This window comes from Podarcis erhardii (genome assembly GCF_964252035.2).
Source record: "Podarcis erhardii genome assembly, chromosome: 13".
NCBI lineage: Eukaryota > Metazoa > Chordata > Lepidosauria > Squamata > Lacertidae > Podarcis > Podarcis erhardii.
Window position 1 is genome coordinate 55,905,722 of NC_138502.1, and position 70,988 is coordinate 55,976,709.

The 70,988-nt window shown below is 46.5% G+C and overlaps 1 protein-coding gene and 1 long non-coding RNA gene across 2 annotated transcripts; both read right to left on the reverse strand.

Annotated features, from left to right (window-relative positions):
- Positions 1-8,123: 8,123 nt before the first annotated feature.
- LOC309327344 (uncharacterized protein) lies at positions 8,124-17,127 on the reverse strand. The gene is made up of 5 exons (XM_081836575.1): positions 16,770-17,127; positions 12,475-12,607; positions 11,230-11,349; positions 9,404-9,499; positions 8,124-8,644 (listed from the first exon to the last, which is right to left on the reverse strand). The coding sequence occupies exons 2-5, from the start codon at positions 12,562-12,564 to the stop codon at positions 8,477-8,479; spliced, it is 474 nt and encodes a 157-aa protein (XP_081692701.1). The 5' UTR covers positions 12,565-12,607; positions 16,770-17,127; the 3' UTR covers positions 8,124-8,476.
- A 1,517-nt stretch (positions 17,128-18,644) lies between these two features.
- On the reverse strand, positions 18,645-24,658 carry LOC309327352. The gene is made up of 3 exons (XR_014150511.1): positions 24,477-24,658; positions 21,272-21,411; positions 18,645-19,026 (listed from the first exon to the last, which is right to left on the reverse strand). It is a non-coding gene; the product is annotated as an uncharacterized lncRNA (long non-coding RNA).
- Between the last annotated feature and the right edge of the window lie 46,330 nt (positions 24,659-70,988).

Genomic DNA, 70,988 nt, shown 5'->3' on the forward strand with positions numbered 1-70,988 from the left:
TGATACTTTTTGTGTTAGGAAATTAATCCTTTCCAGTCGGATTTCCAAAACTTTAGCTTGTAGTCTCTTTGCTTTGATCTATTTACAAAAGCGGAAGGCGGACTTCCTGTTTAAACCTCCCCGCATCGGTGCCAAATTAAGTCTTTTTCGTCCTTTTATACTTCCAATTTTTCCTATTCATGGGTAGTTGCTTTTGAGGTCGAATTGTCACAGGAAGAAGTCAGCGCTCTCCGGTAACGGCTGTGCGGCTTCACTCCAAGGAAAAAGCAGTTGATTCACAGCACCGCGCCGCTCACCCTGCTTCGCTCCGGAACCGTAATCGGTATTCCCTGCGAATTGGGGGGGCCCAAAAGGTGCCTGCCGAATCCCACGCTCACAGGCTTCTCCCGCCTGTGATTTTTGAAGGGTCTCCACTTCGCCGTAGCAGTACAGACCCGATTTCCTCGAGGCAGATCCTCCTAGTCAGAAGGATTCCGCCATTACCGATGGCGCTAACCCGAAAGTCCCCAAGAGTTTGGATTTGATATCCCGCCTTTCTCTCCCTTTAAGGAGTCTCAAAGCGGCTAACATTCTCCTTTCCCTTCCTCCCCCACAACAAACACTCTGTGAGGTGAGTGGGGCTGAGAGACTTCAAAGAAGTGTGACTGGCCCAAGGTCACCCAGCAGCTGCATGTGGAGGAGCGGAGACGTGAACCCGGTTCCCCAGATTAGGAGACTACCACTCTTAACCACTACACCACACTGGCTCTCAGTCGGCAAAGGTGGCAGAGGGGCACAGGGCAAGAGAGCTGTGCTTAGGTGGCCCACCCTAGGCTTGCCCCAGGGCTTTTTCCCCAGCCAGAACTCACTGGAACTCAGTTCTGGCTGTTGAATGGTTGAATGTTGAATGGTTGAATGTTGAATGGCTGTGTCAGCATTTGGGTGTAGTATATAAGGAGCAGCACCTAGCTCTCCCATTACCCTGGGGGATTGGTTGGTGGTTGGGTCTGGTTTGTTGTTGATGTATTTAGTGTTTTTGTTTTTGTTATTAAAACCTTGTTTAAGTTATTTTTGAGTCCCTTTTTAATGCATGGTCTCCCCAGCAAGCTCTCTGCAGTGCTACTATACTGCAAATAGCTAACATCTTTGGTTATGGGCCCAGCTGCTGAGTGGATGACTGCCTTATTTTGGACTCTGAGAAAGCTTTGAAAACTCCTTCTCCTGCTAGTGTAGTTTCTGTGGGTCTGGAAGAGTTCCAGAATGGTTGACCGGGTTCCAGAAGCTGAGAAGGCTCTGGTGTTCCCACAGCTAACAGATGAGAACTATAGTTTATGGTCTTTTCGGGTGGAGGCGCTTTTGACCTCTAGAGAAGTATGGACCTATGTAACTGATGACCCTCCTGACCCTGTAACTAATGCTTGGTCGAAAGGAGATGCAAAAGCCAGGGCAATAATTAATTTGGCAGTCAGTGACCAGCAAGTAGTCTATATAAGAAATAAGAAAACTGCCAAAGAAATGTGGGACAGTCTTGCAGCAGTGCATATTAGAAAAGAGTCAGTGTCGTTCCGGGTTGGCGCCATCGCCGAATGGCGGGCTCCCTCCGTGCTCCGACGCGGGGACCCGCAAAAACCATGGGCCCGGAGCCCCATGGACATGGTGACTCGGCTGGCACCTTTGAGCCCCCCCCGGCCCGTGAAAGAGCCTTTTTAAAGGCTAAGGAGCGGGCGCCTGGGGGGGTGGTGCTTTGAGTCCGCCGCTTCCCCTGCCGAGCGAAGCCGCATGCCATTCGGTGGAGAGCGCTGGCTTCTTCCATTGAAAATTTGAGTAATTGGAATATGGATTAAAAAGAGGGATAAATTTTTAAAATCCGGAGTGAGCGGAGGGGGGGGTATAAAAAGGAAGTCATCCCCCCCCAATTGTAGAAGAGCCAAAACAAAGGACTTAACAACTAAGATCGAGAGTAACCTTATCTTGATGAATTAGTGACTTCGCAAGGGAAAAATATAAGATTGAGCTGGAGGAGAAAAGTGGAATTTGAACTAAAAAGCAACCCCCCCCCCGGAACCCCGGGAGCGACCGGTGAAAATGCCTGGGGAAGAGAACGGAGGTTTTGACAGCTGTCAAAGAGCTGTCAAAACGGAAGAACAAAACAGAGACTTTGTTATGAGGACTTTGCCGGTTACATTGGTTATAAATTGGATATAAAATGTTTCAAATAAGGATCAACAAGCTACTTGGATTGGTGGATGTGATCTGGAAGGGAACTCAGTTACTGAAATCCATCTAGAGGAGCTGAGGGATATTGCAAGTGTTTTTGACTGGAAATTTGAACAGTTGAACAGAACTTTTTATCTCCTGGGAAACTGCAGAAATGGAACATTATTTTGTCTACAGAGGTCTACACACTACAGAAAACAATGGATGTAAATGAAAGGGACATGACGCAATGTTTTGCTCCTGAATAACAAGCCTCTGCAGAGAAACTAGAAACTTTTGGAAATAGAACATTTCGGCAGAAGAGCAGGGAAAAAGCAAAAAATAAAAAGGAGGAGTGTGATTAATAAGAATAATGAAATAACAAGATCTGGACAGAACTGGAAGTGGGAACATTTGGGACATTCAGATTTGACAAGCTTACAGAAATAAAATTGGAGTTTTTGCTCCTGGATATAAAAATCTGGATAGAAGAAATGGGCCCCTTTTTGAGATAGACTCCTTCTATGATTGGACACTCGAATTTAAAAATGACTGGTAAAGGACTAGAGAGGTCTGGGTTTAGTGAGATGTGGGAACCCCAGGAAGATATCAGATGTCGAGGGATATTGGGAACGCAACCGGTAAAGGGGGGAGGGAAATCTGGAATCCAAAGGGTGCAAAACTATTTTTTAACTTGTTTATTTTTATCTGCATTATTTCTGAAGGGGGGGAACTCATGGAAGGGAATTAGGTCGATCTTAGGGGATGGGAATTTTCGAAAAATTGGGTTATTGACGATAAGTGTAATCTGGGGATAAGAATTTGTTGAATTGATTTGTTAAACTGGAAGACAAGAGGGGGAGGGGAGGGGAAGTCCTGGTTATTGGAAAAAGATTATAAATTGGATTTAATTTGTTTTAAATTGAAAAACTTTAATAAAAATTATTTAAAAAAAAAAAGAAAAGAGTCAGTGTCTGCATTGACGTTTTTCAAGCAGCTGTACCAGACCAAGTTGCAGCCTGGTAGTGATTTGGCAGCACACTTGAGACGTCTGGAGGCAATACACTGCGAATTAATTCGAAGGGACATGGAGATACCTTATATTCAGTATGTTTTTATCATTCTTTCTTCCCTTAATGAGGACTTTGATGGTGTAGCTTAGCCAGATATCTGCCGTTCCACCAGCACAATTAACCGTGGAAGGGGTAACGGCATGATTAGTGGACTTCTGGGTTAGCGCCATCGACAATGGCAGCATTCCTCTGACTGAGAGGAACCCGCTCCGTGGAATTCGGGTCGTACCGCTGCGGCGAAGGCGGAGACCCTTTAGAAATCCCAGGTGGATGAAGCCTGGGAACGTGGGATTCGGTTGACACCAGGAGCGCCCCCCTACCCACAGGGAAACCCCTTTTCGGGGGTTCCGAAGTGACGTGGGGTGAGCAGCGCGGTGTTTTGAATCGACCGCTATTTTTACGGAGTGAAGCCGCGTAGCCGTTGCCAGAGCGCGCTGACTTTTTCTTGTGGACAAATGGATTTTAAACAACAACCCGTGAGTAGAACGGAAATTGGAATTCTAAAGTATTTAAAGTTTTTTTTTTTTTTAAAAAAAATTGGTACCGATCAGGGAAGGTCCAAACAGGAAGTCTGCCTCCCCTTTCTGTAAATAAACTGAAGCAAAGAACCAGTTAACTAAGGTCGTGGAGAGTTTTGTGTAAAGGACCTAAATTCCATTGATTGAAACTATCATCAATATCTTTTTTGGAAGCAGGGGAACCTGCAGGAGAAGGTTAAAATCCGTGAAATTGAAGTGCCACATCCCCAGACCCGGGAGTGGTCTGTGTGAGCCCGTTGACAGTGATTTGACAGCTGTCAAGTTAGCTGTTAGGATACAAAAGAAGGACTTTGTTTCTACTGCCTGTTTTTGTTACAACTTTATGTTTAAAAGGAAGAAAGGAACTGTTATAATTCAATGTATGGGACCTTTGGGTCTGTGCTGGAAGGAGTGAAAAAGAATTTGAATCCCTCTAGAGGGAGCTTTGGGTTATTGTCGTAAGGATGCAGCTAAAGATAAAAGCCTTGAGAAACTAGTTTTTGACCTTAGACTATTTAAGTATGGCTGTTAGGAAGGAAATCGAGTGTGAACTGAACAGGACATTTTATCTCTTGGGAAAGCTGCAAGACCAGATAAATGTTATGGCTACTAACGTGGTAATCTTGGAAACAAAAGTAGGTTTTGGCAAAGAAGTGGACAAGAACCAAGCACAGGAACCTCTTTCAACTGAACAAATTGAAAAATTTGAAAAGGAGAATCTTGTTGTGAGCAAAGTGAGGAAAGGGGGAGCCGTAACCCTACAGAGGCCAATAGTGGATTACTACTTGAGGCCCTACATGATGACAACTAGGAGAAGTAAATATTTGGAGATGGAAGCCTGGTTTGGCCTGGAAGATGAAAGATGGAGAGATCACCCTATGTGGAGATCAAATGACCTTTGGAATATAAATCCGAGCCAGGTGGAGATTGGAAGATTGGAGCTTTGGGGGCCTTTGGATTTGAAAAGAGTGTGAAACAAGATTTGGAATACTTTATAGGCCCTACTTTTAACTATGGAAGTTTGGCAGGAAGTAATATGATGACTGTTGGGTTGGGGCTTCCCCAAGATCTGATTTTCAACATTAAAGACTATCAAAAAGACTGGCAGAGGGGACAGGGGAGAGACTTAAGAGCCTCGGATTTAAGATCTCCGGGCTAATGGTTTTCCGAGATTAATGGAACTATTGAGGGGCTGAAACCGGGGAGGGGATTTGGTGAAAGAAAATTGGGAATCTAAAGTATATATAATATAAATTTGTTTTTTTTTAATGAGAGATGGGAAAATAGCGGAATTGAATTTTTTCTTTGACCTTAGGGGAAATGTCTTAAGAATAAGTACAGATATATAAGTTTTAATGGGAAATAAGATTAAACAAAGTTAAAGTGGATGATAACTTGGTGAAGGAAAGAATGGAAAATTACAGTATATTAAGATAAGATATGAGGATAAAATTAAGATCAAGGATGTGTTGAAATATTTATATGAATTAAAATATAAAGAGGGGAAGTATAGTATGTTAAGATAAACTATTAGGATAAAAACAAGGTTGGAAGGATTTGCTAGAATATCTAACAGAATTAGAATACAAAAATGGGAGGCATGAGGAAGTCAAGGAAATAAGTGATTGCAACTAAGCGAGTTAAAGGTTTGATTTGCTTTTTTTCTTTCTTTTCTTTTTACCTTTGTTTTTTATCTTTCTTTTTTCTGTATTTTGATATATGTATTTTTTTTATTCTTATTTTCTTTTTTGACTGTATTTTTTCTTATTTTTTTGTAACCTTTAAAATCTTAATAAAAATTTATTTTAAAAAAATAACGGCACGATTAATGGGCGAGTTGGATAGAAGGGAGGCTTGTGCCATAAGCACTCCTATTTCCAGAAACAATGAGGAACGCCATATGCAAACTTGTGTTGATACGACTGCATTTAAAGCTGCAAAGCGTTGTTGGTTCTGCAATAAGCAGGGACATTTTGCAAAGGACTGCAGATCCAAAAGAAAGCAAAGTACTCCCAAGTCTGTTTCTGTTCGTCAGTCACAGTCATCAGCCCAGCAGCCGACATTGTACCGTAAAGACAGAAACGAGCCGCGAGCTTTTCATGCTCGGACTACAGATCGTAAAAGAAATAAAGGTGCCAAGTGGAAGTCTTTTATTGTGGACTCAGGAGCATCTCAGCACATTTGCAACAATCGAAGCTTGTTTATTTCTTTCGAAGAGGAAATTGGTAATGTACATTTAGCCAATTCACAAGTCTTGCAGTCGCTTGGCAGGGGTACTATTAAACTTGACTCTTTAAACATTACGATAGCGAACTGCATTTACTGCCCGTCAGTGGACAATTTATTGTCAGTAAGAAGTTTTGCTCGTCAAGGCATAACTGTGCGTTTCTTAAAGTCAATGTGTGAGTTTTTCAATGGGAACAAATGTCTATTGTATGCCCGGGACTCTGATTATATAGACTGTATTTTCACACCTACTCCCAATCGCCTATAAATTGCAGAGCAGCACAGTCAAGCCAGGGGTTGAGGAGTGTAAGGCCACATTCCGGGTGTGTCCATGAAGCACACAGAATTCTGGGACACCTGAATTTTGCTGATGTAATTAAGACAAAGAATATTGTTAATGGCCTAAACTTAAAACCATGTAAATTCTTTATGCAATGTCTATCCTGTTGCAAGAATAAGATTAAGGTTGCACGCAAGGGTAGGTGCTCAGATAGGAAAATAACTGAGCCATTTGAGCATGCACATTGTGATTTAGTTGGGCCACTCCCACCATCATTAGGAGGTTCTAAGTACTGGCTTACCCTGATAGACCAGTATAGTAGATATTGTTGGACTTATGCAATAGCTGAGAAGTCCCAAGCATTTGAGAAGTACAGAGCTTTTTGCAACTGGGTAAAAATGCATTTTAACAAACAAATTAAGTATCTGTTTTCTGACCGGGGCGGGGAATTTTTTTCTGAGGCACAGGGGCCTACTCACAAGTTATCTTGCCCCCGAAGTCCCTGGCAAAATGGGCTTGTTGAAGTTGTGCAGCATGACCTGCAGGCAGGGGTTAAAACTTATCTGTACGATGCTAATCTGCCCAAAGTCTTTTGGGCTGAAGCGCTCAATGCCTTTTGTTACGTTAGAAATTGCAGTTATCATTCTGGTTTAGATGTCACCCCGTATGAGAAGCTGTTTAAAAAATGCCCTAATCTGAAATACCTACGCATTTGGGATTCAGATGTAATTATGCATTATCCCGCTAAGCAGAAATTGGGTGAGTGTAGTGTTCTGAGAAAATTAATGGGCTACCAGAAGGGGGCGTACAGAATTTACATACCAGCAACTGGCAAATTTCATATTACCAGAAGCATGATACAAACTGTAAATTGGAATGGCGTTGCTGTTTTCCAAGATACTAACGGTATAAATGATACTGAGGAAGAAGAGGAAGCAGCAGCAGCAGCAGGAAATGGTGCTTCTGAATTAATGGAACAAGAGAAAAAGCCTGTTGAATCTGATAATTTGTTTGATGATTTAAAGTCACAGGCACCCGAGGGGAGGTTAGATTCTCTTGAGTTTTCTGACCGTGATCTTAGCCTACAGGCACCTCTTTAGTCTGACAATGATGATTTACAACCTGAAACTAGTAGTTTACTTAGTCCCATTAAGTCTGAGGAGTCTGACTCTCCTTCCGGACTAAGACGTTCAGATAGAAAGAGACAGAAGCCACAACGTTTTGCAGATGAACTTTTAAATACTGTGTATGCCAATAAGGCGGTTTTTGAGCCAAAAAGCTACGATGATGTTCAGAATTTACCTAAGCACCAAGTAAATTGGTATAAAGCTATCAACTCTGAGATAGCTTCTTTAAAAGAGCATAACACCTGGTCTCTTGTACCACAAACCCCAGAAATGAGACTTATTGATTCAAAATGGGTTTAAGAAAATGCAAATGGGAAGGAAACGCCTATGGTATGTGGTTTCACCTTTACAGGTGAAGATAAGCCATTTCCTAACAAAACTTTGTATCGTTCTGCTATAGGCAAGCTAAATTTCATTCAAAGAATCTCAAGACCAGATATAACTTATGCCTTTCACTTTCTGGCAAAATTTGTGGAAAAGCCCACTACGCAATGTTTCTCTGCTCTTAAGAGAGTGGTAATGTACCTTAAACATACCAAACATTATAGGTTGCAGTTTACATCATGTATTGACAAAGGTTTTGAAATTTTCTGCGATGCATCTCATGCAGTGGAACAAAATAATTGCAGGGGTGTGTCTGGTATGGTGTTTTGTTATAAAGGTTGTCCATTTGAATGGAAGTCCCAGACACAAACCATTATTTGTCTGTGTCAGCATTTGGGTGTAGTATATAAGGAGCAGCACCTAGCTTTCCCATTACCCTGGGGGATGGGTTGGTGGTTGGGTCTGGTTTGTTGTTGGTGTATTTAGTGTATAAGGAGTTTTTGTTTTTGTTATTAAAATCTTGTTTAAGTTATTTTTGAGTCCCTTTTTATGCATTGTCTCCCCAGCAAGCTCTCTGCAGTGCTACTATACTGCAAAAAGCTAACACTGGCACCTCTCAGGTGGGCACTATTGCCATTATAAGAGAACAAGGGTGGTGAGTTCATGGTGAGTCCTGGCACCTCTTTTTCTAGAAAAATAGCACTGGCTGGCACCTTCCCCTGGAATGGCCATGCCATACAGCTTTCATCTAGTTCACACCTGAACTTTCCAACGCAATACGATTTGAAATTGCAGCGTTAAGCCTTGGTCACTCACATCAAAGTCCAAATGCTCGGAGACATATTTCAGGAGTACGTTGGTGGTCTTGACTGCTCTTTGCCTCTCACTGATTTTTGTGGAGTCAATCCAGCCATTTGTGTGCTGCGGGAGAGAAATCATCGTCATCACATGGAAGGACAACCCTTAATCCAGGTTTGCAAATTCACAAAGCTTCATAGAGGGGACAAATTGCAAAAGGGGGTTGTTTTGTAAAGGAGAAAGTTTGCTGCAATTTGTTTATTATTATTATTATTATTAATAATAATAATAATAGCCCACCTTTTTCCCAGACAGGGACTCGAGGCAGCTTAGTAGAATTAGATATTAATTGGCTCTTGGGTTGCTTTTGTTTTATTATGCATTTTCTGTTCTGATTTTGTATTTTTATGTTGTGAACTGCCCTGCAATCTGTCATTGGTGTGTTTGTGTGTGTGATAATTACAACAATACAACATACACCTCACCACAGCCATAGCAATGGAATGCAGGAAGCATCCTTAGACCAAGCCCAGCCATTGATCCACAGGTAATGAGGACTGGCAGTTGGCCCTTTGGCCTTTCAGACAGAGAGCCTTTTCACAGCCCCACCTGGAGTGCTGAGGACTGAACCGGGGACCTTGGGCATGCAAGACAGATGCTCTGCCCCGAGCCACGGCCCTTCCCCACAGGCCATCAGCAGAGGACATATCTTGTGTGCCTTGCACAAGCATTGCTAGCAGAACAGAGGCCCACTTGACCATCAGCACCCACAACCAGCGAGTTGGCCACAGATGCCCCCCGTGCAATCATTTCAAGAGGGTCTGTCCTCCGGCATGGGAGCTGCTGCTTCCCCCTGCTCTGACACCTTGGGGACTCCCTTACCACTAATATCTTCTGCAGCGTCTCCAGAGAGGGGGCCTCCGACAGCAAGCTGGTGAGCATGTTGAGCCAGATGTCGATAGTTTGTTGATAACAGTCCTGGAAGGAGAGAAGCAAAAGCAGTTAGAAGCTGAAGACCCCCATGGAAATCCCATATGCTCTGGAGCCTTCTAGTCCAAATTCGTAACAAAGCTTATGCAGGGGTTCAAGCAAGGCACACAAAGAGTCATAAACATCAAACGTTTCTTGATGTATATAAGGTTACAGGTCATGTGATATAAAGATACAGGACTCCACACTGGGCTCAACTTCCTTGGGGTGTTCCAAGGCAGAGGGCCTTCTTGGTGGTGGGGCCCACCCCGTGGAACACCCTCCTATCAGATGTCAGAGAGATACATCATTATACTTCCATCTGAAGACATCTGAAGGCAGCCCTGCATAGGGAAGTTTTAAATATTTGATGTCTGGCTGTGTTTTAATTTGTTGGAAGCCGCCCAGAGTGGCTAGAGTAACCCAGTCAGATGGGCAGCATATAAACAAACAAGCAAACAAATAAAATTAAATGCAGCGTAGGAGGGAGGCATGAGAGTCACAAAATGCAGGCATGCAGGAATCATTCGTGGATGCATTCTAGCCAAAGGTGAAATGCAATAAATATGGAAACAGGATTAAAATCAAAAATATACACCCCAAGTCTCTGGCTGTTACATCATTGTGATGGGTCAAGTGTCTCGGGCAGCATTCTTTGCAGCTTACACGGCTCAGACTCTTTGCCCTCAAATCCTTTAACCTGGCAACCCCATTTTCCTCCAGAAGCAGAAGGTCCAGTCACCTGGCTCTGTGTTGCCGGCACGGAGCTCCCGGCTTTGACCTTCGTAACCTGCAATGATGGCAATTGGAAGACCTTCCTGGTGGTTTTTTGTAGCAGCTGAGACCGGAGCAGGGGGTCCATGCGTGGTCTCAAGGCACTGAAAAGAGAAAGAAGGGGAGAGGAAAGGATCAGCACCCAGCAGTCCATAAACCTGGTGAAGAAATATGTACTGTGTCTGGCCGTACTTACGTCATGCGAATGATCGTTTCCATTGCGGGCTGTAAGATGGTGAGTGATGCCATTGGCTCCTCTTTGATGACCTCCTGTGGTGGGGAAGCACACAGCATGTCAGGGAACTGGAGGCGCCATCCCTGCCACCACCACACCAAGCCCTGAGTTGTGCTCTCTATCCAGCCCACTTGACAACTTCTTTGCAATTGGCAAGTGGGTCCTCCTAGGGGAGGAGAGTGGGCTTCCTGGATCTGGGAATAAGATCCCTTTTTCTCCTGGGCAGAGCTCTACCGCATAAGAACAGCATAAGATCAGCCTTCTGGACCAGGCCAAGGGCCCATCTAGTCCAGCATCCTCACAGCATTCTCACAGTGGCCAACCAGACGTCTGTGAGAAACCAGGGAGCAGACCATGAGCCCAAGAGCCCTCTCCCCGCCTGTGGCTTCCAGCAACTATATTCAGAAACATTGCTTCCTTCCTCTGTGGAGGTAGAACATAGCAATCATGGCTGGGAGCCATTGACAGCCCTCTCCTCCTGGGAGAACCTAGCCTCTTTTACTTAGGCACTGGTGACATCCTGCTGAGGTTGCCACAATGTAGGGCTGCCTTTCAAGTGGGTTTGGAAACTTGAGTTGGAGCAGAACGTGACCACCCAGAAATGGTTTGGGGCCAGATGATCAGAACATGCAACCCAGAGCTAGACCTACACAGCTATTTTTAAGAAAAAACGCTCTGAAAAGAAACCCCAGGAGATTCCCCCTCTTTTTTTCTTTTTCTTTTTACTCACTGTGATGCAGAAGGTGAGCTCGTCTTTGTGGGGGAAGGTGACATATCCCACATTCAATTGCACAAGCGCCTTGGTTGTTAGAGTTGCTGCCTTCATAAAGCTCTTCTTCAAAGCCTCATTCTGAAAGGAGAAGGGATTTTATAAAATTGAGTTTGAATCAAAATCACAAGGAAACATAAAGCCACACTGACCCTAATCCTAATTCTAATCCTTACCCTAACACTAACCCAATCCAAAAACAAAAAATTCCTTCCAGTAGCACCTTAAAGACCAACTAAGTTAGTTCTAGGTATGAGCTTTCGTGTGCATGCACACTTCTTCAGATACCAATCCAAAAATTAACCCTAACCCAGAAGTGGTCTTGTTAGATAGTTAAATTCATGTTAAATTGCTGTTTTAGGGTTTCTTTAAAAAAAGTCTGGAACAGATTAATCCATTTTGCATTACTTTCTATGGGAAAGCATGCCTTGGTTTGGAACGCTTTGGTTTCAGAATGGATTAAGTTTGAGAACCAAGGTACCGCTGTAATGCCCCATCTGGTCCTAAGTGTGGAGCCAGTATACACCCCAGTCTACAACCCTTCGGTGGATGAAGCCAAAAACCCTGCCCTAGGGCACAGTCTGAAGGCATGTGGTGCAAGGACCTTGATGGAGCTCAGGAGGTCTGCTCAGTGCCTGGATGGTGACCACGGGGGAAATGGTTGCACACCTCCTGGAGACGTATGACAGGAGAAAGGCAGAATATACCATATTTTTTCGAGTATAAGACACCCCCTATTTTGGGGGACTCCAAATTAAGAAAATGGGGAAAGGATTGCCCAGAGTTGCTGAGCTTTTCGGGGGTAGGATTACCCACAGTTGTTCAGCTATTTGGGGGAGGGGATTCCAAAAATTGCTCACCCGCTGAACCTATGCTGCCACTCACACATGTCACAAAACCCACCTATTGTCTGTCCCTCGCCGGCAGAAGCCGCCAATCGCCTTCCCAATTTCCGCAGCGACAGCCAATCAACACCACCCCTTGCTGCAGCCACCAATAACGCACACAATAGCTGTTGACTATCTCCGGCTTGCAGCGGCAACCAAACCCACGTCCCCCCAATGCACTCTCTGTGTATAAGATGACCCTCATTTTTAAACATCATTTTTTAATAATAATAAAAAAAACCCTCGTCTTATACACGGAAAAGTATGGTATAGCTGAGAGAACAAACAACAGGAGTCCGTGTGATAATCAGAGCCATACCTTCCTGCTGTTCTGGAATTGGAAGAGGAGCTCCTCTGTGATGAGGTCTATAAAAAGGGGGAGGTCATCCTGCCGTGCCCCGGATGCCATTTGACCACAGCAAAGGATGACGGTGATACTGGCATTCGTCTCGCTGGTATTCTGGAGGGAAAGGATGGGGAAAGTGAGTTTGGGAACCTTAAGTGCAATTGGAGACAAATCACCATTTAGTTGGGACCTTTTAGCAGCTGGGAAAATATTAGTAGTCAGTAAGTTGTTGTGCGAAAGGTGGAGGGCACAAGGAGAAGGGGACAACAGAGGACGAGATGGCTGGACAGCGTTCTTGAAGCTACCAGCATGAGTTTGACCAAGCTGCGGGAGGCAGTGGAAGACAGGAGTGCCTGGCGTGCTCTGGTCCAGGGGGTCACGAAGAGTCGGACACGACTAAACGACTAAGCAACAACAACTTGTTGTGCAGACTTACAAATTTTGTATTTTTTTTCCTCCAGGAAACTCAAACTGCTGGCAAGCCAGGGCTCCCCCACCCTATATATGTGCATCGGGTTCTTCCTGCCTAAATATAGAGCCTGACATTTGACCCTATTGAATTTCATTTTGTTAGTTTGGGCCCAGTTCTCCAATCTGTTAAGGTTATCTTGAATCCCGATTCTGTCTTCTGTGGCATTGGCTACCCTTCCCAGTTTGGTGTCATCTGCAAATTTGATGAGCATCCCCTCAATTCCTTCATCCAAGTCTTTTATTTTTAAAAAAGTGGAACAACAACAGGCCAGGACAGAACCCTGTGACACCCCACTGGTCACTTTTTCCCCAGGATGATGAGGAACCATGAAGGTGTTCTCTTTGGGTTCGGTCAGTCAACCAGGGAGAAAGTGCAGGACAGTGTAGGGTAGACTGACCACTGGTGCTCTTTTCCATGGGAGCTGCTTTTTAAAAATTAAAATGAACCAGGTGGATCTGCTCATCTTCTCCATAGTGAGGGTTGGGAAATTTCCTTGGTCATTTACCAACTCACAGCAAAAATCCAGAGGTACCACACTCCTGGGTTTCATTTCTCTTGGATGGCAGAGCACAAGAGAGTTCAGGGCTGCGTTCAGATGTAACAATAAACCAGAGGGCATCAACATAGGTTGGCCTCTAGCTCCCATCAGCCTCAGCCAGCATGGCCAGAGGTCAGGAGGGATGGGAGTTGCAGTCTGTAGCATCTGAAGGGCACCATTTTGGTTACCTCTGTGATAAACTATGGTTTATTATTGTGTGAATGAGCCTTGGACTCATCGGCTCCTGCTCCCTTGAGGGAAGCTTGAGGGAAGTTAACTGAAAGTGGAAGGAAAAGGATCTGATCTCCTTCCAGCTGGGTTGGAGAATTGGAGAGTCGGGGGCACATGACCCCAAGGCCCCCTCAGGTTATGGAACTGTTAGATCCGCACGCAGTTACTATGCCTTGTGAGATAAGATGGCGCCCAGTACACTTCTGCTGCGCCGATGGACGTCTGTGCCGATAGAAAACTTGAGCTCCCTTAGCTCTCTTAGCATAGTCCTTAGCAGAGTTTTGCAGCGGCAGAAACTGTTGCCTTGTGTGTGGATAATAAATCAGACTGAATGCAGGCTTCTTGCTAAACTCCAACAGTCTTTTAATGAGTAGAAAAACATCATAAATCAGCCCGGCGAAAGAGCAGACATCCTTTCGCCTCTCAGCCAAAAATGAAAGGAAACTCACACACAAAGAAAGATTCCCGTATGTGAACATAACCACGCCTCAGAATGTGAGACGTCACACAGAACTGTTTAACCCTGTAAGTTCTGATTCTCCTCACATGCCTTTGTAATAATTCGCTTAATTGACAAATATATGGAGGTGAACACAGAGAGCGACACTCAACTATGCTTTGCTTCAAGTAGACCTGTCGAAATGAATGGGTCTAGTCATCTTCATTAAATTCAGTGGGTCTACTCTAGAACATAGTTGAATGGGGCCAGCAGGCACTCCCGTAAGGCAGAAGAACCCTTGCACGAGAGCAAATTTGGCAGGGGGTGCAGCTGAAACCTCTCCCCTCTTTCTCTCTGCCTCTCCCAGCCTGCCGCCTGCCTTCTCTCTTGGGTTCTGCTCCCTCCCCTCAGTTGGAGAGGGGTCCCCTCTTCCAAACTCTAAGAGGTTCTTCATTCAAAGCTTTCTGACAGCAGAACACTCTCCCTTGGGAGGTTGTGGACTCTTCTTCGTTGGAGGTTGGATGGCCATCTCTCAGGGATGCTTAAGATTCCTGCATTGGAGGGGGTTGGACTAGATGACCCTTGGGATCCCCATTAGCTTCCACTATTGAAGAAATGCCAACCAACCATCTGACAACCAACCTAAAAACAGGGGTCAGTGTACTTTGGGGGGTGACCAATGGTTTCTAACGAATCTGTTTGACTGACTGACTGAGCCAAGGGATCAGTTCAGATCTAGGATCTGGAGCCACAGAGACAGGACTGCTGGAGCCCACTTCAGAAGGATGACTGAGACATACCCACAGAGGAAGCTGTCTGGCTTCCATACTGAGAGCAGATCCAATTGCCTTTTTGGAATGGTAAGGATCCCATCCCTTGAAAAAGAGCATGTTTGGAAATGGGGCAGGATTCGTTCTTTTCCAACATGCTTTGGTGTGGATGTAAAGAGCCGCTAAGGATCCAATCCGCCAGGATCTTCGTCTAACCATTGGCCATGCTGTCAGGGGCTGATGGGAGTTCCAATTCAAAACACACGGATGGGGAAGGGGCACCAGGCTGGGGATGGCTGACCTACACTCTTGCTACGCTCCTTCCTCACTTCACACCCTTACCTCAGACGTCTCAGTATTCCTTGCAATGGCTGCGTGGCCGAAGTCCCGCACTGCCATCAGCACCTGTGAAATATGGGTGCTTGAAGCCACACCGATAGCCTCAGAAATTCCCTAGGGAGAATGAGGCACGTCAAACATGTCATTTTCTTGATTGCAATTAGTGATAATAATAATAATAAATTTTATTTATATCCCACCCTCCCCAGCCAAAGCTGGGCTCAGGGCGGCTAACAACAATTAAATAGTACAACATTCTAAAAACATTTCATTATAAAAATTAAATAAAATCAATTAAAATGAAATTGATGGCAACCATTAAGCTAAGCTGATCATGAGGGATGGAGGATAAATGTGATTCTGTAAGCAGATTCCTGTGAAATGTGGGGAACCAAATTTAAGAATGGAGAAATGAGACACTTAGAGAACCAATTTGAAGAGATCCTTTCATCCCGGATAATAATAGGGGTGGTTTGAAGAACGATATTTCTGTGGATTCTGATGTGAACTGACCAGACCACACCTCCCAGACTCGTGCAGCTTGCAACGCAAGGATGCCTTGCATTCTGACATTTTCAAATCTTGTGATACAGTTCTTGGCTTCATTAAATACTCAACTACATTAAAATGCATCATTTATTCCCTGGAAGTATTTGTAATCCACCGCTCACCCAAAGGCGCCAGAGCAGGAATATGCACCATCTAAACCAGGGTGCTCCAGTTTCTCATACCAAGTGGGCCACAAGAGTAGTTCAGCACAGAACCTGTGGGCCGCACACTGACTTGTCGTGTGGGAGAGGGGAGCAAGGCCAAAATCTGACACACACGCCCCGGCCCGCATGCTGCCTTCCCAAAGGTAGGCAGGTGAGGCGCTGGGTTTTGGGAAGGAGGCACAAGGCTCTGGCGGGACCTAGAGCCTTCCCACCTTCTTGCCAAAGGTGGGAAAGAGCTAACTGAGGACCCTAGGACCCTGACAGATCACACCTGCCTCCTTCCCCAAGCCCAGCACCTCCTTACCCAGCTTTGGGAAGGCAGTGCAAGGCCTACAGGTGTGTAGGGGTGCCTCCAAGCTTGCTGAGGGCTGCCAAGAAAGGCATTGAGGGCCACTTGCTGGCTGCTCTGATCTAACCCAAAACTAAACAAATCTGCCCAGATATGTTGAATGCTGAAAAGCAGTTGCTCCTGTAAGAGGCTTTGAGGGGGTGAGTGGGTGGGTACAAAATCTTTGGAGGGAGGAAGGTCATGAGCAGAGACCAATCCGGAAATCAGGACAGAGGGCTGGTGGGGTAATGTCAGGGACTGGCTGGATGAGTAAGAGTGGGGGACCCTGGATTGTGGTGGTGGGACACTGGGGAGCAGCCTGGGGAGGCGCTTGAATCAGGAGGGTTCAGAAGGAGGAGGCTCTTCCAGGACAGTCTCCGTGTGAGCGCAGTCCCAGTCCCGCTGGCTCTCCTCCCCCCTGACATCCCACACATTCACTCACCTCTCTGTCTGCTTCCTCTTCGAGAGGCAACCTCAGGAGTAAGTGCAGGTACTGGTGGACTGTCTCTGCGCTCCTGGAATCCCGCAGCTTGAGTCCATAGTATCTATAGAGGGTGTTCTAAGGGTTGGGGAAGGTTTGGGTGAGTCACAGGGAGGAGACCCCACCAGCTACATCAACTGCTTTTGGAAAACCAAAGAATTTCAATTTTACCGTCTGAAAATGTCGGGTAATACTAAATAATAATAATAGATTGCAAGTACTAGGCAATTGTTTTAATGATTTGTATGCAATTTTACACATCTTCTGAATTCCCAAGTCACGTTACAACTCTTTAAAGGTAAAGGTAAAGGGACCCCTGACAATTAAGTCCAGTCGCAAACGACTCTGGGCTTAAAGCTCATCTCGCTTTAAGGCCGAGGGAGCCGGCATTTGTCCGCTTCCACAGACAGTTTTTCCAGGTCATGTGGCCAGCATGACTAAGCCGCTTCTGGCAAAACCAGAGCAGCACACGGAAATGCCGTTTACCTTCCAGCCGGAGCAGTACTGGCTTCAGCTGGGGAGGGTGGGATATAAATAAATTATTATTATTATTATTATTATTATTATTATTTACTTGCACTATGTGCTTTTGAACTGCTAGGTGGGCAGGATCTGGGGCCGAACAACGGGAGCTCACCCCATCGCAGGGATTCGAACCGCCGACCTTCCAATCGGCAAGCCCAAACGGCACAGTGGTTTAACCCACAGCACCACCCGCGTCCCTATTACAACTCTTTAGTACTCCTCATTTGGGGAATTTGAAAGTTGACAAGTTCAGCATGTCCTAATTGCTCTGCCTCCACTGTTGGAGGCAGGAATGCTTCTGAATACCAGTTGCTGGAAACCACAGGAAGGGGAGAGTGCTCTGTGTTCGAATTCTGCTTTCCAGTTTCCCATGGGCATCTGGTTGGCCACTGTGAGATAAGGATGCTGGTCTAACCCAGCAGCCTCATATTTCATTCTCATGACACACTTTTGTCCTAGATACGCTGACCCTAGGCTCTTCCCGCTTTTTTAGAGGACTAATACCTGCACCTGCAGCTTCTTACAGGTGTCCCCAGCCTCCCTCCACAGTAATGTGGTTGGCTGTCACCGGTTTAAAAGGGAAGCCTGTCCAATAGTGGTGGAGTGGTGTAGATGAGTGTGGAGTCTTTTTTTGCCTCAAGGCGCAGGTACTCTGTCTGATTAGATGAACTGCTTTTGTAGATATTTGTATATATATTTAGCTCACAATAATAAATACTGCACTAAAGAACCTAGGACTCTGAGCTTTCTGCTAAAAGCGCTGCGAGGAATTCGTGACAGGGTTATGGGCCCAGCACACTTCTGCTGCGCATGAGTACAGGTGGCTGTTATCTAGCCGTGGGTGCTGGAGGGGAGCTGCAGCAATGGAGCAGTCCAGAGCTGGCGTGCTGCTGGAGAAGCTGATGGCCATGAACTACAGCATCTGGTCAGTCCGCATGCAACACTTCCTCAAGCGTGAGGGCCTGTGGAAAGTGGTGGAAGATCCACCACAGCCCCCTGAGGAGGATGAAAAGGATGAGAAAGCCTTGGCTATGATCATCCTTGGAATGGACGACAGCCAGCTAGTCTACGTAGCTGATAAGGTGACAGCAAGTGAGGCGTGGGATGCGCTCAAGCTGTCCATGTGCGAGAGACATCTGGCTTGCTGATAACACTGACCAGGAGAACGTACCGGTGTCGGAAGACACCGGGGGACTCCCCGGTGAACCACCTAAAATTCCTTTGGACTTGCTGTAGACTTGATCACGCAAGTACCTTCTGCTATCCGGAGAGCAGAATAAACTCTTTCTTCTTTGAATCAACCTTGGTGTCATTTGGCTTCCTTCCTCCTGTCCCGGAGCAACGCAGACCCAATCAGTGAACTCCAATAAGGCTACAGATCCAATACTCTCTGTGGAAGTGCTGGGTCAGAATGACGCAGCAGTAATGTGATTGGCTGTCACCGGTTTAAAAGGGAAGCCTGTCCAATAGTGGTGGAGTGGTGTAGATGAGTGTGGAGTCTTCTTTTGCCTCAAGGTGCAGGTACTCTGTCTGATTAGATGAACTGCTTCTGTAGATATTTGTATATATATTGAGCTCACAATAATAAATACTGCACTAAAGAACCTGGGACTCTGAGCATTCCGCTAAAAGTGCCGCGAGGAATTCGCGACAAGGACTTACCTTGTTGTGTCCAGGCTTGGATGTCTTCTGCTGGGAATAAAATGAAGAAAAGTGTCATGTTTCTTGTCTAGAGAACAGTTGCCATCTATCTGCCACTTGTCTTCTCTAAAAAAACCCCACATGCCTAGAAATAGACTTCTTGCAAAAATCATTTGGAGTAAAATCTATTGCAATCAATCCTTCTTCTTTTTTAAAGTAACACTCCAAAGAAGATTCAATAAATCCTCTGGACTGGGAGACACACCATTCATTTAAAGCACTTTGTTTCTTGCCATGAACAAACAGAATCTAGGCATTGTGGCTATTACTATTATTTATTAAATTTCTGTACTGCCCTTCATCCGAAGATCACTGGCCGGTTTACAATATAAAAACTCAAAAATACATACCATAATAACAAACAGACAATACCACTCCCAGTATGATTATTTATTAAATTTTCTGTTGCAGAAAGTATTTGCTTGCCTGCTCTGCCAAATGCCCAGGCCTGGCAAATTAACTGCTCTTGAGAGCGAAGAGGAAATATTGGCCATATCAGGCACAATACAGTCACAAAAACTTTTACTGCACAATATCGGATTCTCAAACGTTCCAAGATATCGGGAACGATCAGTTGCAAAAGTTAAAGAAAAAAACATGCAACATTTCCTGGGGTCCAAGTCATCCCACCAAATCAAGTTCATGGATTGGTTCTTCTTCCGGTCTACAGATGCTGCACTGATCGCCTTCTCTGCTTCCCCAAATTTGCCTGGTCCTCTTTTCAAGCCCCACCAGGAGAAAGTCGTCTCTTGCATCTGCAAATAGGACCTTCCTCCAAGCTGGGCTCCCAATAGTTCAGGCGGAGGCAAACACGGCCCTCCAGCTGTTTGGGGACTCCAATGCCCATCACCCCTGACCCGCTGGTCCTGTTTGCTAGGGATGATGGGAGCTGTAGTCCCAAAACAGCTGGAGGGCTGGGTTTGCCTTTGCCTGTGATAGTTCATGGCAGTTCCCCTTCTACATGCTCCCACCAGCCCCAGGCAGCATATGGTCCAGAACATTTAGAGGGCACCAGGTTGGGGAATCCTGGTTCACGCTGCGCAACATCAGACCAGGGTGGCTAAAAATCAATGACCCCCTTTTTTAAAAATGGATTTCTTTGATTTAAATCACATTTTTTAAAAAATTAATTTGGATTTCTAAAATAAAATGCTTTTGGAGGAAAAATCTTCCAAAATATATTTTTCTTTTTAAGTTGCATTATAGTCCAACGGCTATTCACTGGGAAGTAAGGATTTATTTTAAGTTTTTCATATATGCTAAAATTCATTCTAAGAATTTTTTTTTTAAAAAAATTAACCACATCAGTTAACAAACATGGATATATATGCTATAATGTTATTGTTTTAGTTAAATAAATTGTTTAAAATCTAATTAAGAAAATGGTTATTTTTCTTCCAATAAGGTACAGCAGAAAAGTTGTCCAAATATACAGTGGTAGCTCAGGTTAAGAACGTAATTCTTTCCGGAGGTCCGTTCTTAACCTGAAACTGTTCTTAACATGAAGCACCACTGTTAGAGGTACCGGTTGGTTGCTTGACAGCAATCAGGAAATATGGCTCAAGAGTCGGTTTTCCAGCTTTCTTCTTAGTGATCAAAACCTTCAGAATGCAGAGCACTTCTATTCCATGTCTTGCTCATTCACGGGCAGAATCTGAGAGTGGGCGGCCCTTCAACCTTCCCCAGCAGAGTAATTTCTTGGCGCCCAGTCTGCGCCTCCCCTCTCTGCGCGGAAACCTACTGCGCAAGGAAGGCTTGGGTAATGGGGGACCCCCCTCCTCCCCGCTTTGCTCAGGCAAGGTGTCCTGGCACCGCCTTGCCTCCTCCAACCCCTGCATCTCCTCTCCTTCCTCCGCTGAGGAAGTGCTGCTTCCCACGATCTTTGGGGGCTCTCTGAAATCCACCCGGCTTTTCCCCTCTCGCCCCTGAGCCGATGGCAGTTCTTAACCCGAGGTACTATTTCTGGGTTAGCGGAGTCTGTAACCTGAAGCGTATGTAACCTGAAGCGTCTGTACGCAGTTAACTTATTATACCCCACAATAATTTCATAATTATGTGTCTATGCATTCCTAACAGTATAACCAAATCAGTAGTAAAAACTACTCTGGAAATTTATTATTCCCAAAATGAAACCTTCATCTGGTTGTAAATATTAAGATTATACAAGCAAGAATGTAAAAAGATGCTTTAAATCGATTTGATTTCAATCAAATCCACCCTGCATCACACACACCTGGGGAGGTGGCTGGAGGTGTTGGAGGATGGTCTCCAAAATCTCCCTTTCATCCATCATCTCCAAAGCTTCTCTGACGGTTCTTCCTCCCAGCATTTTCTTACCCACCAACAAGTACTCTAAGTTTTCATCAGAGAGTTCTTCAGAAAGAAAGAGAGAGAGAGAGAGAGAGAGAGAGAGGTGAGTAAATGAGGCGGATGAGAGGGAAAGGTACCGTGTTTTTCCATGTATAACACGCCCCCATGTATAAGACGCCCCCTATTTCTGGGCACTCAAAATTTAGAAAATGGGGGCAGATTGCCAAGACTTGCTAAGCTTTTTTGGGGAGGGGTTGCCCAGAGTGGTTGAGCTTTTTTTGGGGGGAGGGAGCCATTAATCAAATTGCACAATTGCAGGCAGGCATCAACCACCAAGTCACCTATCGTCTGCCAGTTGACAACAGCCCTTTCCACAGCAAAGAAATCATAGCTGGGAATCTCTTCCTGGCGGCTACAATCAAGCGCCCGTCCCCCCTCAGCACTCCCCCTGTAGAAGAGGAGCCCCAATTTGACACTTGATTTGGGGGGTAAAAAACCTCGTCTTATACATGAGAAAAGACGGCAAGTTCTTTCTCAGGGGGCTTCTCGCCTGTTGCAATGAGCGGGTGCATGCCATATCTGAACAGGGATCATAGAACTGTAGCGTCTGAGGGGACCTGCGGGGTCACCCAGTCCAACCCCCAACAATGCAGAACAGGGGCAGCCACCCGGAAGTCCCTGCTCCATGTTACACGCCTCTGAACAAGGAGGGGTGGGATGGGGGGGGGGACTTCCACCCAGACATCAAGGAAACCAAGAGAGACCCTGACCTTGTATCATAATAATAATAATTTATTATTTATACTCCGCCCATCTGGCTGAGTTTCCCCAGCCACTCTGGGCGGCTGCCAATCAAGTATTAAAAACAATACAGCGTTAAATGTTAAAAACTTCCCTAAACAGGGCTGCCTTCAGATGTCTTTTAAAGATAGGGTAGCTACTTATTTCCTTCACATCTGAAGGGAGGGTATTCCACAGGGTGGGCGCCACTACCGAGAAGGCCCTCTGTCTGGTTCCCTGTAACCTTACTTCTCGCAATGAGGGAACCGCCAGAAGGCCCTCGGTGCTGGATCTCAGTGTCCTGGCTGAATGATGGGGGTGGAGAGGCTCCTTCAGGTATACTGGACCGAGGACGTTTAGGGCTTTAACACTTTGAATTGTGCTCGGAAACGTACTGGGAGCCAATGCAGATCTCTCAGAACCAGTGTTATTTGGTCCCGGCGGCCGCTCCCAGTCACCAGTCTAGCTGCCGCATTCTGGATTAATGGCAGTTTCTGGGTCACCGTCAAACGTAGCCCCACGTAGTCCAAGCGGGAGATAACTAGAGCATGCACCACTCTGGTGAGACAGTCTGCAGGCAGGGAGGGTCTCATCCTGCATACCAGGTGGAGTTGGTAGACAGCTGCTATGGATACAGAAGTAACCTGTGCCTCCATGGACAGCTGTGAGTCCAAAGTGACTCCCAGGCTGCGCAGGGGCACAGTTACCCCATTCAGGACCAGGGAATCCCCCACACCCGCCAGCCCCCTGTCCCCCAAAAACAGGACTTCAGTCTTGTCAGGATTCAACCTCAATCTGTTAGCCACCATCCATCCTCCAACCGCCTCCAGGCACTCACACAGGACCTTCACCGCCTTCACTGGTTCTGATCTAAAGGCGAGGTAAAGCTGGGTGTCATCTGCATACTGATGAACACCCAGCCCAAACCCCCTGATGATCTCTCCCAGTGGCTTCATATAGATATTAAAAAGCATGGGGGAGAGGACGGAACCCTGAGGCACCCCACACGTGAGAGCCCAGGGGTCTGAACACTCATTCCCCAACACCACTTTCTGGGCACGGCCCAGGAGAAAGGAGCAGAAGCACCGTATAACAGTGCCCCCAGCTCCCAGCCCCTCTAGACGGTCCAGAAGGATGTTATGGTCAATGGTGTCAAAGGCCGCTGAGAGATCCAGCAGAACTAGGAAACAGCTCTCACCTTTGTCCCTAGCCTGCCGGAGATCATCAACCAGTGCGACCAAGGCAGTTTCAGTCCCATGGTGAGGCCTGAATCCCGATTGGAAGGGATCCAAATGGTCTGTATCCTCCAGGCATGCTTGGAGATGTTCGGCAACCACCCGCTTAACCACCTTGCCCAAGAATGGTAAATTTGAGACTGGGCGATAGTTGGCCAAATTGGCTGGGTCTAAAAAAGTTTTTTTAAGAAGTGGTTTAATGACCGCCTCTTTCAGTGGGTCTGGGAAGGCTGCCTCACAGAGAGAAGCATTCACTACCCCGCAGAGCCCATCGCCCAGCCTTTCCCGGCTCGTTTTTATCAGCCAGGATGGGCAAGGATCAAGGAGACAGGTGGTTGGTTTCACTTGTCCAAGCAGCCTGTCCACATCCTCGGAGGTAACAGATTGGAATTGATCCCATGTAACAGGACTAGACAGAACTAGACAGTGCTACTCTCCCGCCCTGTCCCTGCTCCCACGGTGGAGTCTACCTCCTTCTGAATCTGAGCGACTTTATCTGCAAAAAACTTTGCAAAAGCACTGCAGGAGATCTTGGGGTCCCTACCAGGCCCTGGTGGTGCAAGTGGTTCTGATAGATTGTGAACCACCTGAAAAAGTCTCCCGCTGCTGTTTTCTGCATTGCCACTTGGTAGGCTTGACGCTGAGCTCTAGCCCGTGTCCAGTCTGATTCAGAGTGAGTTTTCCGCCACCGGCGCTCTAGCCGTCTCAACGATTCGCCCTCAGCTCTGGGGAAAACCACGGGGCTGTCCAGGCTCCATGCAATCAGAGAGGGCGCTTCGGAGCCAGACAGTCAATAGCCCTGGTTAACTCCGCATTCCAACGGGCCACCAGGGAATCAGCCGAGAGGCCACCAACTTGGGATAAAACATCCCCTACCGCTCTCTGGAAACCAGTTGGATCCATTAAGTAGCAGGGGCGGACCATCCGAATCAGTCCCACCTCCCTGCAGAGGGGAAGGGTCGCGGAGAAGTCCAGTTGCACCAGGAAGTGATCTGACCATGGCACTTCTTTTGTTTCGCTTTTAGTTAGTGTCAGATCACCAACATCCGTAGAGGTAAACACCAGGTCTAAGACCAAGGGGAACCCAAGAGGGATCTGGTTCTGCCTACTCACCTGGGAACGCTGGCCCAGAGTCCTCAAGGCTCTTCTTTTTTGAGGGCCGCTGCTGGCTTGGGTCTTGCTTCACCAGCCCTGGCAAGACTAGGGGTCTGGCCTCTGCCGGTCTGGCCTCTGCCGCTGATGGGGTAGGCTTTGCCAATGCCGGCAGTAGGGCAGGGGCCTCGTCCTCATATGAGGGGTAGATCTTTTGATTTCTCCTCCTGCCCTCTGTGGCTGATGTTGAAGGCTTTGCCAATGCCGGCAGTAGGGCAGGGGCCTCGTCCTCATATGAGGGGTAGATCTTTTGATTTCTCCTCCTGCCCTCTGTGGCTGATGTTGAAGGCTTTGCCAATGCCGGCAGTAGGGCAGGGGCCTCGTCCTCATATGAGGGATAGATCTTGTTCTTCTTTTTTCTTTTTAGAAAAAAAGCCATCCTGCAAGATGCAAAAAGATTAGGAATTATTGGGAAATGATATATAATGAATTGAAAAAACTGTTTAAAAAGACTTTTGTTAAGAAACCAGAAGCATTCCTTCTAGGAATTTTAGACCAAGATGTAAAAAAAGAAAATTGGAAATTATTTATGCATGCAACAACAGCGGCAAGAATTTAATTAACACAAACTTGGAAGACAGAAGGAATTCAGGTCGGAGCGAAACAATATAAACTTAAAGCGTTTGCAGATGACCTAGTTTTGACTTTACAGGAGCCAGAATCTAGTACGAAAAAAGTATTACAACTGATTCAAGAGTTTGGTCGGGTGGCGGGATTTAAACTAAACAAACAGAAAACTAAGGTACTGGGAAAAAAATTGACAGTTACAGAGTCAGAATGGTTTCAGGAAGAGACAGAGTTAAACGTGGTTAAAAAAGTAAAATACCTAGGGGTAAACATAACAGCAAAGAATCTGAGCCTATTTAAGGATAATTATGAGAAATGCTGGTCAGAAATTAAGAGAGACTTAGAAAGTTGGACAAGACTGAAACTTTCTTTGTTGGGCCGAATCGCTGCTGTAAAGATGAATGTATTGCCAAAAATGCTGTTTTTGTTTCAAACATTACAGATTGTGGCCAAAACAGAGTGTTTCCGGAAGTGGCAGAGAGACATTTCCAAATTTGTCTGGCAGGGCAAAAAGCCCAGAATTAAGTTCAAGATACTAACTGATGCGAAAGAAAGAGGGGGCTTTGCCCTGCCAGACTTAAGGTTGTATTATGAATCAGCAGCGTTCTGCTGGTTAAAAGACTGGCTGCTTCTCGAGGACACTGATGTATTAGATCTGGAAGGTTTTGACAATGCGTTTGGTTGGCATGCATATTTATGGTACGACAAGGTTAAGATTCATAAGGCTTTTAAGAATCATATTGTTAGAAAAGCAGTGTTTAATGTCTGGACAAAATACAAAGACTTATTGGAAAATAAAACTCCAAGGTGGCTTTCACCATTGGAAGCTAAGGCCCGGAAAAGGCTCAATATGGAGGCCAAATGGCCAAAGTATTGGGAAATATTAGAAAAAGATGGGGACAATTGGAAATTGCAGAGTCAGGAGAAAATGAAAGACAAAGTCCGAGATTGGTTACATTACGCTCAGATTAAAGAAGTTTTTAAACTTGATAAAAAGTTAGGATTCCAGGTGGAAAAATCGAAGTTGGAAACGGAATTGTTAGAGCCTAAGACTAAGGTACTTTCAAGAATGTATAACTTGCTGTTAAAATGGAACACTCAAGATGAAACGGTCAAATCGGCTATGATAAAGTGGGCACAGGACATTGGGTATAATATTATGTTTGAGGACTGGGAAAGGTTGTGGACTACGGGGTTGAATTTTACTGCATGCAATGCTTTGAAAGAAAATGTAATGAAAATGATATATAGATGGTACATGACCCCAGTCAAACTTGCAAAAATATACCACTTGTCTGATAACAAATGTTGGAAATGTAGGGAAAATGAAGGAACATTCTTTCACCTCTGGTGGACTTGTCCTAGAGTGAAGGCTTTCTGGGAAATGATATATAATGAGCTGAAAAAGGTATTTAATTATACCTTCCCTAAGAAACCAGAGGCCTTCCTTTTGCGTATTGTCGGCCAAGGGGTGTTAAAGAAGGATCGAACATTTTTTATGTATGCAACAACAGCAGCAAGGATACTCGTTGCTAAGCATTGGAAAACCCAAGATTTACCCACACTGGAAGAATGGCAGATGCAACTGATAGACTACATGGAATTGGCTGAGATGACTGGCAGAATCCGAGACCTGGGAGAGGAGACGGTAGAAGAAGACTGGAAAAAATTCAAGATTTATTTGCAAAAATATTGTAAACTGTATGAATGTTAAGCAGGATGCTTGATTATAAACAATTTGGCACCATCAAAACAGATGAAGTGAATTATGAAGATAAGGTAAATTTAAAGAAAAACAAATTTTTTTAGATAATAATTAGGCTAAGTTTAATTTTTTAAGAAGTGAAATAAATGTATCTAAAATTTGAGATATAACATTGAAAACTAGATAGTATGGATGGAGATAAGGTGATAAATTGCTGGTTTAATTTTTACAACTTGGAACGCAGGAGCGGGTGATGTGAGGAAGTCCAAAGAAGATAAGAAAATATGTTATGATATGTAATATTTTTGTTTGCTTATTTATATTGTAATTAAAAAAACCTTAATAAAACATTATATAAAAAAAAAGAAATACCAACGAAAGAACAATGGCAAGGGAAACTTATGGAATATGCAGAACCGGCAAAACTAACAGAAAAATTACATGAAAAGGACAACAAAGACTTTAAAAGAGAATGGGAACCATTTACAACATATATGAAGAGGCAACATAAAGAAATGGACTCATTGGCAGTGAACAATCACAACTGTCTACAACAAAAAATAAGACTATATGTATTGAGGAAATTTTGGGGAAACATCAAATACGCAAGGTGAACAATAGGGAAATAAAACAAAATGTGAGTACGAGGGAAGTCCAGGGGAGGAGGGTCGAAATATGAAAAATTGTTAAAGATATATTGTTAGAAGTAGAATCCATGGAAAAATCAATACAAAATTATTTTAAAAAAATAAATAGAATCTCTGGATAACAAGTGTCATTTTTAGGTAATCTATTAAGACTGGAATATGATATTCCAGCTTTGATTGCTGGAAATTTAGCAATTGGGAAATATTATCCTGGATATTGACAGAATCTGGGAAAGATTCAAAGTATTTGGTATTGTATTTTTATTTGTAAACATTGAAATGAGGAAGTCTTTTTACTCAGAGTGAGAAGGATGACCAAATATTTGACAGACCTGGAAATAGCAAGCTCATGTAGATCCAAGGGGGGAGGAAGTGGATACAGCGGAAGAATATTGTAAAATTTGTGGAGGAAAATGATCTGACATGATCTACTATTCCAGCCTGGTTATCTCTTCCTAATTCTGGGTGCTGTGTTTTATTATCTCTTGTGAAAAGGTATTTTAATGTACGGTCAGTAAAAGCCTGGATGTAAGGCCTGCCTTTTGTGTGAACAGTTTTGTTTTCGTTTTCTCATTATGGGTGGATCCCAAGACAGACTAGGTCTGGCTGAAGGTCTGCCCTGAAACCTTGCTGGAAGGATCTCCCCTTGCTGGGCCACTTTGCAGGAGTCGACTCCTGCAGGCGGCTTGTCTTGTGTGCGGGTGGAGGCGCGCTGCCTGCAGAAGTGGACCCTGGGACTAGCTGCCTGGAAAACCTCTGTGCCTGAGGACGCCACAACTCCTGTAGCCTCTTCAGGCTTTGCCCTCGGATGGGAAGAGCATTGCACCCGGGAGAGGGAAAGGGGAGTCAAACAGGCACTCAAGGGATAATTTCAGAGAAAGAGCTTTATTTCTATCATCTGGGCTTGGTAGAAGGAGCTAGTGTGATAACTTCACAAACAAGCACAAGTTCACAGCCATTTGCACAGAGCATATATTCCCCTCCAGTTCCCTCCCCCTTCTCCCCCTCCTCAGGAGTCCTGCCTCATGAGTTTCCCTGAGCATGAACAGAAAGCTCCTGTCCTGGGACTCTTGGGACTCTTGGCGCCCTTCCCAGGAAAGGGGGATGAGAAGCCAAGGGGGTTGAGAAGCCTTGCGTTCAGCGTGTCCAAGATGTGTTGCAACTGGATGAGATAAGACTCAGTTCCCAGACCTGCTTATTCCTGGCATTGACAGAGCCTATTCATTAGCTTTTTGAAGGCTTCTTGTACTGATAAAAAATAACCTTTTGCTTATGCAGCAGCATCTTGTGAGAAAGCAGAGAACAGCAGAGAAAAGCTGTTGTAGACGAGAGAAAGGGGAAATTTGGTTTTGAGGCCTGGGGTGACTTTGGGCCTAGGGGGGTCACCTGTCCTCACCTCCTTCACTCCCTGGCTTCTCTCCCCCCCCCCCCCCGGAGAAAGGGGAAGGCATGGACAACAGACAGTCGCTTCAGGACACCGATCCGCTTTCAAGAAGCCGGCGCATGGGAAGAGCCGCACCCCATCAGCTTCGAGCAGTACCTGTTCCGCCTCCAAATAATCATTTGGGCTTCTGTGTATATTCCCAGGTTGTACTTTCAGTTAGTTGGAAGGGGGGGGGCGGTTCTCCAGCAGATGCAGGAGTGAAACGCTATCCCTTTTGTTGTGTTGAAAACAACAACTCATCAGTGGGAGCCTCAGCTTCTGATCCTAAGGATGAGGCTAATGCTTCTGGTCCTATCCCTGAAGTTCTTTTATAGGTACTGAAGATTGACTGGATATTCTGTTTATTGGTTTGGTAATGCTGTGTGTCATTTAAAATGTGGTTGAACAACTCACACCGCTCATGTGATGTCTCTGGGAAGTCAGCCCAAATCACGGCCTGTACCGCATCCCAGACAAAAAGGGTACGTGAGCCTTAAAAACCCTTTTGGATCTCTATCCCAACAGAACAGCTGCATTATTTCTCTGGGAAGGTTTTAGTTTAGGTTTTAGGATCCCAGTTGCCTTGCCCCCCAATTCAGGTGACCCACCATATCAGAAGTCAGTTAGAGAGATGCCCAAAGTGGCGCGCAAGAAAATACTTAAAGAAATTAAGGCAGGGAGGGCAGCCGGCCCCTTTTCTGTCCCTCCCATAGAGGGTTTGCATATCTCCCCATTAGGCATCGTCCCCAAAAAGGCACCCAGTGAGTTTCACATGATTCACAACCTATCCTACCCAAAGGGAGGGTCCGTCAATGATGCGATACCTCAGGAACTTTGCTCTGTGAGGTATGCCTCATTTGACCAAGCGGTTAAACTTATTCGCAAATTTGGAAAAGGCGCGTTGCTGGCGAAATGTGATATAGAGTCTGCTTTCTGACTCCTGCCAGTCCACCCGGAAGTTTTCCGGTGGCTGGGTTTTAAATCTGACGGGGCATACTTTGTAGACACAGAACGCGGGTGGCGCTGTGGGTAAAACCTCAACACCTAGGACTTGCCGATCGTATGGTCGGCGGTTCGAATCCCCGCGGTGGCGTGAGCTCCTGTCGTTCGGTCCCAGCTCCTGCCCACCTAGCAGTTCGAAAGCACTCTTAAGTTAAAAAGGAAGTCCGCCCCCCCCTTTGTAAATAACCTAAAGCAAAGGACCTGCTAACTAAGGTCGAGAGAATCTTTTCTTTCTTTTTTCTAAAAGACTTTAACTTTCACGTTCTGACATTATAAGAAATTTTACTGGAGGATAAAAGATTATCTTTGGGAGCTGAAGTTCCACCCCCCCCCGGACCCGGGAGCGTCCTGCGAGAGAGCCTGTTGATGAAGTATTGAAGAGTTTGACAGCTGTCAAGTTAGCTGTCAGAAGGAAAAAGAGAACTTTGTTTCTGTTGTTTCTGCTGGTTATATTTGTTACAATTTGTTGAAAATAAGGAAGGGCTGATACAAACTAACTTGATTTTTGGATTTGAGCTGAAAGGAACATTAAGGAACCAAAATCCCCCTAGAGGGGGTTTAGGGACATTACAAGAATGGCTGGAGGAGGGAAAATCGAGGCTGAATTGGATAGAACATTTGTTCTCTTGGGAAAGTTACAAGGCCAAATCGATGTTTTGGCTATAAACGTCACAACTTTGGACTTAACAGTAAATAACATTGTTGAATCTGATAAGGATTTGAAGCAGGAAGCCCATTCAATTAAACAAATAGAGAAACTTGAGAGCCATGAGAATATGGAGGAGACATATGTTGCCCCTGAAGAAAAGGTAGGAGCAGCTGTAATTTTGCAGATGTTAAAGGAGAGCTGCAATTTGAGGCCTGACATCATGGCAACAAAGGAAAATAAAAACCTGATGTGGAAAGTCTGGCCTGAATTGGAGAGCGGAAAACTGAGAGATCTCCTTGTGTGGAGATCTGAAGACCGAAGGATTATAAATTTGATTAAGATGGAAGTTGAAGCTTTGGGGACATTTGGATTTGAAAGGAGTATGAAACAAGATTTGGAGTACCCCATAGACTTTACTTTTAAGTATGGGGATCTGGCTGGAAGAAACATGGATCCTGTTGGGCCGGAGCCTCTCCGAGATTTGGGGTTTAACATTAAGGACTATCAAAAAGACCAGCAGAGAGGAATTGAAAGAGATTTAAGAGCCTCGGATGTGAGATCTCCAGGCTAAACAGTATATTGAGACTGATGGACACTTGTTGGGGACTGAAACCGGGAAAGGGGTGGGTGGAGTTTGGGAATCCAAAGGGTATATAATTATAACTTGCTCTGTTTTTATTTTGTTTTGCTATCTGTATGGAAATTGGGAAAGTCGTGGAAGGGAAATTTTGGTCGACTTTAGGAAAAATGTTTAAGAATGAGTAATGATGTATAAGTATTGAGGTTTAAGTTTGGATAAGTTAAAATTGGTTTCTAAAATGGTCTAAATTAAATGAAAATAAGGTTTGCAAAAATAAATTGAGGAAATGGAAGGAGGAAAAGTAAAATAGCAACATGCTAAAATTAAATTATTAAGTTAAAGTTGAGAAATAAGTAATAAGGACTTGCTGAGTTAATAATTTAAATTGGAATACAAGAAGGGGAGGTGTAAGGAGGTCTGAGAAACAAGTTAAATGAAAATATGTAACTGAAATTTTATGTGTTTTTAATTGTTTTTTTAAGAATTGGATTTTTGTATTTTTGTTATTTTTGTCTACTTTTGTTTTTGTGTGGTTTTTTGAAAATGCCAATAAATATTCATTAAAAAAAAGAAAAGAAAAGTTACGCTCAGGCAGATTCAGCCGTTGTTAGGCCATTTGAACTTTGCTTGCCGGGTGGTTTCCCCAGGCCACCCATTTTGCGGCTGCCTCGCGAGGTTGTCAGCAGGCTTGCGGTCACCCCATCACAGGGTTCGCCTATCTAAAGAGGTAAAATCCGATCTGGAAGTCTGGCTGAAGTTCTTGGAAAGGTATAATGGTGAAGAAGCAACCGTTGGAACGCAAAGGCAACGCGGCCAGTACCAAATGCAAAGGGGTAGCGACAAAGACGTGTCCTTTTAAGCCTCCCTCCTTTTGCTCCACCAAGCCCCCCCCAAACGTTAAAGGTGCCCCACCACCCTGCGAATGCGGCTAGAAATAAGAACCCCCAGCCAAACCTGATCTGTCGGGCGAGCTGTGCGCTTCCAAGTAAAAGGACTAAATGGCGATGGGCTGGCGTTGAACGTGCAAACCGCGTTCCGCAAAGCTCCGCTGCAGAGAAGCCACCCAGAGAGAACAGAACACCCGGTCGGTGGGGTTTTTCAGCGCAGTTTCAGCCCTGCTGTTTCGGAGCTAAATGGCTCTGGTGCCGAAGCGGCTGCCTGGAACACGGGTGGGCTTGAGGCAGGCAATCTGATGGGAGGCACAACACCGATGCACGGGTAAATCCAAGTGAAAATCGATCACCGAAGGAATTGAGATACACAGCCTAAAGAAAAGGTAAGCAAGAGACAAAACAACATTAATACAAACCAAAGCGGGATGGCTGGCCAGGTGAAAAGAGGGTGAGCCCCGGCCGCGCCGGCCCTAAATAGGGCAGGCTATGCCCCCACAGCCACCCAACTGGCTGGCTGGGTTGACGACGCAGCTGGGATTCCCTCAGTCTCACGGGGGCTGGAACCAGCCCCCGCGCACAAGGAGTGGGCATGAAACCCACAACCCCAACTCCTCGCCAGGTTCGGAAGTGGCTTTGTTGTGTTGAAAACAACAACTCTCATTTGTGGGAGCCTCAGCTGAAGGTTGACTGGATATTCTGTTTATTGGTTTGGTAATGCTGTATGTCATTTAGAATGCAGTTGAACAACTCACACCCCTCATGGGATGGTGTGATAGGCGCACATACAAGATCAGCACAGGAAGACCGACCTGAAGCCATTTTGTTTTGTTTTTTTAAAATATATTTATTTGTTTTTACAGAAAAAGAAGAAACACCAGAAAAATACAGAACAGCAAAAGCAATCACAGATACACATCAAGAAAAAATAAAAAATAAAAACTCCAATTTTTAAATTCATGTTTACAAAACTTTCTTTCTTGACTTCCTCACGCCTCCCTTTTTTGTGTTCCTCTTTGTCCAATCAAATACAGCAAATCCTTACCCTCTTTAAAAACTCATTTCTAATTATTAAAATCACTTCTATTATGTCTCCGATCTTTCCTCCTTATGTTTAAACACCTTTAGCATATTGTTTACTTTTGACATAATATAACTTTAGTCTTTCACCCTATTTCTATTGCATTTTTGCATACTTTTTAACACTGTATCACTAATGCCATATTATTTTTATGTCCAACAACATTTTAGCATTCATAAACTTTGCAGTGTTTCTGCAGGTAGTTCTTTAACTTCTTCCAGTCCTCTTCCACCGCTTCTTCTCCCAGGTCTCGGATTCTGCCAGTCATTTCTGCCAGTTCTGCCAGTCTATTACTTGCATCTGCCATTCTTCCAAGGTGGGCAAATCTTGTGTCTTCCAATACTTTGCAATAAGTATTCTTGCTGCTGTTGTCGCATACATAAAAAACGTTCTATCTGTCTTTAACACCAATTGGCCGACTATACCCAAGAGAAAGGCCTCTGGTTTCTTAAGGAAGGTATATTTAAATACCTTTTTCAGTTCATTATATATCATCTCCCAGAAAGCCTTAATCTTCGGGCACGTCCACCAAAGGTGAAAGAAAATACCCTCAGTTTCTTTACATTTCCAACATTTGTTATCAGGCAGGTGATAAATTTTAGCAAGCTTGACTGGGGTCATGTACCACCTATAGATCATTTTCATAATATTCTCTCTTAGGGCATTACATGCCGTAAATTTCATACCGGTGGTCCACAATTTTCCCCAGTCAGCAAACAAAATGTTATGACCTATGTCCTGTGCCCATTTAATCATGGCTGTTTAACTGTTTCATCCTGAGTGTTCCATTTCAACAGCAAGTTATACATTCTTGAAAGGATCTTAGTTTTAGGTTCTAACAATTCTGTCTCCAGTTTCGATTTTTCCACCTGGAAGCCCAATTTTTTATCCAAATTATAGGCCTCCCTTATTTGATAATAATAAAGCCAATCTCGCACTTTGTCTTTTAATTTCTCAAAACTCTGCAAATTCATTTTATCTCCTTCCTGTTCTAATATCTCCCAATACTTCGGCCATTTGGCCTCCATATTGAGTCTTTTCAGAGCCTTTGCTTCCATGGGTGACAACCACCTTGGGGTCTTATTTTCCAATAAATCTTTGTACCTAATCCAGACATTAAACAATGCTTTCCTGACAATATGGTGTTTGAAGTTTTTGTGCACTTTAACCTTGTCGTACCACAAATATGCATGCCATCCAAAAGCATTATTAAAGCCTTCCAAATCCAAAATGTCAGTGTTCTCAAGAAGCAGCCAATCTTTCAACCAGCAGAATGCTGCTGATTCATAATAAAGTTTAAAGTCCGGCAGGGCAAACCCCCCTCTTTCCTTCGCATCAGTTAATATTTTAAATTTTATTCTGGGCTTTTTGCCCTGCCAGACAAATCTAGAGATTTCTCTCTGCCACTTCTTGAAGCAATCCATCTTGTCCACAATCTGTAAAGTTTGAAACAAAAATAACATTTTTGGCAATACATTCATCTTTATAACTGCAATTCGACCCAACAAGGAAAGCTTCAAATTAGACCATATTTCTAAATCTTTTTTAACTGGACCTGAAGCCATTTTGATTCCTAAACTGAGCAAATGTTTTCTCTGCAAGGTCAAATTGGAAAAGCCTCCCCATTGTCTTTTCCTTCACAAATCCTGTCTTAAGGGTATGTCTGTGTTTGAATAGGGTGAGCCTGTGACCTGGCTCAGGAACTATTTATCATTACAAAAGACTGGCCAGGCTCCCCAGGCAATTCAATCAAGTAACCTGCCAGACAGGAGATAAACAAGGACAAAAACAACATTAAATTTCTGTTTAGGCCGCCTTTTCTGTGATGTAGGTGTGATGTATCTGAGGGGTGGCCTTAGGTTACACCCCTTCTGTGATGTATGTATGATGTTCCAGGGGTGGTCTTGGTCTACAGGGTGGCAATTTCAAGAGTCCATGTAAGGCCTTGCGCACCATTGTTCTGGGTTCCTCGTCTCTCCTGCGGGTGAGGGGAGCACCCTGTTGCAACAGATCAATAAAGATCAAGCTTACTAGCTGCCTTGCTTCTCAATATTCTCTGGTTGGCCTCTGTTATCTTCTCCTACCAATAAGGAACCCATGTAAGGACTCTATATGGGCTCTTGGATACCCCATAAGGAAAAAGGGCCATTTTTATTTACAACAGAGGCTCTCTGGGAAGTCAGCCCAAATCACAGCCTACACCGCATCCCAGAGAAAAAGGGAACGTGAGCCTAAAACGTACAGGGGAGGGAACCAAGCAAGCTGTTAAGGGCCAATTCTCATTTACTGCACCCTCATGGTAAGACCTTGGGAAAATGCCACCTTTTCCCAGACATGAGCTATATAGAGCATGGTTATTCCTCTTGTGAAATCAGGGAGACTTTAATTAGTAAGGAATTCCATGAGTAGTAATGATACCACCACAAATAGCTCTGAACAGGCCTCTGTCTCCAATTTCTACATTTTACCCTGGCCAACCCCTGAAAGAGCTGAATGGTTCTGGCTTTGGAACAAAATTCTGCCTAAAAGGTCCTTCCTGGGGTTTTTTTATGAGCCCGGCCTCAGCCGGGGAGGGCAGGATACAAATAAAAAATTCTCATTCTTATTCTTATTAAAAGGGAACACAAATGTCAAGTGAAAACTAAATATACCACACTGACTTGGGGGAGAAAAAGAAAACACACTCACTCTCTATGGAGGTCGCTGTGTACCAGCGTTGCTAAGGGCCCCCAAGCCCCTGGAGACATGAGGTCACAGCACTATGACAACAGAATGCAATGATGATGTCAGTGGAAAGGAGACCTCTTGCTCATCTCTTTTTCTATTGACATTATATTTGCTGATTTATGATCCGGCAAACCTTCATCGAAGATGAACTAAGAACTTCTTAATGGATTGAATATTTTTAAAATTAATTCTCCATTAGTAACATTCCAATGATAACAAATCAAATCAATTCTTGCCACATCATAATACAAACAATAAAGCAAATTATACATTCCAAACTAAAAATTTTGGGGAGGCCTTTCCATGTTCTCGCTGTCGGGAGAAAGTTTCTTTCACTTGTTCCTGCGTTCTTCTCTCTTGTTTCCCCCCAGATTCAGCTAGGTAGACCAACTACCTACCTCTAAGGGGCTACGGTACAATTTTTTAATTTTTTGGAAAGGATTCTTTTAAATACTTTTCAGGACTTTTTTTAAAAAAGACTTGATTCTTTTAAAGGGATTTTTGGAAGAGTTTTTTAAATATATTCCTCCCCCCCCCCCCCATTTCATAATTCTGATCTTCCAGTCATTTTAAAATATCCTTCCTTCCAGAACACTCTCCTGTTTCTTAGTCCAAATTCTAATAATTTTTGAAGAGCTGAGTCCAGGGTGTCGTACATTGTCCTGGGCAAAGGTGGTTGGCATTGCAGGGTAAATATTAGGCTCAAGTGGCATCGCAAATTTTGCACACAGTGATCTCTAGGATAAGCCAGGCATGTGTTGCACTGGGACCTATAGCACTGTGTTTAGAGGTCAACTACAGTTCCCATGATTCTCGGGGGGAAGGAGTCATGTGCTGTAATGTTATGGCATGTCCACAGCCACTAACAATAACCAAAGTGAATAGTTTCTGATTAATTTCTGATTAATTGTCTTGTCTCAATTATATTTTTAGAGTTTATCATTGCAATGGTGAGCTAGATACTGCAGTTTTTGGTTGTGGTGACCTGCTATTTGATATAATTAGTTAAAGATGTTTCTATATGTAACAACAGCAGCTAGGATTCTATATGCGCAGAAATGGAAGGAAAAAGAAGTTCCAAAGAAGGGATAAGTGAGATAATGGACTATGCAGAACTGGCAAAATTAGCAGTTTTGTGGGCAAATAGGCCTTTTTCGGATTATAGTACGCTGAACTCGTAAGGAGGATTTGAGCTATGAGCAACGTAAGTAATTGGATTATAATACTGGGGTTATGATTTGACAAACAGAAGACGGGGTGCAGCAGGAGAGAAACAACAACTCCATGGAAAACAGGGTGGGAAGTTGACGAAAATTAAGAGAAAAGTCAAAATTGTGTTCTGACTGTATATGATTTTTAAAATATTGAAACAATAAAATATAATTGTAAAAAAAGAAGAAGTTGTAACCATTTTTAAGCTTCTGGGTAGGCAGCCTCAGAATGGCTTGCAAATGTACTTTGAAGAAGCCAGCTTTGGCAGAGGCCACTGTAACTTCAATGCCAGCCCATAATAGGCCTTATGGTAGATGGAAGCTGGGCTCTCTCCTGGCACCTCGGAATTCAAAGAGGTCAGCTCAAGCCCTGCTGTTTCCTAGCTCAGGGCGCCATATCACCAAAGTCTACCCCTGGGGGTTTTTTCATAGAATCATAGAATCATTGTGTTGTGACGTGGGGTTTGTGATTTCAGCTCTCTTGACATAATATGCTGGCGACAGTTCTCTAGTAACACTTAAAGCAACAAGGCTAAGACCTGAGGAGGGGAGAGCTACATTTATAGGGACAGGGAACTAGCTAGAAAGGATACATTTTGGAGGGAACAATATCAGGCAATCACAGTCCTGCCTTTTGGAGGCAACCAATAAGACAGAGGATCCAAATACAGCAGCTTAAATGAACCAATAGTAGCTGTACCCTCTGGAACCAAAAGGCAGTTACTTTACCCTAATGCAATTACAGACAATAATAATACAGATATAAAATCATTTGACTCAATACACAACACATAGAATCATAGAATCATAGAGTTGGAAGAGACCACAAGGGCCATCGAGTCCAACCCCCTGCCAAGCAGGAAACACCATCACAGCACTCCTGACATATGGTTGTCAAGCCTCTGCTTAAAGACCTCCAAAGAAGGAGACTCCACCACACTCCTTGGCAGCAAATTCCACTGTCGAACAGCTCTTACTGTCAGGAAGTTCTTCCTAATGTTTAGGTGGAATCTTCTGTCTTGTAGTTTGGATCCATTGCTCCGTGTCCGCTTCTCTGGAGCAGCAGAAAACAACCTTTCTCCCTCCTCTATGTGACATCCTTTTATATCTTTGAACATGGCTATCATATCACCCCTTAACCTCCTCTTCTCCGGGCTAAACATGCCCAGCTCCCTTAGCCGTTCCTCATAAGGCATCGTTTCCAGGCCTTTGACCATTTTGGTTGCCCTCCTCTGGACACGTTCCAGTTTGTCCGTGTCCTTCTTGAACTGTGGTGCCAGGAACTGGACACAGTACTCCAAGTGAGGTCTGACCAGAGCAGAATACGTACAGTGGCACTATTACTTCCCTTGATCTAGATGCTATACTCCTATTGATGCAGCCCAGAATTGCATTGGCTTTTTTAGCTGCCGCGTCACACTGTTGGCTCATGTCAAGTTTGTGGTCAACCAAGACTCCTAGATCCTTTTCACATGTACTGCTCTCAAGCCAGGTGTCACCCATCTTGTATTTGTGTCTCTCATTTTTTTTGCCCAAGTGCAATACTTTACATTTCTCCCTGTTAAAATTCATCTTGTTTGTTTTGGCCCAGTTCTCTAATCTGTCAAGGTCGTTTTGAAGTGTGATCCTGTCCTCTGGGGTGTTAGCCACCCCTCCCATTTTGGTGCCATCTGCAAATTTTATCAGGATGCCCTTGAGTCCATCATCCAAGTCGTTGATAAAGATGTTGAATAAGACCGGGCCCAAGACAGAACCCTGTGGCACCCCACTAGTCACTCTTCTCCAGGATGAAGAGGAACCATTGATGAGCACCCTTTGGGTTCGGTCAGTCAGCCAGTTTTGTGTGGGGGGGTATTTTGTTAAGTGCTCTCTTGTTGCCACACCTGCTCCTTGTATTTGCTCCTGACCTGAGCACAAGGAGACCCTTTTGTTTCTGGCGGACCACCTGAGGAGATTTCACCCCTCCCATATCCAAGAATCTCCTGAGGTCTCTGCTGACTCTACAGAGAGGAGGAGCAATGTACTGCTCTCTACTTAATTAGTCAAGTGAGTGAATCTGTGTGAGAGAGAGAGTCAGTCAGTGTGTCGGAGAGAGAGTGCAAGAGATCGTGTTTATAGATAAGATTGCTGCTAAGAGCAGCTGCAGGCACTCAGAGTATAGCATTGATTTATGCTCAGAATATTTAGCTCTGTGTATAGTCTTGTATTATAGCTGTAGTTATAGAATAAAGGAAGATACTTTACAGAGCTGCTCTCCGAGTGGTTTATACTCTGCAAGACTCTGCAAAATGCTGCTGCGCAACGACTGTATAATTGAGACAGTGAATCCGGTGCTCTCAGCTCCAAGCTGTGAGTCCACAGCACTGTGACCTGTTCCTGTGGGAAAGGAGGTCTCTGGCAGTGCTACCCAGCTCGCCTAGCCCAGTTGGGGCTGTAGTGCATGAGTCCAGTTGGTACACTGGCTCAAGGGCGATGCTGACATCGGTTATGGGCCCAGTCGTTGTCCCAGTCGTCTGACCAGTCGTTGTTCCAGTCATCCCAGTCGTCCCAGTCACCAGAGGTGTCTGTTGCTGATTGCTGGACGGCGGAACGGAGGCTGCATGCTGGACTGATTTGTGGTGCCTAGAAGCAGAGCTGTGTTGGAGCAGAGTGCTCAAGCTGCCGCTGTTGCTGTTGCTGCTGCTTGAGGTATGTTGCTGACTGCCAAATAAAGAAGATAGCATCCCTGTTTGCCTGTTAATTGCGCTCTGAGTGGGAGAGAGAGTGGCTGAAGAAGTCCAAGACTTTATCTGTGTTTGCACGAGGGAAGTGTCTTGCTCTAAGTAATAGCAGACATGGCCTGTGCACATTCTGGCCAGATGGCTCTATCCTTTCCTCTCCTCACGCCTGAAAACTATGCAGTTTGGCAAGTTAAGATGAAAGCGCTTTTGCAGAGGGAAAAGCTATTTCACACGATAGAAAATGACCCTCCAGATAAGGATGATGATGATTGGGCTGAGTGGCATGCTGCAGATATGAAAGCCCGAGGGACAATTGTTTTGAGTGTTTCAGACCACTTGCTGGTGAACTTAAGAGGGTCAAGAGACTGCACAAGCTGTTTGGCATAAGTTGAGAGATATGCATCTGAGACAAAATGCTGGTTCCAGTGTGATTTTCTTCAAGAAGCTGTGCAGGTTGCAGTTGCAGAAAGGTGGTGATTTGCCTAGCCATCTATCTCAGTTAAAGCGTCTCAGACAGGACCTTGTTCAGCGAGACCTGGCTATTTCAGAGGCTGTGTTTGCAATGCTGATGATAAATAGCCTAGATGATTCTTACGATGGAGTAGCTGCCCAGATTTCTACAATGCCTTCTGACCGGCTAACAGAAGATTATGTGTCTAGCATGCTCTTGAATGAGTGGGATCGCAGACAGGCTGTTAAAGAAAGCCGGGACTGTGCTGCTAAAAATGTGCTTGAAAATGTGCCTGAGTCTTCAGCAGGGGAAAGTGAAAGTGAAACTGCTGCTGTTAAAGCACTAAAGTTGAAGCGGTGCTTTTCGTGTGGAGCACAAGGCCATTTGAGTTTTCAGTGCTGCAAGAAATCTTCAAAGAAGAAGGGAAACTTCAGAGGCAGAGGGGGAGGAGGACGAAATCCCCAAGCACCTGCTACTTCAAAAGCTTTGATCTCTCGCTGCTTTAGTCAACGTGGGCGGAGTTTCTTCGTGATCGACTCTGGCTGTTCTAACCACGTAGCCAAAGATAAGGATCTCTTTGTTCAGCTTGAGAAGCAAGAGAAAGAACTTCATCAAGCAGATGGGACAGTTCTCACGAGTGAGGCTAAGGGAACTGTGTTCTTAAAGAGCCTAAATGCAACTATTAAGAATGTCCTGTATGCGCCTGATATTCAGGACAATTTGTTGAGTGTTTCCCAGCTTGATCATCAGGGTTTTAAGGTGGTGTTTGCTAAATCTCGCTGTGAAATTCGTCAAGATGGCAAGCTCATTCTGTATGCCAAATGTGTTAATGGTTTGTACCAATTGCCTTTTGTTTCAGGTACAGGTACTGCAGAAGCAACTGAGAAAGAGTGTTGCAATTTGTCTGTTGATAAGAATGAGAAGTTGCATGACCAATGTATTCATTATTACCACCGTGTTTATGGTCATTTGAATTTCCAGGCTGTGGCAAAAATGCCTGATATGGTTCAGGGTATGAAGCTGAAAGAATGTCCCTACCACATGAAATGTGTTTCTTGTGCTGAGAGTAAGGCAAAGCAAGCTCCCAAAGGTACAGAGTCTGGGAGAGAGGCCAAGAAACCATACGAAGTCATTCATGCAGACTTAGTGGGGCCTCTAGCGCTCTCTAGAGGCAATTCAAGGTTTTTCATGGTTTTGATAGACTCCTACTCTAAATATGCATGGGTCTATTTGCTGCAGAAAAAGTCTGAAGCCTTTACCAAGTTTCGTCAGTTTTGTAAATGGCTCAGGAATATACATAATGAGAATGTACGTTGTATTTTCACTGACAGGGGTGGAGAGTTTTGTTCAGAAGAGTTTGAGGCTTTTTTTTCTGAACAGGGCATTGAGCATAGGACTGCCACGCCCAGATCGCCCTGGCAGAATGGTTTATGTGAGAGAATGAACCAGACCCTGCAGCAAGGAATCAGAACACTGTTACATGATTCGGGGCTGCCCAATCCCTTTTGGGCCGAAGCTCTTTCGTTTTTCTGTCACGTGTATAACAGGAGGTACCAGTCTAGTATAAATTGCACCCCATATGAGATGCTTCACGGAAGGAAGCCGTGTGTGAAGCACTTTAAAATTTTTGGTTCGGAGGTTTGGGTGCACACCTCGCAGGGTGACAAACTGAGTAAGCGTGGAGAACATGGTGTTTTCCTAGGATATGAGAAAGGGTCTTATCGTGTCCTGATCACAGACACGAAAACCATAAGGCTGACCAGGAGCATTGACGACAATCCACAATGGGACAGAGTTGGCGTTTTTCAGTGCCATCCCATTTGTGATGATGGTGCAAAAGGGGCAAAGAAAGTTAAGAGGGAGGCAAGTTCTGATGTGATTGATAATCCTGATGCCAATGTAGTTCCAGATGATGGCACAGATTATCAGAGCCCAAAAGCCTCAGGTGAGTCTGACGCTGATTCAGACTTAGCAGCTTCATATACTTTAGCTCCCCATTCTCCCAAAGAGGAGGAAGCACCAGAACAAGAGGATCAAAAGGTTTTGCGCAGATCTGAGAGAACAACCAAGGGTGTACCACCGAAAAGGTTTTCTGAAGAGTTTGCAAAGGCTGCGGTCACATGCAACTCTGGTGGGGTTTTTAAACCTAGCATGAAATGTGCTGAGAGTAGTGGCACAAAACGCTGCATTTATTTCCTTACCTGACATTTGAAGGATCAGGATTGAAGGAGCAAGCATGTGTATAAAGTGGTTTGTTCAAATCTGCCTAATTAGAAGTGTCAATTTGTATCTAAGAGGAAGAAACGTGCATGAAAATTTTTCTAGAAGCTGCTTATTCATTTGTGTGTTCACAATGTGTATTTTGTGTAAACTACAGGTTGAGATTTATGCTTTAACTCTTTCCTAATAGACACAGAGTGGTTGTAGTAACTGTTAAATGATGTGATAAAGTGTCTTAGATAAGGGGGGAGAGAGACACCTGCAGATATGTTAACCAAGGTTGTAAGCAGAGAACAACTTTTGGAGTGTGTGTGCAAATTGCAGTTATGTTAAAGATTCTTGAATGGTCGGATGAAATGGGGGAGGATGAGGAGATTTCACCCCTCCCATATCCAAGAATCTCCTGAGGTCTCTGCTGACTCTACAGAGAGGAGGAGCAATGTACTGCTCTCTACTTAATTAGTCAAGTGAGTGAATCTGTGTGTGAGAGAGAGAGAGTCAGTCAGTGTGTCGGAGAGAGAGTGCAAGAGATCGTGTTTATAGATAAGATTGCTGCTAAGAGCAGCTGCAGGCACTCAGAGTATAGCATTGATTTATGCTCAGAATATTTAGCTCTGTGTATAGTCTTGTATTATAGCTGTAGTTATAGAATAAAGGAAGATACTTTACAGAGCTGCTCTCCGAGTGGTTTATACTCTGCAAGACTCTGCAAAATGCTGCTGCGCAACGACTGTATAATTGAGACAGTGAATCCGGTGCTCTCAGCTCCAAGCTGTGAGTCCACAGCACTGTGACCTGTTCCTGTGGGAAAGGAGGTCTCTGGCAGTGCTACCCAGCTCGCCTAGCCCAGTTGGGGCTGTAGTGCATGAGTCCAGTTGGTACACTGGCTCAAGGGCGATGCTGACATCGGTTATGGGCCCAGTCGTTGTCCCAGTCGTCTGACCAGTCGTTGTTCCAGTCATCCCAGTCGTCCCAGTCGCCAGAGGTGTCTGTTGCTGATCGCTGGACGGCGGAACGGAGGCTGCATGCTGGACTGATTTGTGGTGCCTAGAAGCAGAGCTGTGTTGGAGCAGAGTGCTCAAGCTGCCGCTGTTGCTGTTGCTGCTGCTTGAGGTATGTTGCTGACTGCCAAATAAAGAAGATAGCATCCCTGTTTGCCTGTTAATTGCGCTCTGAGTGGGAGAGAGAGTGGCTGAAGAAGTCCAAGACTTTATCTGTGTTTGCACGAGGGAAGTGTCTTGCTCTAAGTAATAGCAGACATGGCCTGTGCACATTCTGGCCAGATGGCTCTATCCTTTCCTCTCCTCACGCCTGAAAACTATGCAGTTTGGCAAGTTAAGATGAAAGCGCTTTTGCAGAGGGAAAAGCTATTTCACACGATAGAAAATGACCCTCCAGATAAGGATGATGATGATTGGGCTGAGTGGCATGCTGCAGATATGAAAGCCTGAGGGACAATTGTTTTGAGTGTTTCAGACCACTTGCTGGTGAACTTAGAGGGTCAAGAGACTGCACAAGCTGTTTGGCATAAGTTGAGAGATATGCATCTGAGACAAAATGCTGGTTCCAGTGTGATTTTCTTCAAGAAGCTGTGCAGGTTGCAGTTGCAGAAAGGTGGTGATTTGCCTAGCCATCTATCTCAGTTAAAGCGTCTCAGACAGGACCTTGTTCAGCGAGACCTGGCTATTTCAGAGGCTGTGTTTGCAATGCTGATGATAAATAGCCTAGATGATTCTTACGATGGAGTAGCTGCCCAGATTTCTACAATGCCTTCTGACCGGCTAACAGAAGATTATGTGTCTAGCATGCTCTTGAATGAGTGGGATCGCAGACAGGCTGTTAAAGAAAGCCGGGACTGTGCTGCTAAAAATGTGCTTGAAAATGTGCCTGAGTCTTCAGCAGGGGAAAGTGAAAGTGAAACTGCTGCTGTTAAAGCACTAAAGTTGAAGCGGTGCTTTTCGTGTGGAGCACAAGGCCATTTGAGTTTTCAGTGCTGCAAGAAATCTTCAAAGAAGAAGGGAAACTTCAGAGGCAGAGGGGGAGGAGGACGAAATCCCCAAGCACCTGCTACTTCAAAAGCTTTGATCTCTCGCTGCTTTAGTCAACGTGGGCGGAGTTTCTTCGTGATCGACTCTGGCTGTTCTAATCACGTAGCCAAAGATAAGGATCTCTTTGTTCAGCTTGAGAAGCAAGAGAAAGAACTTCATCAAGCAGATGGGACAGTTCTCACGAGTGAGGCTAAGGGAACTGTGTTCTTAAAGAGCCTAAATGCAACTATTAAGAATGTCCTGTATGCGCCTGATATTCAGGACAATTTGTTGAGTGTTTCCCAGCTTGATCATCAGGGTTTTAAGGTGGTGTTTGCTAAATCTCGCTGTGAAATTCGTCAAGATGGCAAGCTCATTCTGTATGCCAAATGTGTTAATGGTTTGTACCAATTGCCTTTTGTTTCAGGTACAGGTACTGCAGAAGCAACTGAGAAAGAGTGTTGCAATTTGTCTGTTGATAAGAATGAGAAGTTGCATGACCAATGTATTCATTATTACCACCGTGTTTATGGTCATTTGAATTTCCAGGCTGTGGCAAAAATGCCTGATATGGTTCAGGGTATGAAGCTGAAAGAATGTCCCTACCACATGAAATGTGTTTCTTGTGCTGAGAGTAAGGCAAAGCAAGCTCCCAAAGGTACAGAGTCTGGGAGAGAGGCCAAGAAACCATACGAAGTCATTCATGCAGACTTAGTGGGGCCTCTAGCGCTCTCTAGAGGCAATTCAAGGTTTTTCATGGTTTTGATAGACTCCTACTCTAAATATGCATGGGTCTATTTGCTGCAGAAAAAGTCTGAAGCCTTTACCAAGTTTCGTCAGTTTTGTAAATGGCTCAGGAATATACATAATGAGAATGTACGTTGTATTTTCACTGACAGGGGTGGAGAGTTTTGTTCAGAAGAGTTTGAGGCTTTTTTTTCTGAACAGGGCATTGAGCATAGGACTGCCACGCCCAGATCGCCCTGGCAGAATGGTTTATGTGAGAGAATGAACCAGACCCTGCAGCAAGGAATCAGAACACTGTTACATGATTCGGGGCTGCCCAATCCCTTTTGGGCCGAAGCTCTTTCGTTTTTCTGTCACGTGTATAACAGGAGGTACCAGTCTAGTATAAATTGCACCCCATATGAGATGCTTCACGGAAGGAAGCCGTGTGTGAAGCACTTTAAAATTTTTGGTTCGGAGGTTTGGGTGCACACCTCGCAGGGTGACAAACTGAGTAAGCGTGGAGAACATGGTGTTTTCCTAGGATATGAGAAAGGGTCTTATCGTGTCCTGATCACAGACACGAAAACCATAAGGCTGACCAGGAGCATTGACGACAATCCACAATGGGACAGAGTTGGCGTTTTTCAGTGCCATCCCATTTGTGATGGTGCAAAAGGGGCAAAGAAAGTTAAGAGGGAGGCAAGTTCTGATGTGATTGATAATCCTGATGCCAATGTAGTTCCAGATGATGGCACAGATTATCAGAGCCCAAAAGCCTCAGGTGAGTCTGACGCTGATTCAGACTTAGCAGCTTCATATACTTTAGCTCCCCATTCTCCCAAAGAGGAGGAAGCACCAGAACAAGAGGATCAAAAGGTTTTGCGCAGATCTGAGAGAACAACCAAGGGTGTACCACCGAAAAGGTTTTCTGAAGAGTTTGCAAAGGCTGCGGTCACATGCAACTCTGGTGGGGTTTTTAAACCTAGCATGAAATGTGCTGAGAGTAGTGGCACAAAACGCTGCATTTATTTCCTTACCTGACATTTGAAGGATCAGGATTGAAGGAGCAAGCATGTGTATAAAGTGGTTTGTTCAAATCTGCCTAATTAGAAGTGTCAATTTGTATCTAAGAGGAAGAAACGTGCATGAAAATTTTTCTAGAAGCTGCTTATTCATTTGTGTGTTCACAATGTGTATTTTGTGTAAACTACAGGTTGAGATTTATGCTTTAACTCTTTCCTAATAGACACAGAGTGGTTGTAGTAACTGTTAAATGATGTGATAAAGTGTCTTAGATAAGGGGGGAGAGAGACACCTGCAGATATGTTAACCAAGGTTGTAAGCAGAGAACAACTTTTGGAGTGTGTGTGCAAATTGCAGTTATGTTAAAGATTCTTGAATGGTCGGATGAAATGGGGGAGGATGAGGAGATTTCACCCCTCCCATATCCAAGAATCTCCTGAGGTCTCTGCTGACTCTACAGAGAGGAGGAGCAATGTACTGCTCTCTACTTAATTAGTCAAGTGAGTGAATCTGTGTGTGAGAGAGAGAGAGTCAGTCAGTGTGTCGGAGAGAGAGTGCAAGAGATCGTGTTTATAGATAAGATTGCTGCTAAGAGCAGCTGCAGGCACTCAGAGTATAGCATTGATTTATGCTCAGAATATTTAGCTCTGTGTATAGTCTTGTATTATAGCTGTAGTTATAGAATAAAGGAAGATACTTTACAGAGCTGCTCTCCGAGTGGTTTATACTCTGCAAGACTCTGCAAAACGCTGCTGCGCAACGACTGTATAATTGAGACAGTGAATCCGGTGCTCTCAGCTCCAAGCTGTGAGTCCACAGCACTGTGACCTGTTAATGTGGGAAAGGAGGTCTCTGGCAGTGCTACCCAGCTCGCCTAGCCCAGTCGGGGCTGTAGTGCATGAGTCCAGTTGGTACACTGGCTCAAGGGCGATGCTGACAGTTAGCCACCCCTCCCAGTTTGGTGCCATCTGCAAATTTTATCAGGATGCCCTTGAGTCCATCATCCAAGTCGTTGATAAAGATGTTGAATAAGACCGGGCCCAAGACAGAACCCTGTGGCACCCCACTAGTCACTCTTCTCCAGGATGAAGAGGAACCATTGATGAGCACCCTTTGGGTTCGGTCAGTCAGCCAGTTTTGTGGGGGGGGGGTATTTTGTTGAGTGCTCTCTTGTTGCCACACCTGCTCCTTGTATTTGCTCCTGACCTGAGCACAAGGAGACCCTTTTGTTTCTGGCGGACCACCTGATACAAGCGTTTCCTCACATGTGCAAGCAGACAAATACCTCTGCGCATGCGAAATGCTTTGCTCTGCCTCCATGCTTCTGAATCCCAGTTGCTGGAAACCTCAGGAGCGGGGAGGGCTCATGCGCTCGGGTGCTGCTTGCTGGTTTCCCACGGCCATCCGGTTGGTCACTGTGATAACAGGAGGCTGGACTAGATGGGCCATTGGCCTGACCCAGCACAGCCTTTTCTTCTGTTCTTAAGCAACCATAAGGCCTGATTGAAGTGGAAGAAGGTTGCGCTCCATAGACAGAGGGGCATGGAGCTGAGCATGGCTGCGAGGCAAAAGGCTGGGGCAAGGTTTTGGAAAATGCTCCATTCAGTTCTGCCAAGCTTCACCTGGAAACCCAAATCCCCTCTATCGTAGAGCAGCAGTATTCTGAGGGCATCTTCCATGGGCCATGGGCCTGATCCAGCAGCCTCTTCTTGTGTTCTTAATGTAGAACAGTAGCAGAGGAGGGGAATCAGGGTTTCCAGGTGAAGCTGACCTTCTGATCGGCAAGTCCTAGGCTCTGTGGTTTAACCCACAGCGCCACCCGTGTCCCTTTGTAGCAATATAACAAGTGGGAAAATGAAGAAGGGAGAATCAACAAAAGATCCATGAAAATGTCAATGAATATCAAGCAATACTCATTGGTTAAAATCATGATGCCTGTTTCAGCAAACCAACAAAGCTTTCCAAAGATCTCTGAAGGAAGGGAGGGCTGCTCCTTGACAATATCCGCCCTCCCTTCCCCACAGGTGGGCAGGGTTTGCGGCACTGAGCAAGGCTCACCTGGGCGGGTGCCACCCACCTGCTTGAGCTGGCCTTTGACCCGCCCTCGGCCAGGGAGGACAATGGACGGCTGGCCAGGGGCGGGCCTAAGGCCAAAAGAAAAGAGGCTGACTCCTGGGCTCAAGCCTCTTTTGCTGTTCTTACGCAAAGCCTTATCTGCTTGCGGTGTTAGTCCCCAGGAATATTCCGGGCACTCGTTCCGTATCGGGGCTGCTACTTCAGCGGCGATACAGGGTTGAGACCCCGCACACATCAAGACACTGGGGTGCTGGCGCTCAACAGCCTACAAAAGTCACATTCGTCCCGGCTCCTCCTCCTTATCACTTGCAATTTAATTGTCTTACAGGTTTGCCCACCATGAAGATCTGGGTTATAGGCCACAGCATTGTCCACTGGGCAGCGGATTATGCACAGTCTCAAAATCGTGGCCATAACCTTAACATCCACCCCAAGGTACGCTTTCCCCCCCCAAATGATATTTATTACTTTTAAAGCTTACAAAATAGGAAAAAAGAAAAAAGAAAAGAAAAGAAAAAAGAAAAAAACAATACAATACAAAATATAAACAATACAATACACAACCTAACTAAACACATTAAACTAAACATAACCCTATCCCTAACCCTAACCCTAAACAAAATAAAGACAAAAACAATTTAAAAACACATACATCACACCTTTCCCATACTGTTTTTCATTCCCTTGTTTCATCGACCTCTTCTCACCTCCCTTTTTGTATTCCACTTCTATTAATTGTTTCAGCAAATCCTTTCCATCTTTCTCTATTTTCTGTCATACTATAAATATCTTAACATGTTTTTAACCTTATTTTCCATTAAGACTAGAATACTTGTATATGCTTAACTCCTTATAACATTTCTGCTAAGGCCATAAAATTTCATTCCAACATTTTTCTATCACTCATTAATTTTACAGTATTTCTATAAATAAACTTTAAATTTTCCAATCTTCTTCCACCATCTCTTCTCCCTGGTCTCGGATTCTGCCAGTCCTTTCCGTCAATTCCATATAGTCCATCAACCTGGAGATCTTATGTCCGAGGCTCTTAACTCTTTTCCTAGTCCCTTCTGCAGGTCTTCTTCATATTCTTTAATGCTAAAGAGCAGGTCTCGGGGAGACTCCATCCTAACAATGCTTTTATTCCTTCTCGACAGGTCAGCCAAATTTCCATAATTAAAGTTAAGATCCATAAAGGATTTCAGGACATGTTTCAAGCTTCCTCCAAATCCAAAGGCCCCCAGAACTTCAATCTCCTCCTGACCCAAGTCCATATCCCAAAAGTCTGTTGATCCCTGCATAGAGGGATCTTTCCAGCTTCCCTTCTCCAATCCAAGTTGGTCTCCGATCCTCAAAATCTGACTTTTTCTAGATTCAATCATAAAAGGCCTCAACTTATTGTGCTCAATTTGCTTCTGTAAGGCTGAGGATCCCACTTGTGTTACTTTAGGTTTGACAACAACAGCTTTCTCCTTCTCCTCCACAGTTTGTCCTGCCAAAGTAGATTCCTGTACCAAGTCCTGGGTAATTTCTGTGTTGGTGCTCACTTTTTGTCTCAAATTAATCGCTTTTTGTCCCAAGTTGTCAGTTTTAGTGGTCATATCATTTAACTTCTTATGAAGCTGTTCCAGCGAATAGCTTATCTTACATAATGCAGTCACAATGGCTTCTCCTGTCAACATTATTAAATGATCCAAGGTCAATCCCTGGTTCTCACAATTTCTTATCTCGCAGCTGGAGATTCCCCAGTTACACTGCTGTAACAGTTTCAAAAGCTCCCTCTAGAGGGAAACAGTCTCCACTTGTATCAATCCTTTCAAGCACAACTCAAGCAATAAAGATAGTTTCAATTTTCAGTTACTTTTCCTCCTTTTTAAACACAGAAGAGGACAATGGAAACAGTATCTTTCTCTTATTTAGCTAACTGTCAAATACGTTCTGTTCACAGTCAATGGACTCTCCCAAAATGTCCCTCCTTTTGTTTTTGTTTTTTAAAGTGATATTTATTCAGATTTTTAAAAATACAAAAAGTTAGAAGCATCAACAAAATAACATAATAATAAGAAAAAACAAAAACAAAGAAAAAACAGAAAGAACAAAAAAGATATAAATTCAAAATTGCATCATTTCATTATCACTAGGTCCAAAATTTCCCCCCTCTTCTCCTGCTTCCAAGGGGGGGGTTGATAATTTTAACTGATGGAAATTTAATCCTTTGCCAAAGGCTTTCCGAGACTTTAGCTTGTAACATCTTTGCTCCAATCTATTTACAAAAGAGGAAGGCGGACTTCCTGTTTAAAACCTTCCCGTTTCGACTTCCGGGTTAGCACCATCAGCTAATGGCGGATCTTTTCTGATTTGGAGGGGACCGGCTCCGGGGAAATCGGGTCTTACCGCTACGGCAAAGTGGGGACCCTGCAGGAATCACAGGCGGGTGAAGCCTGTGAACGTGGGACTCTATTCAGAAATTATTGCAGGAATCCACCTTGACTCAGGAAAAAACTGCTGCCGTGGAATTTAAGGTAACGCAACTGGAAACAGAGAAGGTTCCAGATCTACAGAAACAAATTGAAGACCATAAACTGACGCTCTCTATGATTGAATTGAAGGAAAAACAGATGAACCTAAGGATTAGAGCTGTACCTGAATTGGAGAAGGGCACCCTGATAGATTTTTTGACACAAGAATTTGCAGAGTTTTGGAAGTCGGAATTGAAACAAGAAGAATTTAAAATTGTGAGGGCTTTCAGACTTGGAAAAGGAGGAAAGAAGATTAAAATAAGGGATTGTCTGATTACCCTTCAATCTAAAGAAGAGAGAGACAAAATTTTGGGGTTGCATTTCCAGAATCCTTTGATAATTCTGCAATCAAGAGTGGAAATTTTCAAAGACATACCGAAACATCTTTTGGATCTTAGATCCAATTTTGGAGATCTGGTTGCCCTTCTGAGAAAGAATAAAATTATTTTCAGGTGGGAATTCCCCAAAGGCCTATATTTTAGCTACAAAGGAAGAAAGATAAAAATAAGATCAGTGGAGGAAAAAGACAAGTTTTTGGGAAATCACGAAGAAGACCTGCAGAAAGGACTTGGAAAAGAGCCAGAAGCTTTGGACAAGAGTTCACCAAAAAGAGGGAAACCAACACTACCGACTAATATAGACAAACTACTGGGTGCTGCTGGAGGAAAAGCAGAGTAGAATGTGAATGGACTTAACTCCCCGGAAAAGAGACGGAGAGTCTTTTATTTATTAAAAAAAGAACAATTGGACTTGATTTGTTTACAAGAAACGCATGTGACAAGGCTGCATCGGAAGATTTTGAGTAATAAAAGATTAGGACATTGTCAGGACTGCCTCTGGGTCCCAGCTCACAGAAGACCCACGCCCGGTGGATGTAATATACAAAAGTCTTTATTGAAGTTTATTTTCCATTTCAAAGCTTTGGGCGCGCAGACCCACGTCTTGACGCTAGATCGGCTAAGTCCCCTCTGACTCACTGCTCCTCCCACACCAGTTTAAGATCCTAGCCCGGCTCCACCTCCTACGCTGTTCTTTCCTTCGCTGGGTCCTTCTGCCCTCTGGGGTCTCCTCCTTCCTGGACTCCTCAGACGCTGACCCCCCTTCGTCCTCCCTTTCCTTCCGGCGGGCTTTAGGACCTGGCTCCCTACCCGGGCTCCCTGCTGTGCCGCTCGCCTGTACATTTGAACTTGGCGCGTGCGCCCAGCCGGTAACCTTCCTCCTGACCGTTTCCTCGCTTCCTGATGCGGGCGTGACCAAACCTGACTCCTCTCCTCCCGCTGGTGGTGAGAGCCCTGGTCCCGCTTCCTGGGACTCCCCCTCCCCACTGCGCTCTGGTGGGGAAGCTGGTCCTGATTTCCAACTGCTGCTCAGGGACTCCCCGCTGGCCCCTTCCTCCTGGGGCTTCCCCCCTGGAACCCCCCTTGCTCTGGCCATCGGCGCTCCCCTCTGTGAGTCCTCTGATTCGCTGGAGAGGCTTGTGGAATAACTCTTTCCACTGTCACTGCCTGCACCCCCCTCGGACTCCTCCTCCTCACTCTCCATTTGCTCCCCCTCCTGTGTCTCTCCTTCTGAACCCCTGACAGACATGAATTTATATCATCAGACAAAGTTAAGAAAAGAGGAGTAGTACTCTATGCAAAGGAGAGCCTGTCACCGAAATTCTTATTTAAAGATGACCAAGGAAGATTTGTCGCAATTGAAATTCAATCACAAGGAGAGAAGTTTTTGATAGTAGGTATTTATGCACCAAATGAGGGGGAATCGGAATTTTTTAAGAAGCTACATGAAACTCTGATGGACTATTTGGATTATAACATGATTTTGATGGGAGACATGAATGGAGTGGTGTCTACTAATATGGATAAAGCCCAGAGACAGGTGGTTACAAAAGATGGCAGATTACCAAAGACGTTCTTTGATATGGCTGACAATATGGACTTGGTTGATATTTGGAGAACTAAGAACCCCTTGGGAAGAGAAGGAACTTTCTTCTCTGAAGCCAAAATGACATGGACAAGAATTGACCAAATTTGGGTAACTAGGGGGCTGGCCCCGAAGATTAAAAAAGCGGAAATTTGCCCTAAAACTTGCTCCGATCATAATGCTGTAAAGATGGAAATGAAACTAACACCAATTGGTTCCTTTAGATGGAGGATGAATGACTCTTTGTTTAGGAATGAGGAAGTGACTAAAAAGGCCCTAAAAAACTTGAGAGACTATTTCGAGATAAATATGAATACCACTGTTGAAAAAAGAGTAATTTGGGATGCAAGTAAAACAGTTAGAGAGGGTTCTTGATACAACAGAATGAAACCAAGAAGAGAGCTCAAAATGAAAAAAGGAAAAAAAATGGAGAAAATAAAGGAAGGAGAAAAGAGACTGAGAGTTAAACCAAAATTGCAGGAGATCCTGAAGGAGATAAAGTTATATCAAGTAGAATATATGAAATTGATGAATCGGGAAATAGAATGGAAGATTAAACAGATGAGACAAAAGACAATTGAATTGGCTAACAAATGCGGGAAACTGCTGGCTTGGCAAATGAAAAAAAGACAAAAACTTAATACTATTACCAATTTGGAAGTGGAGGGAAAGAATATACAGAATCCTGTGGAGATCAGGAAGTGCTTTCAGAAATATTTTAAACAGTTATATACACAGGAGACCCAGAAAGAAATGGATATTGACCAATTTCTGAAAATAAATGGACTACAAAAAATCTCTCAAGAGAACAAGTTAATGCTGAATTATAAAATAACAGATCAAGAGGTGGAAGGAGCTATTCAGAATATGAAATTGGGCAAATCTCCAGGGCTGGACGGCTTGACTTCAAGATATTATAGATCTTTGAAAGAATGGCTAGTACAGCCTTTGAAGGAAGTTTGCAATGAAATACTGGAGGGGGGAAAGGCACCAGAGTTGTGGAAAGAAGCCTATATTACACTTATACCGAAAGTAGAGTTGGAGAAGACACAGCTTAAGAACTACCGTCCCATATCTTTGCTCAATGTGGATTACAAAATTTTTGCTGAAATTATGGCTAAAAGATTTTAAAAGGTATTGGTAGAAGAAATCCATAAAGATCAGGCGGGCTTTCTCCCGGGGAGACACTTGTCAGATAATACAAGGAATATAATTAATATTTTAGAAAAATTACAAGTGAATATTAACACTAAAGCAGTTTTGATATTTGTGGATGCGGAGAAAGCCTTTGACAACATTTCTTGGAGTTTCATGAAGAAAAATTTACAGGGAATGGGGGTAGGCCAAGGTTTTGAAAACGGTATAGGTGCAATATATTCAGAACAAAAAGCTAAATTAATTGTGAATAACGTAGTTACAGAAGAATTTAAGATTGAGAAAGGAACACGACAGGGGTGCCCAATATCCCTGTTGCTTTTTATTTCGGTCCTGAAGGTTTTGCTCAATATGATTAGAAGGGACCAATTGGTTAAAGGTATACAAGTCGGAGCTAAACAGTATAAATTGAAAGCATTTGCCGATGATTTAGTCTTGACATTACAGGAGCCAGAATCCAGTACTAAAAGAGTATTGCAATTAATCCAAGAATTTGGTCAGGTTGCGGGATTTAAGTTGAATAAATTGGAAACTAAGGTGTTAGAGAAGAACTTAACAGGGATTGAGAAAGAGAGGTTTCAGAAGGAGACAGGACTAACATTGGTTAAGAAAGTGAAATACCTGGGGGTTAACATGACTGCTAAGAATGTGAATTTATTTAAAGATAACTGTCAGGGGCTCAGGAGCAGAGGCACAGGAGGGGGAGCAAATGGAGAGCGAGGAGGAGGAATCCGAGGGGGGTGTAGGCAGTGACAGTGGTCAGAGGGATTCCACGAGCCTCTCCAGCGAATCGGAAGATTCACAGAAGGGAGCGCCGATGGCCAGGGCAAGGGGGGTGCCAAGGGGGAAACCCCAGAAGGAGGGGGCCAGCGGGGACTCCCTGAGCAGCAGTTGGAAATCAGGATCAGCTTCCCCACCAGAGCGCAGTGGGGGGGAGGAGTCCCAGGAAGCGGGACCAGTGTTCTCACTACCAGCGAGAGGAGATGAGTCAGGATTGACCACGCCCACATCGGAGAGCGGGGAAACGGTCAGGAGGAAGGTTACCGGCTGGGCGCGCGCGCCAAGTTCAAATGTACAGGCGAGCGGCACAGCAGGTAGCCCGGAGAGGGAGCCAGGTCCTAAAGCCCGCCGGAGGGAGGGGCAAGACTCAGGGGGGTCAGCGTCAGAAGAGTCCAGGAAGGAGGAAACCCCAGGGGGCAGAAGGACCCAGAGGAGGAAGGAACAGCGCAGGAGGTGGAGCCGGGCTAGGATCTTAAACTGGTGCGGAAGGGGTAGTGACTCAGAGGGGACTTCGCCGATCTGAAGTCAAGACGTAGGGCTGCACGCTCTGGGGTTTGAAATGGAAACTAAACTTCAATAAAGACTTTTGTACATTACATCAACCGGGCGTTGGTCCTCTGTGAGCTGGGACCTGGAGGCAGCTCTGACAATAACTATGAAAAATGTTGGATGGAAGTGAAAAAGGATTTAGAAATATGGTCAAATTTGAAGTTATCATTGCTAGGCCGAATTGCCGCGATAAAGATGAATGTATTGCCAAGGATGTTGTATTTGTTTCAAACATTGCAAATTTTGGACAAGGTGGACTGTTTCAAGAAGCGGCAGAGAGATATTTCTAGATTTATCTGGCAGGGCAAGAAGCCTCGAATAAAATTTAAGATTTTAACTGATGCTAAAGAAAGAGGGGGATTTGCCTTGCCAGACCTTAAACTTTGTTATGAATCAGCCGCATTTTGTTGGCTGAAAGAATGGCTGCTTCTGGAAAACACAGACTGGGACTTGGAAGGTTTTAACAATGTATTTGGGTGGCATGCATATTTGTGGTATGACAAGGTCAAAGCACATAAAGCATTTAAAAACCATGTTGTCAGGAGAGCACTGTTTAATGTCTGGATAAGATATAAAGATTTGCTTGAAAATAAAACTCCAAGGTGGTTGTCACCAATGGAAGCTAAGGCTCTGAAAAAACTCAATGTGGAGGCAAATTGGCCGAAATATTGGGAAATTTTGGAACAAGGAGACAGATTAAAACTGCAGAGTTTTGACAAATTAAAAAACAAAGTACGAGACTGGCTTCATTATTATCAAATAATGGAGGTTTACAATTTGGATAAGAAAATTGGTTTTCAGGTGGAGAAATCAAAATTGGAAACAGAATTGTTAGATCCTAAAACTAAGAACTTGTCAAGAATGTATAACTTGCTGTTGAAATGGAATACACAGGATGAAATGGTTAAATCTGTTATGACCAAATGGGCACAAGACGTTGGACATAATAATATGATGGCTGACTGGGAAAAGTTATGGACCACAGGTATCAAGTTTACGGCATGTAATGCCTTAAGAGAGAATTTAATGAAAATGATTTACAGGTGGTACTTGACAGTGTTGGTTTGCAAGCCCCCTCCATAGAGGCTGGCCCCTCTCACTGTCCTCGGAGCTTGCTTACCGGTAACCTCCTCTGGCTGATATCCAGACAGACCAGGGAGATTTTGATAGGTGACATTTTCCCAAGCATGGGCAAAATGCACAACCCCTCCTGCTTCCGCAGGGGAAATAAAATAAGTCATAAATCTATTTACATGATGTTTATTTCTGACATTACAGCACTAGAGAAAAACACGTCCTTTCAGTTCAGTTCCTCCAGCAAGTCTGACAAACTTCCTGTACATGCGCACTCGGAAGGTTTTAAGTTGCACTCTTCACAAAGACTTATCCAGCCTGTGAACGTCCTGGGAAATTCTTTCCCAGAGATAAGGCATCATGTTGTGTCAACAAACTGGCTGTCTGCAGCGGTGATGCTTCCATATACTGACAGACACCAGTCAAGCTTGCAAAAATTTACCATTTGCCCAATAATAAATGTTGGAAATGTAAAGAGATTGAAGGTACATTCTTTCACCTTTGGTGGACATGCCCAAAGATTAAGACCTTCTGGGAGATGATCTATAATGAAATGAAAAAGGTATTTAAATATACCTTCCAGAAGAAACCAGAGGCCTTTCTCTTGGGCATGGTCGGCCAATTGGTGCGAAAAGAGGATAGAACTTTTTTTATGTACGCCACAACAGCAGCAAGAATACTCATCGCAAAGTATTGGAAAACACAAGATGTACCCACCCGGGAAAAATGGCAGATGAAGGTGATGGACTACATGGAACTGACTGAGATGACTGGCAGAATCCTAGACCAAGGAGAAGAGTTGGTGGAAGAAGATTGGAAAAAATTTAAAGTTTACCTTCAGAAATATTGTAAAATGAAGGATTGTTAGAAAGATGTTGGGAAAAGAAAATGTGGTTTTAGCAGAAAAGATATAAAGGATTAAGTAAAAATGAATTGGTGAAAGAGAGAACGCAAAATTATAGTATATTAAGACAAAGTAATAAGATAAAAACAAGGTTGGAAGGATTTGCTGAAATATCTATGTGAATTAGAATACAAAAATGGGAGGTGAGAGGAGGTCAAGGAAGTAAGTGAATGTAAATTAGTGATGTATAGGTTTGACTCGTTTTTTATACTTTTTTCTTTTTCTTATTTTTTGGTGATTTTTTTGTATGTATTGTTTTTTCTTTTTCTTTTTTGACTGTTTTTTGCATTTTTTCCCTTTTTTTCTGTAACCTTTAAAACTCTAATAAAATTTTATTAAAAAAATAAAATAAAACCTTCCTGTTTCGGTGCCAAATTAATATATTTAAAGATCCAATTTTCCGTTCTAATCACGGGTTGTTGTTTAAAGTCCAATTGTCCACAGGAAAAAGTCAGCGCTCTCGGCAACAGCAATGCGGCTTCACTCCGTGAAAGAAGCAGTCGATTCAAAGCACCGCGCCGCTCACCCCATGTCACTCCGGATCCCCGAAACAGGGTTTTCCCGCGAGTAGGGGAGGCGCAAAAGGTGCCAGCCGAATCCCAGGTTCACAAGCTTCTTCCGCCTGTGATTTCAGTGGGTCTCCGCCTTCGCCGCGGCGGTTCAGACCCTGATTTCCACGGAGCAAGTTCCTCCCGATCGGAGGAGCTCCGCCATTGCCGGAGGCGCCAACCCGGAGGAGAATGATCTAGTGGAGCAAAAAGGCATTGCCCTTGCCCTTGGTGCAAGGGCAGATTTTAAAATCCTGCATGCCTTGTACCGATCAATGACCATCGGCTGGTCCAATCTCCTACTCCGTCTTCACTGGAGGGGGGCTTCCAATCCCTCTCGCCTCAATTATGCAGTGAGTAAAATTAGCAGGGCCACGCGCAACACCATGCGCCAAATTGGTGGGTTCTCTATTCCACATCCCTCCATCACAGCAGATAGAGTTGACCTATTCCGGGGGGACGGGGTGCACCTGACCCCACTGGGCAATGACTTCTGGCTCCACGACTTGCGACGAGCCCTTGGGGACTGGATAGATTGCGGGGTTTGATTGGTCCTCGGTTGTGGGACTTGGCGGCGAGGCCCCTTAGGGCCTCGAGTGGCGGTTCTAGGCCTTGGCAAGGTAGCCTTCAGTCTAACATCAAGTTGGGGGGGGGATGCAGTCATGCTTGCAGGGCCCATTGAAGAGCAAAACCGGGAGTCCCTGGCCCTAGAGTGGCGGCATGTAGGTCAAACTCCCCAGACGAGGTCAGTGGAAGGGCATGCTGTGTAAGTTTGCGCTTTGCAGTCCCCTCTCACTGGTTCTCAACTGCCTGCATATCCTCAGCCAGGTGGGCTGAGAGGGTTGCCTGCCAAGGCCTGTGCCAAGTTCCCCACTTCTGAAGCTCAATCAAGTTATGGCCAATTTGAACCCATACTCTGGTCTCTTGTCTTATCATTTGGGAAAAGGGGTAGGCACCACAGACAGGGTTTAGCGTGTGTGCCCGCAAACGTCTAGTAGCAGGGAGTTCCACAGGGCTTGGCTTGTCACACTAAAGGGTACATCCCTAGTGAAGACTAGATGAAACTCAGGGGTGCTGGGAACCACCAGAGATTCTCCGTGAGGGAGGTGGAATCATTTGGGTCCTAGTCGTTGAGGGCTTTTCTTTGCTTCTAAGAGCCTTCTTCCCCTGGGGGTTCCCCAGCTTGGGCCTCCCCCCAATTCTCTGCATCCAGACAGTCCATGACACCCCTGTCCTGAGACCAAGCTTCTGGTCAGCAGAAGCAGGAAGGCCTAGAAGGCCTGGCAAGGCCTGCACAAATCTTTCCAGCCTAACTGTTAGCAGTCAAATGCTGCGTTGTAGCAGGAACCCCCCCACCCCAATCATTCTGTTTGTACAAACTTCACACACACTCACACTCACATACTACATACGCCACACTTCTGTTATAAATTCATAAGAAAATCAACCATACATCGGATTTGCACTGTTCCATTTTTATTTTACTCTATGAAGGAAGGTTTGATACAGGGCAGCCATAATCCCTTCACCATCCCAGCACATCTACAGGAGCCCTGCCCAGTTATGGCTATGCCAACCCTGATGATCCCAGGCAGAAGACAATCAAGATCACAAAGAACTTGCATATGGGAGTGGATTCAGCATGGACTGAAACAAAGGACTCTGATCAGATCTTCCCTCAGGGGGCAGCAAACTGCAAACTCCCCTTTGTCTCCTGGAAGTGACTCATGGGGAGGGGGGAAAGGAGGAACCAGCCAGGTGACAAGACACTCAGATTACCACCACCAACTCCTCCCTCAACCCCTCCTTTCTGTAATGTATGCATGATGTTTCTGGGGGTGGGCTAGACCTAGAGGAGGGGAATTTCAAAAGTTTTTATAAGGTCTTGCACACCATTTTTCGGTGTCTTTCCTCTCACCTGCAAGTGAGGGGAGCACCCTGTCGCGACAGTCTTTCTTCAATAAAGACCAAGCCTACAGGCTGCTGATTTGCTCCAATTTACTCTGGTTGGTGTCTTTCCTTTTTGTCCAAGGGAGCCCTCAGATTTTTCCGGTAACAGCAGAGGCATACCTTGACTCCCTTGTGATCTTGGCCAGAAGCTGTATCAGTACATGTGAAACTGGGAGAGACCATGGACCAGAAACTCCAAAAGTTTGCTTTTTGTCACCTTTCATGCTCTGCCTGTGATTTTCTCTATGACCATCAGGACTGCTCTTCTTCCTCTCTCCCTCCCTCTCTTCCTGCAACTCTCACCTGCTGTCTCTATCTTTCTTCTATCCAAGCACCACTTGGCACTCCACTCACAGTTCCAATAGCACCACTGGCCAACCTGGGAGATGGTCCTGCAGGCTGATGAGATGGGTGCCTAGAGGAGCCTGCATGCCTGGCCTGGCCTCCCAGATGGGCATGTGTGCTCCTAGCCACTGGGTGAGAGGTGTGGTTTTGGTGGCCCCCTGAGCCTGCACTTTTTGGTGGGAGGTAAGGTTGTATAGGTGTCCCTGACTTTGAGTTCCGTAACATGGTCTAATTATGTGCATCCACACACACCATATAGATGAATGCTTCCCTTCAGACTAGAGCTGTCTCCAACCAAATCACTCACAAGCACAAGCATTCTCCATAGGCAGGCTAGTAGCTTACTGGCCAGACATTAACCAGAACTAAACAACAAAGCATAATATATTTGAAAAGTACAATAAAAAGCCATGTGCCAAATCCTCCCCATATCAAAGTTAAATAGCATTTATGTCATTCCCACATTCTTGAGAGGGCCAGAGGGGCTGTAAGCGCAAGCGCACACCCACCCCAACGGAAAGGGAAATTCTCCAGCTGCAAGAGCCAACCTCTTGGGACCACTCAGGAGGTACTTGTGGCTGGGGAAAGCCTCACACAGCTCCCTCTCTCCTGCTGCAGGCAGTGCTCCAGGGCCTGAGAGTTCAAAGAATGACAGTGAGAAATTGCCATGATTTGATCCTGTCCCCTGGAGAGTCCCAAAGCTGTTGTCTGTGTCTTAGGGAGATGTGGGCAGCCCTGGTGTGTGAAGAAGCCCTCCAAGGACTGCTGTCCTGGAAGAAAAGCTGCAGTGAAGAGAACCGGCTGGGGCTGTACACCAAGGTCTGCATCTTTGAAGACTGGATCCACTACACAATTGCCAACAACTGAAGAGCAATAAAGCCAGATTGAGCTCTGACCTGGTATCTCGCTGCTCTGAGAAAGACCCTGTGATCTGGCACCACCAGCAATGCAATGACTATACAGGCCTGGTTACTGTGGAAGAGAAGGCTTCTAGGAAGCCCACCCCCCAGTCTGCCCACCACCAGAGGGGTCATGGCTGAGGCAAGGGAGCAGAATCGAATGATTTGCTCCCTCACTCCTCAGCTTCCGGCACACCTCCTGGAATGGCTTGATTTCACATTATGGTAGATGTTGGTTAGGTTTTACCATGTAGGTGAGGGAATATATTAACTATATTTTATTCCTCCACAAACCTGGCCAACAGACAAAACATCAGCTTATCGCTTGTGTTTAGAAGCACAGTGCCGAGCAGCTTAAACAGTAAAAACAAAAGTCTTTAGGCTGATCTCCCCCTTCTGTTACCCTGTAAACAGGTCACCGACTGAAAAGTATGGTTAAAACATATAGTTTGCTCACAGTCAAGCACCTGTCCTTAGCAACAACAGCAGTAAAAATAAATGCAGGTAAAATACTTGTATTTACAGTGAAAGCAGCCTCAGGCATGAGCCTGATGCTGGAGCAAGCAGATACAAGTCTTCTCCCATTGGTTGGAGAGAGAGAGAGAGAGAGAGAGAGAGAGAGAGAGAGAAGGAACAGAAAATACTTCTTTTCTTCTTCCCTACCAAGAGAGGAGGGGAAATGAAATAACACAGAGCCTTCTCTACCAATTGCATTGATCTGAGTCCACCTAACAGCAATACTGCTCTGTGATTTTAATCCCCACACATGCTTACTAGTAAGAATATGCATTTTTAGATTTGATTTCTAAACTCCCACAATATTTACTCCATGGAGCAGTTTCGTTAGCATCCCAGCCTTCCATGGCCTAACACAGTCAAAGCTCCATGAAAGAACCTACCACACCAGCACCCACCACCAACCTGTCCTATAATATGCGACATCAGGTGTGCGGCAAAGGCAGCAGCACAGGTTGTCGAGTCTTTGACAGCCAGAAGAGGCAGAGGCAGCAGCACAGGTTGTTGAGGCCTTGATAGCCAGACGGGGCAGTCGCAGCAGCACATGTCGTTGAGGCTTTGACAGCCAGAAGGGCAGTCGCAGCAGTGCAGGTTGTCGAGTCTTTGACAGCCAGAAGTGGCAGAGGCAGCAGCACAGGTCGTCGAGGCTTTGACAGCCAGAAGTGGCAGTCGCAGTAGCGCAGGTTGTCGAGTCTTTGACAAGCAGAAGAGGCAGAGGCAGCAGCACAGGTCTTCGAGGCTTTGACAGCCAGAAGTGGCAGTCGCAGTAGCGCAGGTTGTCGAGTCTTTGACAAGCAGAAGAGGCAGAGGCAGCAGCACAGGTCGTCTAGGCTTTGACAGCCAGAAGGGGCAGTCGCAGGAGCGCAGGTTGTCGAGTCTTCGACAGCCAGAAGAGGCAGCGGCAGCAGCTCAGGTCTTGGAGCCTTTGACAGTCAGAAGTGGCTGCGGCAGCAGCACAGGTCATCGAGGCTTTGACAGCCAGAAGGGGCTGTGGCAGCAGCGCACGTACTCGTGGCTTTGAAAGCCAGAAGAGGCAGAGGCAGCAGTGCAGGTCGTTGAGGCTTTGACAGCCAGAAGAGGCAGCGGCAGCAGCACAGGTTTTCGAGTCTTTGACAGCCAGAAGAGGCAGAGGCAGCAGCACAGGTTATCGAGGCTTTGACACCCAAAAGAAGCAGAGGCAGCTGCGCAGGTCGTCGAGGCTTTGACAGCCAGAAGAGGCAAGAGGCAGCAGCACTGGTCGTCGAGGCTTTGACAGCCAGAAGTAGCAGTCGCAGCAGCGCAGTTTGTCGAGTCTTTGACAAGCAGAAGAGGCAGAGGCAGCAGAACAGGTCGTCGAGGCTTTGACAGCCAGAAGTGGCAGTCGCAGTAGCGCAGGTTGTCGAGTCTTTGACAAGCAGAAGAGGCAGTCGCAGCAGCACAGGTTGTCGAGGCTTTGACAAGCAGAAGAGGCAGAGGCAGCAGCACAGGTTGTCGACTTTTTGCCAGCCAGAAGAGGCAGAGGAAGCACCACAGGCCATCAAGGCTTTGACAGCCAGAAGACGCAGACGCAGCACCGCAGGTCATCGAGGCTTTGACAGCCCGAAGGGGCTGCGGCAGCAGCAGAGGTCATGAAGGCTTTTAAAGCCAGAAGAAGCAGAGGCAGCAGCCCAGGTTGTCGAGTCTTTGACAGCCAGAAGAGGCAGAGGCAGCAGCGCAGGTCGTCGAGGCTTTGACTCCCAGAAGAAGCAGAGGCAGCTGCGCAGGTCGTCGAGGCTTTGACATCCAGAAGAGGCAGAGGCAGCAGCGCAGGTCATCGAGGCTTTGACACCCAGAAGAAGCAGAGGCAGCTGCGCAGGTCATCGAGGCTTTGACAGCCTGAAGAGGCAAGAGGCAGCAGCACAGGTCGTCGAGGCTTTGACAGCCAGAAGTAGCAGTCGCAGCAGCGCAGTTTGTCGAGTCTTTGACAAGCAGAAGAGGCAGAGGCAGCAGCACAGGTTGTTGAGGCTTTGATAGCCAGACGGGGCAGTCGCAGCAGCACATGTCGTTGAGTCTTTGACAGCCAGAAGGGGCAGTCGCAGCAGCACAGCTTGTTGAGGCTTTGACAGCCAGAAGGGGCAGAGGCAGCAGCGCAGGTTGTCGAGTCTTTGACAGCCAGAAGAGGAAGAGGCAGCAGCACAGGTCATAAAGGCTTTGACAGCCAGAAGAGGCAGAGGCAGCAGCGCAGGTCATCGCGGCTTTGACACCCAGAAGAAGCAGAGACAGCTGCGCAGGTCGTCGAGGCTTTCACAGCCAGCAGACGCAGAGGCAGCAGCAGAGGTGGTCGAGGCTTTGACAGCCAGAAGTAGCAGTCGCAGCAGCGCAGTTTGTCGAGTCTTTGACAAGCAGAAGAGGCAGAGGCAGCAGAACAGGTCATCGAGGCTTTGACAGCCAGAAGTAGCAGTCGCAGCCGCGCAGTTTGTCGAGTCTTTGACAAGCAGAAGAGGCAGAGGCAGCAGAACAGGTCGTCGAGGCTTTGACAGCCAGAAGAAGCAGAGGCAGCAGCACAGGTTGTCGAGTTTTTGACAGCCAGAAGAGACAGAGGCAGCAGCGCAGGCCATCGAGGCTTTGACAGCCAGAAGAGGAAGAGGCAGCAGCGCAGGTCATCGAGGCTTTGACACCCAGAAGAAGCAGAGGCAGCTGCGCAGGTCGTCGAGGCTTTGACACCCAGAAGAAGCAGAGGCAGCTGCGCAGGTTGTCGAGGCTTTCACAGCCAGCAGACGCAGAGGCAGCAGCACAGGTCGTCGAGGCTTTGACAGCCAGAAGTGGTAGTCGCAGCAGCGCAGCTTGTCAAGTCTTTGACAAGCAGAAGAGGCAGAGGCAGCAGCACATGTCGTCGAGGCTATGACAGCCAGAAGAAGCAGAGGCAGCAGCACAGGTTGTCGAGTCTTTGACAGCTAGAATTGGCAGAGGCAGCAGCGCACGTTGTCGAAACTTTGACAGCCAGAAGTGGCAGTCGCAGCAGCGCAGGTCATCGAGGATTTGACAGCCAAAAGTGGCAGTCGCAGCAGCGCAGGTTGTCGAGTCTTTGACAAGCAGAAGAGGCAGAGGCAGCAGCACAGGCCATCAAGGCTTTGACAGCCAGAAGACGCAGACGCAGCAGTGCAGGTCATCGAGGCTTTGACAGCCAGAAGGGGCTGCAGCAGCAGCACAGGTCATGCAAGCTTTTAAAGCCAGAAGAAGTAGAGGCAGCAGCACAGGTTGTCGAGTCTTTGACAGTCAGAAGAGGCATAGCAGCAGCACAGGTCGTTGAGTCTTTGACAGCCAGAAGGGGCTGTGGCAGAGGCAGCATCACAGGTCGTCGAGGGCATGACAGCCAGAAGGGGTGGTTGCAGCAGTGCAGGTTGTCGAGTCTTTGACAGCCAGAAGTGGCAGAGGCAGCAGCACAGGTCGTCGAGGCTTTGACAGCCAGAAGTGGCAGTCGCAGTAGCGCAGGTTGTCGAGTCTTTGACAAGCAGAAGAGGCAGAGGCAGCAGCACAGGTCGTTGAGGCCTTGACAGACAGAAGAAGCAGAGGCAGCAGCACAGGTTGTCGAGTTTTTGACAGCCAGAAGAGGCAGAGGCAGCACCGCAGGCCATCGAGGCTTTGACAGCCAGAAGACGCAGACGCAGCACCGCAGGTCATCGAGGCTTTGACAGCCCGAAGGGGCTGCGGCAGCAGCAGAGGTCATGAAGGCTTTGACACCCAGAAGAAGCAGAGGCAGCTGCGCAGGTCATCGAGGCTTTGACAGCCAGAAGAGGCAAGAGGCAGCAGCACAGGTCGTCGAGGCTTTGCCAGCCAGAAGTAGCAGTCGCAGCAGCGCAGTTTGTCGAGTCTTTGAGAAGCAGAAGAGGCAGAGGCAGCAGCACAGGTTGTTGAGGCTTTGATAGCCAGACAGGGCAGTCGCAGCAGCACATGTCGTTGAGTCTTTGACAGCCAGAAGGGGCAGTCGCAGCAGCACAGCTCGTTGAAGCTTTGACAGCCAGAAGGGGCAGAGGCAGCAGCGCAGGTTGTCGAGTCTTTGACAGCCAGAAGAGGAAGAGGCAGCAGCGCAGGTCATAGACGCTTTGACAGCCAGAAGAGGCAGAGGCAGCAGCGCAGGTCATCGCGGCTTTGACACCCAGAAGAAGCAGAGACAGCTGCGCAGGTCGTCGAGGCTTTCACAGCCAGCAGACGCAGAGGCAGCAGCACAGGTGGTCGAGGCTTTGACAGCCAGAAGTGGCAGTCGCAGCAGCGCAGCTTGTCAAGTCTTTGACAAGCAGAAGAGGCAGAGGCAGCAGCACAGGTCGTCGAGGCTTTGACAGCCAGAAGAAGCAGAGGCAGCAGCGCAAGTCACCGATGCTTTGACAGCCAGAATGGGCTGCGGCAGCAGCGCAGGTCATCAAAAGCTTTGACAGCCAGAAGGGGCTTCGGCAGCAGCGCAGGTCATCGAGGCTTTGCCAGACATAAGAAGCAGAGACAGTAGCACAGGTCGTCTAGGCTTTGACAGCCAGAAGGGGCAGTCGCAGGAGCGCAGGTTGTCGAGTCTTCGACAGCCAGAAGAGGCAGCGGCAGCAGCTCAGGTCTTGGAGCCTTTGACAGTCAGAAGTGGCTGCGGCAGCAGCACAGGTCATCGAGGCTTTGACAGCCAGAAGGGGCTCTGGCAGCAGCGCACGTCGTCAAGTCTTTAAAAGCCAGAAGAGGCAGAGGCAGCAGTGCAGGTCGTTGAGGTTTTGACAGCCAGAAGAGGCAGCGGCAGCAGCACATGTCGTTGAGGCTTTGACAGCCAGTTGAGGCAGAGGCAGCAGTGCAGGTTGTCGAGTCTTTGAAAGCCAGAAGAGGAAGAGGCAGCATTGCAGGTCGTTGAGGCTTTGACAGCCAGAAGAGGCAGAGGTAGCAGCTCAGGTCGTCTAGGCTTTGACATCCAGAAGAGGCAGAGGCAGCAGCGCAGGTCATCGAGGCTTTGACACCCAGAAGAAGCAGAGGTAGCAGCTCAGGTCTTCGAGCCGTTGACAGTCAGAAGTGGCTGCGGCAGCAGCACAGGTCATCGAGGCTTTGACAGCCAGAAGGGGCTGTGGCAGCAGCGCACGTCGTCGCGGCTTTGAAAGCCAGAAGAGGAAGAGGCAGCAGTGCAGGTCGTTGAGGCTTTGACAGCCAGAAGAGGCAGCGGCAGCAGCACAGGTCGTTGAGGCTTTGACAGCCAGAAGAGGCAGAGGCAGCAGCACAGGTTGTCGAGTCTTTGACAGCCAGAAGAGGCAGAGGCAGCAGCGCAGGTAATCGAGGCTTTGACACCCAGAAGAAGCAGAGGCAGCCGCGCAGGTCGTCGAGGCTTTGACATCCAGAAGAGGCAGAGGCAGCAGCGCAGGTCATCGAGGCTTTGACACCCAGAAGAGGCAAGAGGCAGCAGCACAGGTCGTCGAGGCTTTGACAGCCAGAAGTAGCAGTCGCAGCAGCGCAGTTTGTCGAGTCTTTGACAAGCAGAAGAGGCAGAGGCAGCAGCACAGGTTGTTGAGGCTTTGATAGCCAGACGGGGCAGTGGCAGCAGCACATGTCGTTGAGTCTTTGACAGCCAGAAGGGGCAGTCGCATCAGCACAGCTCGTTGAGGCTTTGACAGGCAGAAGGGGCAGAGGCAGCAGGGCAGGTTGTCGAGTCTTTGACAGCCAGAAGAGGAAGAGGCAGCAGCGCAAGTCATAGAGGCTTTGACAGCCAGAAGAGGCAGAGGCAGCAGCGCAGGTCATCGCGGCTTTGACACACAGAAGAAGCAGAGACAGCTGCGCAGGTCGTCGAGGCTTTCACAGCCAGCAGACGCCGAGGCAGCAGCACAGGTGGTCGAGGCTTTGACAGCCAGAAGTGGCAGTCGCAGCAGCGCAGCTTGTCAATTCTTTATCAAGCAGAAGAGGCAGAGGCAGCAGCACAGGTTGTCGAGTTTTTGACAGCCAGAAGAGGCAGAGGCAGCAGCACAAGTCACCGATGCTTTGACAGCCAGAATGGGCTGCGGCAGCAGCGCAGGTCATCAAAAGCTTTGACAGCCAGAAGGGGCTGCGACAGCAGCGCAGGTCATCGAGGCTTTGCCAGACATAAGAAGCAGAGACAGTAGCACAGGTCGTCTAGGCTTTGACAGCCAGAAGGGGCAGTCGCAGGAGCGCAGGTTGTCGAGTCTTCGACAGCCAGAAGAGGCAGCGGCAGCAGCTCAGGTCTTGGAGCCTTTGACAGTCAGAAGTGGCTGCGGCTGCAGCACAGGTCATCGAGGCTTTGACAGCCAGTAGAGGCAGAGGCAGCAGTGCAGGTTGTCGAGTCTTTGAAAGCCAGAAGAGGCAGAGGCAGCAGCGCAGGTCGTCGAGGCTTTGACACCCAGAAGAAGCAGAGGCAGCTGCGCAGGTCGTCGAGGCTTTGACATCCAGAAGAGGCAGAGGCAGCAGCGCAGGTCATCGAGGCTTTGACACCCAGAAGAAGCAGAGGTAGCAGCTCAGGTCTTCGAGCCTTTGACAGTCAGAAGTGGCTGCGGCAGCAGCACAGGTCATCGAGGCTTTGACAGCCAGAAGGGGCTGTGGCAGCAGCGCACGTCGTCGCGGCTTTGAAAGCCAGAAGAGGAAGAGGCAGCAGTGCAGGTCGTTGAGGCTTTGACAGCCAGAAGAGGCAGCGGCAGCAGCACAGGTCGTTGAGGCTTTGACAGCCAGAAGAGGCAGAGGCAGCAGCACAGGTTGTCGAGTCTTTGACAGCCAGAAGAGGCAGAGGCAGCAGCGCAGGTAATCGAGGCTTTGAAACCCAGAAGAAGCAGAGGCAGCTGCGCAGGTCGTCGAGGCTTTGACATCCAGAAGAGTCAGAGGCAGCAGCGCAGGTCATCGAGGGATTGACAGCCAGAAGAAGCAGAGGCAGCTGCGCAGGTCGTCGAGGCTTTGACAGCCAGAAGAGGCAAGAGGCAGCAGCACTGGTCGTCGAGGCTTTGACAGCCAGAAGTAGCAGTCGCAGCAGCGCAGTTTGTCGAGTCTTTGACAAGCAGAAGAGGCAGAGGCAGCAGAACAGGTCGTCGAGGCTTTGACAGCCAGAAGAAGCAGAGGCAGCAGCACAGGTTGTCGAGTTTTTGACAGCCAGAAGAGACAGAGGCAGCAGCGCAGGCCATCGAGGCTTTGACAGCCAGAAGAGGCAGAGGCAGCAGCGCAGGTCATCGATGCTTTGACAGCCAGAAGGGGCTGCGGCAGCAGCACAGGTCATGCAAGGTTTTAAAGCCAGAAGAAGTAGAGGCAGCAGCACAGGTTGTCGAGTCTTTGACAGCCAGAAGAGGCTGTGGCAGAGGCAGCATCACAGGTCGTCGAGGGATTGACAGCCAGAAGGGGCGGTAGCAGCAGTGCAGGTTGTCAAGTCTTTGACAGCCAGAAGTGGCAGAGGCAGCAGCACAGGTCGTCGAGGCTTTGACAGCCAGAAGTGGCAGTCGCAGTAGCGCAGGTTGTCGAGTCTTTGACAAGCAGAAGAGGCAGAGGCAGCAGCACAGGTCGTTGAGGCCTTGACAGACAGAAGAAGCAGAGGCAGCAGCACAGGTTGTCGAGTTTTTGACAGCCAGAAGAGGCAGAGGCAGCACCGCAGGCCATCGAGGCTTTGACAGCCAGAAGACGCAGACGCAGACGCAGCACCGCCGGTCATCGATGCTTTGACAGTCAGAAGGGGCTGCGGCAGCAGCGCAGGTCATCGAGGCTTTGACAGCCCGAAGGGGCTGCGGCAGCAGCACAGGTCATGAAGGCTTTTAAAGCCAGAAGAAGCAGAGGCAGCAGCACAGGTTGTCGAGTCTTTGACAGCCAGAAGAGGCAGAGGCAGCAGCACAGGTCATCGAGGCTTTGACACCCAGAAGAAGCAGAGGCAGCTGTGCAGGTCATCGAGGCTTTGACAGCCAGAAGAGGCAAGAGGCAGCAGCACAGGTCGTCGAGGCTTTGACAGCCAGAAGTAGCAGTCGCAGCAGCGCAGTTTGTCGAGTCTTTGACAAGCAGAAGAGGCAGAGGCAGCAGCACAGGTTGTTGAGGCTTTGATAGCCAGACGGGGCAGTCGCAGCAGCACATGTCATTGAGGCTTTGACACCCAGAAGGGGCAGTCGCAGCAGCACAGCTCGTTGAGGCTTTGACAGCCAGAAGGGGCAGAGGCAGCAGCGCAGATTGTCGAGTCTTTGACAGCCAGAAGAGGAAGAGGCAGCAGCGCAGGTCATAGAGGCTTTGACAGCCAGAAGAGGCAGAGGCAGCAGCGCAGGTCATCGAGGCTTTGACCCCCAGAAGAAGCAGAGACAGCTGCGCAGGTCGTCGAGGCTTTGACAGCCAGTAGTGGCAGTCGCAGCAGCGCAGCTTGTCAAGTCTTTGACCAGCAGAAGAGGCAGAGGCAGCAGCACAGGTCGTCGAGGCTTTGACAGCCAGAAGAAGCAGAGGCAGCAGCACAGGTTGTCGAGTTTTTGACAGCCAGAAGAGGCAGAGGCAGCACCGCAGGCCATCGAGGCTTTGACAGCCAGAAGACGCAGACGCAGCACCGCAGGTCATCGATGCTTTGACAGTCAGAAGGGGCTGCGGCAGCAGCGCAGGTCATCGAGGCTTTGACAGCCCGAAGGGGCTGCGGCAGCAGCACAGGTCATGAAGGCTTTTAAAGCCAGAAGAAGCAGAGGCAGCAGCACAGGTTGTCGAGTCTTTGACAGCCAGAAGAGGCAGAGGCAGCAGCACAGGTCATCGAGGCTTTGACACCCAGAAGAAGCAGAGGCAGCTGCGCAGGTCATCGAGGCTTTGACAGCCAGAAGAGGCAAGAGGCAGCAGCACAGGTCGTCGAGGCTTTGACAGCCAGAAGTAGCAGTCGCAGCAGCGCAGTTTGTCGAGTCTTTGACAAGCAGAAGAGGCAGAGGCAGCAGCACAGGTTGTTGAGGCTTTGATAGCCAGAAGGGGCAGTCGCAGCAGCACATGTCGTTGAGGCTTTGACACCCAGAAGGGGCAGTCGCAGCAGCACAGCTCGTTGAGGCTTTGACAGCCAGAAGAGGCAGAGGCAGCAGCGCAGGTTGTCGAGTCTTTGACAGCCAGAAGAGGAAGAGGCAGCAGCGCAGGTCATAGAGGCTTTGACAGCCAGAAGAGGCAGAGGCAGCAGCGCAGGTCATCGAGGCTTTGACCCCCAGAAGAAGCAGAGACAGCTGCGCAGGTCGTCGAGGCTTTGACAGCCAGAAGTGGCAGTCGCAGCAGAGCAGCTTGTCAAGTCTTTGACCAGCAGAAGAGGCAGAGGCAGCAGCACAGGTCGTCGAGGCTTTGACAGCCAGAAGAAGCAGAGGCAGCAGCACAGGTTGTCGAGTTTTTGACAGCCAGAAGAGGCAGAGGCAGCAGCGCAAGTCACCGATGCTTTGACAGCCAGAATGGGCTGCGGCAGCAGCGCAGGTCATCAAAAGCTTTGACAGCCAGAAGGGGCTGCGGCAGCAGCGCAGATAATCGAGGCTTTGACAGACATAAGAAGCAGAGACAGTAGCACAGGTCGTCTAGGCTTTGACAGCCAGAAGGGGAAGTCGCAGGAGCGCAGGTTGTCGAGTCTTCGACAGCCAGAAGAGGCAGCGGCAGCAGCTCAGGTCTTGGAGCCTTTGATAGTCAGAAGTGGCTGCGGCAGTAG

Coding starts and splice junctions, on each gene's coding strand:
- LOC309327344 (XM_081836575.1), bottom strand. CDS start 12,564: ATGGCATCCGGGGCACGGCAGGATGACCTCCCCCTTTTTATAGACCTC. Junction 9,500..11,229: donor AGCTCACCTTCTGCATCACA/GTGAGTAAAAAG, acceptor CTCTCCTTCCAG/GACTGTTATCAACAAACTAT. Junction 8,645..9,403: donor CGCTGCAGAAGATATTAGTG/GTAAGGGAGTCC, acceptor TCTCTCCCGCAG/CACACAAATGGCTGGATTGA.